This window comes from Cibotium barometz, chromosome 7, assembly GCF_041138505.1.
Source record: "Cibotium barometz isolate CiBa-2024 chromosome 7, ASM4113850v1, whole genome shotgun sequence".
NCBI classification, from domain to species: Eukaryota; Viridiplantae; Streptophyta; class Polypodiopsida; order Cyatheales; family Cibotiaceae; genus Cibotium; species Cibotium barometz.
In genome coordinates, this window is record NC_141052.1 from 15,190,335 (window position 1) to 15,262,423 (window position 72,089).

At 40.0% G+C, this 72,089-nt stretch overlaps 1 protein-coding gene across 3 annotated transcripts; it reads left to right on the top strand.

Moving 5' to 3' along the window:
* The first annotated feature begins 29,665 nt into the window (after positions 1-29,665).
* On the top strand, positions 29,666-51,864 carry LOC147636731 (CLP protease regulatory subunit CLPX1, mitochondrial-like). 3 transcript variants are annotated; one of them, XM_086800232.1, is made up of 16 exons: positions 29,802-30,027; positions 30,151-31,020; positions 35,822-35,901; positions 35,988-36,091; positions 36,218-36,297; positions 39,301-39,351; positions 39,507-39,581; positions 39,669-39,746; positions 39,973-40,029; positions 40,127-40,197; positions 40,348-40,447; positions 40,683-40,787; positions 40,887-40,949; positions 41,068-41,190; positions 41,768-41,920; positions 51,245-51,864. In XM_086800232.1, the coding sequence occupies exons 2-16, from the start codon at positions 30,175-30,177 to the stop codon at positions 51,323-51,325; spliced, it is 2,067 nt and encodes a 688-aa protein (XP_086656358.1). In that variant the 5' UTR covers positions 29,802-30,027; positions 30,151-30,174; the 3' UTR covers positions 51,326-51,864. The 3 variants fall into 3 exon arrangements, with proteins under 3 accessions (XP_086656357.1, XP_086656359.1, XP_086656358.1); XM_086800231.1 differs by having other exon boundaries at positions 29,666-31,020; XM_086800233.1 differs by lacking the exon at positions 39,669-39,746 and having other exon boundaries at positions 29,735-31,020.
* The last annotated feature ends 20,225 nt before the right edge of the window (positions 51,865-72,089 follow it).

Sequence of the window (72,089 nt, forward strand, 5' to 3'; positions counted from 1 at the left end):
TAATATATTCACTTATAAAAATCAAAATGGAATCTCCGTAGAAGATCAAAAAATAGATCCATATAAAAGAGCCATGGACTCATCCGTTGAGGACCAGCAAGGTCAATCAACTAGATCCATGCTCGAATTCAGAAAATAACTCTTATTCCTTGTTCTAATATCTTCCACGACGTACGTGTGGGTATCTTCGGCGACTCAGAGCCCGAGCATCGTATGGTCAGTACCCTCTAGGATCCTTCACAGGTCACCTAGCGCTTTACTCATAGGCCGCTTCCTTAGTCCCTCATCCACCGTACCGGAAGCTCACCATTTAAATCAAGACCTCAGCCAACCTTGCTACGCGAGACATCCTCCGTTGACTCTCCGTCAACTGTTGCAACTTTATCAGATAGGTCTCCACGACCTCATTCACAAGACGATCAAAATGCTTCCCTAGCATTTTTGACATAAAACAGTCATTTAAAAACAGGTCATAAATACAATTTCTATAATGAACTCTCGTCTTTCCACATTGTTTCACATCAATCCTCATTTATTTCATATGTATTCCCATTCTCATCACATCATTTTCCATCTCATCACATCTTTTCTTATTTATCCACATCAGATCTCATCCACTCGCATCTACCCATATCCACATCTCATCCACTCACATCTACCCATATCCACATCTCATCACATCATATTCATTCACATCACATATCACATCTATCCCAATTTACATCACATCTCATTCACTCACATCCCAGTTCACATCTCATCCACTCACATCTACCCATATCCACATCTCATCACATCATATTCATTCACATCACATATCACATCTATCCCAATTTACATCACATCTCATTCACTCACATCCCAGTTCACATGACATCACATCTCATCCATTCACATCCCGATTCACATCACATCACATCTATTCACGTCCATCGCAGGGGGTGGCCTTTTCATCATGGCATAGCATTTGAATTTAATTCAATCAACTGCAAAACATAAAAATCAAGAAAACCATACATGGAGCTTGTAAGCTCTCCTTTGGCTTGAGGGATTGAGGGTTCTACTCTTGTTTGAAGCAAGAGTGGCCATCAATTCACTTTGGAGAGGATTAGGCCAAAAACAATTGAATTATTAAGAAATTCAATGTAGATGGCTCAAGAACAGGAGTAGAGTAACAGTGCATAAACACTATTAAGGTTTTACAAAGGGGGAGGCTTCTATTTACAGGAAAAAGTGAGTCTCTAACCAAGCAAACTGATTCTAAAATTTTTCAGATCAGTTTGGTCAATTTTTGACCATTTTTGGGTCAGTTCAACTTACTTTTTGGATCTAGTTTTGAAAAAGGAGAGAGGAGAGATGAAAATATCTCATTTTATTGATTAAAAATTGGGGATAATGATGAGAAAAAGGCGCCTACTTTATGAGAGGAGATCCCCACACTGAGGTGTCAAAATTCAGTTTTTTAATTCTTTTCTTTGGTCCTTAGTCCACTCTTCATCTTATGTGAGCATTTACTCATTTTTGGGGAGGTTTTCTTTTATTCTTCAATTTATCTCCTCCCTACATTTGGATTAATCTTATTGGTCCATAATAACCTTAATTGGACCATAATCTAAAAATTTCTAAAAATCTGGACCCTTAGGCTAAGGTCCTTTATACCTATTTTTAATTAATTCCAATTGCACATTGGAAAGTTCTTTTTGAATTTTTGTTTCAGGGGAAACCATTTTAGACACTAGGAGGATTTTTATATCCAAAATAGCTCAATTTTGAATCACCTCCCTCTAAACATTTTCTCTCTCCAGGCCAAAACAGGGTAAAACATGATCTTTCTTTTATTTCAGAGAGGGGAATAATTATAAGATCAAAAGGGAAAGTTCTTACACCTGCACACCTCAAAAGCTGGAGGGAGGAATCTTACATATGTGCTCAAGCTTCTTCTTCTCTCTCTCACCATCATGGAGATATCTCATCCTCCATAGCTTCATGAATGATCTCCTGTGATTTCCAATAGCTACAATATTAAGTGTCTCACTGCACACTTCTTCAATGGAAACAAATACCTCTATTTCTACAAGGACCTCACCGTACCCTCAAGATGCAACAAGGCTGATGTAACTTGATTGAGTTATGCTTCCACTAGAATCGTCCAAGTGGCATTCAATGGAGAGTCAGGGCAGTAACTCGATTGAGTTACTGCCCTGACACCTTGGACATCGTTGATGAGACCACATAACTTAATTGAGTTACTCTGTGGACATCCACATATCCACCATGCAACTCAATAAATTTATGTGGTGGACATCCATGTAAAACATGATAGTCATCCACGTAACTCAATCGAGTTACGCGATGGACATCCTTGTAGCCACCATGTAACTCAATTTAGTTTTACATGGTGGATGTCCACCATGTAACTCGATCGAGTTACGTGATGCTTAAGCTAGCTTAAGCTAATGTCCACCACCGCTTAACTTGAAGGTGCTACCTACTCATCCCATGGCATTCATGCACATCATACATACACCTTGATAATGTAGACATTATTAGAGATGCATATTAAAAAAGTATATTTTTCATGTATTCAATCGAGTTACGTGGAAATGCTATGCATGATTAACACCTGTATTTCAATACATGATTAAATGGAAACCCTATGCATGATTAACACCTGTATTTTCAATACATGATTAAATGGAAACCCTATGCATGATTACCATCTTATTTTTTTAATGCATGGAATGCATTAAAAAAAACGATGTGTTCGATCGGTTTATGAAGAGACCAATTTTAAAACGTATTTTTTCAAGTAACTCAATCAAGCTATGCAGATTGCCACGTGTCCCTTGAGGTCAAAAATTTTTTTATGCTTTTTATGTAACAACTTAATCGAGTTATACAGAGAGCTAATTGTCAATTGACGCATATCCCTTGATGTCTTAAAAAAATCCTAACCCTAACTTGGTCAAGCTATAAAATGCCTCTTTTTTAACCCTTATTCTCAATGTTCACTCTTAGAGTTTCCCTATTAACTTATCTCCTAATCCTTCACCTAATCTCTAGTAGGTATCTCCTAATCTCTAGTAGACCACTAGATCCCTTTCACGTGATTAGGGTTTTCATTTGGGTAGCATCAACATCCTACTTAGCATGGACTCATGTGATTCCATTGAGGACCTTATATAGCCATGATTCACCGTGAGCTATCGACGGTCTGTGTGAGTGTGGGTTGTGACACACCATGTACCCTACACATTATGGTGGAGCTAGAAGCAATGCTAGCTTCCTTATATAGCCTAGGTAGCATCGCAGCACTGTGTCTATAGATGAGTGGCTAGAGACACAATGTAATGCTAGCATTTTTCACATGGCTTGCCATACTGTGAAGTGGTTGTGGACATTAAAGATTACATTTTAGGTCTATTTAGAGATGGCCAAGGAGTTTATTTTTTGAGAAAAAGTTTCTTGTTTCTAGATGTTCCTACCTAGCTATGGTAGCACATCTCTGGGTTATCCCACCTAGCTATGGCAACACATATCTATAGCCGATATGTAGCCTCTTATGGGAGGATGTCACACTAGCACCGGATCCCGTATACTTTAAAAAGTAGCTATATATAGAGTTTATATTGGGACTAGTGTTGTTCTAGGTGCTACCACCCATCCTATGGTAGTGCAGAAAGGAGTCGCTTGGGTGAGCAGGCGACCCCCTAGCCTGTCGATTTATTAAGATAAACCCAAATTTTTGTGCCACTTTCTAGGGTTGAGGCCCTTAGATCTTAAGTTACAACTAATGTGCACGTGGTGCAACTATTTTCACACATAGCACCTATGATGACTTAGGTTGGTATATCTATCTTTGATTTGCTTACATGAATATTACTATCTCATGTATTCTTGCTATATACCCTATTCGTGTTTGCTCTGTCACCCGTAGAGCCACCTACACAGACTACATACATGGCATTATCGAAGACAAACCCTCTCTCTACAGAGATAGAGCATGAGAGTGGAGATGAAGCAGATGAGAGAGTAGATGGGGGACCAAAAAGGAGGCTCTATGAGGAGTTTACGAGGCCAAGTTATGAGGAGGCACATCAAAAAGCATAGAGCAATACCCTTCTTCTAGTAGACTTGACAAACCTCACACACTCGAGGAGTGCATAGTGATCTTTATCTTGCTCAACCTCCTTCCTAGATTCCATCATGATGACCATTTGCTACACAGCCTCCACAAATTCTATGTGAGAGCAAGTGCTCAATTTATTTTCATCCCCTCGTCGATGTGCACAAAAGGGGTATATACACTAGGAAATGGACATTTCTTCCACCTTTCCTACATCTCTCTCCAACTCGGTGTGACAGGCTAGATGCCTAGTATGCAAATATGACATCGACTTGGTTATATATATTGAGTGATGAGAATCAAAGATTGATCCATAGACCTAGAGGCCGGTCTCTCACACGGTGTGAGAGGACTCACTGACTATTGGTGTTAGTCTGGTATGAGACCGAGTAGAGGGCTTTGACGAGCTAGCAGAGTTGAACTGGAGTGAGACAAAGTTCTAATTGTTACAGACTGTTCTAGAGGAGAGCACACATAAATCACTTAAGTGTGTTGGCAACGTTATTCCTAAAACAGCACATTAATAAAGTCTTATTCGTGATTGCTAAAAGAAGATTACACATGCTGTGTGATTGGGAGACATAGGTGAGACTATGGGCAACACGAGATGCAGAGACCGAGAGGGCTCTGAGGCAATGCAGATAGGCATGCTACCGAGTTGTAACACCCCTACCCCATCATTCTAAATGGTTAGTAGAAGTCAATTATAAAGGAGTATAGCATTGTACTCAAGGCCTCTCTTAAAATTCTCTCCACGATTGTCTATCTCAGTGGCTCCTTGAGGCTTCACTAGCAAAAAATCTTCACATAGAGAAATGTAGGGGATTCCTCCAAGTGATATTAAATCTTAATCTAAAAGCAAGGAAAATAAAAAACTAGAGGTAAAATTTAGCCCAAAGGCTAATTTTCAAGGGTATTCCAAAAGTCTTGAGCTATTTTAGACCCAAAAAATGGTGGCTTTTTAATATATTAGCCTAAGATAGCATTTTTGGGTAAATTTCAGAGGAAAAATCGCCAAATTTACACTAAAAGTGAGCATATATATTGAAAATTTTCAAATATTTCCCAAAGTTTCTTCTAAGAGATGTAGCTTATTTCTCCTTTTTGGTTGTTAAAACTTTCTAACTTGAATGCGTTATGTGTGTTCCTTTTTTTACTCATTCCCGAATCCATTGATTGAGCCTATCCGATCCCCCTAGGATGGTCTAGCCACCCGACCATCCACTCAAGCTATAGATTTGGTGTTTCAATTAAGGTTGTTAAGTTGTTGCTTATGTAGAGAGTTCACCCACAAGGCCCCTAGCCTAGCACAGGTTATTGTTGGGGACTCATGTATTCGTCAACAAGTATAGACACACCACTTCTTAAGAACAAAAACATTTCCTTTAAAAACATTTTTAATCTTTATGTTCCTCATCGTCATAACCATCAACATCCATGTCAACATCATCTTATGTATAAATAGTACACTCTTGACCAGTTTCCCTTAGGTTCCAACATGCTCTGGACCAGTTTCTTTAGGTCTTCTTATTTAGGTTACTTACTTTAGACCTCAACAAACATTGGCCTCTCGTCAGTAGATCCAACTCAAAATAGATCTTAAATCAATATAAAAATCTAACAAAGAAAAACTTCATAGAAATATACCATTATAGCCTAGGAATTACACTTCTAGGTCACTCAAGAATTAGCCATCTGAGTTAAATATTCTTATAGCCTGGGAATAGCCTCTAGGTTACTAGGGAATTTCTCATCCGAGTTCACAACAACAACACAAGTTTTTATATACCACAACATCACCATTCATGGATCCCTTCTTTAGCACTTACACTAACCTATCTCTACTTTTTATGAGCTATAATGGAAAAAATTAACAAATGTATAGAGGGGTCATAGAGTCAACCTTCTCCTTAGAGGTGATTTGAATATGTGATCGCTTCAACTCTCATCATTTCTCATGTTGGGGCCCCCAATGCAGCACATAAGATGGGCCCACACATCTGCAATGCCTTCCAAGTTATTGCATCAATAAATAATGGGAAAAGAATTGTTTTTTTTTAATTAAACATCTTCTACTTTCTTTGTTAGATATAGGTCTTCTCTAATGAGATAAGAGTTTCAATGGGTAGTATCCGAAAGAGAAAGAGTGGGGAACACTTTTGACATAAGGGGGTCTGAGAATGTAACTGAGAGAGAGAGAGAGAGAGAGAGAGAGAGAGAGAGAGAGAGAGAGAGGGAGGGAGGGAGGGAGGGAGAGACTTATGAAAAAAAGGAAGAATTTTCAGAGAGACGACTTCTGAGTATGACTTTTGAGAGAGCATGTTTTGGAAAAGATATGAATAAATCAAGGAAAGTATAATCCATTATTTTTGAGATGTCTCTATGTTATCTCTCTTTGTAAGAGCTAGGTGTATGAGAATGGCTATTTTTGATGCTATCCTTATCCAATCAAGTGCATAGCATACTGTATCTTGCATGTCTTTGTTCTTATTTAGTCCTATACACGACACTAACCTTCTCCTTGGTGCAGACTAAGCATGGCTACATTTTTCATGCCTATCGCATTGGGCATAGTAGTGATAGTCATTGCTCTATGGAGTTGACTAGGTGGTTTTGAACCACCGAAGTGTCAAGTCTTGACTGCATGGTGACACTTTTAGGGTGATCTTACTAGGGAAAGGAGAACCTCAAAAGTAGCATTCTTAGGGATGATGGGGAAAGGTAGCCCAATAGAGCAGCAGTAGCTCCCAGATAAGTAGAAAGATAGTAGTGGATATGGTCAAGAAGCTAGGCTTAGAATGGAGGAAGAATCAAGATTGTGAGGCCAAGAGATGAACATGGAGGACCAACATTCAACACCTGGCATAAGTTTATAGTTTGCATGAGTGTCTACAATACAAGATTTTTGAGCTTGTCTATCAGTCTTACACAGTGGAAGCGAGAAGCCTAACTTTGCATGTGGATTGTTATTTACAAACCACATGGGATCAAAGGTGGGAAGAGAACTCAATTTACATTCAGTTATGCTACATTTTGGGTTTGGCTGAAAGAGTGATCTTTAGCACCATCAAGTGTGGTTATGTAAGGGATTTGGTACTTTGGAACCTACATTAGGGAAATCTAGATAATGTCCTTTCTAGATTTCTAACCATTTTTAAACTTGGTTAACTGGATACCATTCTAGTTTGAAGAGGAGGACACAAGAATTGTAGAAGTCTGGAGGAATGGAGAAAATTTAGATAGCCCTGAACAATGAGGAGAACCATAAATCAAACATAAGTCAAGAAAGCAGAGGACATTAGTGAAAACTAGAATCTTGAAAATCAAGAGGGGTTAGAGGAAAGAAGTGAACTGGAAGATTAATATGGATAAGGAAAATCCTGACATGGGTGAATTCTTGCAACATGGCAAGATGTGCCCTATATAGTAACTTAGGGGGAGGTTGTTGCTAAGTGAAGCAGTGCAAGCAATCTCCTAAGCCTATGTTTGGAAGGAAACACTCTAAAAAATCAATATGCATGGAGACTGCATGGAAGGAGACTCATCCCGAGCAAGGAGATACCAACACAAACAGTCGATGCCATTTGAGGATGGAAACATGCAAAACCATGCAGAGAGATATGGAAGAGAAGAGTTGAAAAAGTAACAGCAATAAGAGTAGCAAGAGGTTGTGAGGGTGCCAGAGCAGGAGAATCAAGGTCAAGAGAATCAATAACAAGAACCTCAAAGGAATTAAGGAGAAGGAAATCAAGAGTTAAAGCTCCAGAACAAAGTACAATAAGAAGAAGAAAGAGGAAGATGGGTGTCAGTGGGTGCAATGGCTCTGAAGTACCCAAAGTTCAAAGGCTCGAGTGAAGAAGATATGGATTCACACATCTTTGCTTTTGAAATGACAGTTTTGGCCACCAAAGTACGAGAGTAGCTCAAAAGATAGAGTATTTTGCCACGACTCTAGGAAGTAAAGCCACCAACTTGTACACACACTTCCACACATTTGATGAGGTGAATAAGGCTTTCTTGAAGAGGTTGAGGAGAGAAAAAGTTAGCATAGAGGTGTTGGAAAAGCTGCAAAGGTATCACAAAAGAAGCAATCTACAGAAGATTATGCATCAAATTTCAAAGCGCTCCTGACTAGACAAAATCAACAAGCCAGCAACATCCACATTTAGCTAGTGGTTTGTAGGGGATTACACAAAAATCTTTAGATGATAGTAGTAGCAGCATTAGGTCTATAAACTCTTACATTCAAAAAAGTGGTAAAATGTGCAATGAGAGGACGAGGATACTAGGCCAAACTAGGAAAGACCCAAAGAAGAAAGAGAGAAGATCTAAAAAGGGTAAATAGAAGGAGCATGAGTCTTTTGATTCTATATCTAGAAAAGAAACTTCTGACTCTCAGTCCAATTCAGATTTGGATATGCGGATAAAGAGCTGAAGCCCCGAGGAAGAAAAGAGGCAGGAAGGAGTATGTTCATGAAAAACTGAAGGCCACCCTAGCCAAGTAGGTAGGAAGCAGGTAGTGGATGTTTATGGAGAGTTGAAGCCTACCCTAGCCAAGTTTGTTAGAGTATGCGTACGATCCGAACTGAGCTCGGACGTGTGCTATGAAAATCGTAACAATCAAGACCACAATAAGGAAGAGTATCAAATGTCTTTAGCTATGTGCTATTTACAACAAGAGTAACCACACAACCAACAAATGCAAATATAATACTAGGAATAAGAATCCTAGAGTGACATGGTGCTCTGCTAACACCAGCAGTCAATCAGATAGCTATTGGACCTTTGAATTGACCTTCATATGGGAGAGGAGGTGGTAGGTTGGCCAAAGAGGGGTTGGATTGACATGCTATTACTATAATACACCTGGTCATAGACGGACGGATTGTCCATTACGGAAAAAACACCAACACAAATTGCAGGACTCAAGACAGAATGACTAGATCACCATCCAGAGAGGAAAGAAGAAGATAAAGGTGCCTATGGGGTAAACAAAGATAAAATACTATCAGTTGACCTTTGCATGTAGAAGGATTGAACTACCTGGAAGGTGTAGAAAATGATGCAGAGGAGAAAATACTAAGAAAGAATCCAAATTTTCTTCCTTATTTGAGGTAGATATTGATCGTGATGCGATATGATCTTGAAGTCTTAATGATGCGATATGATCTTGAAGTCTTAATGATGCATCTAGAAAAGATGACATCAAGAAGAAACTAAGAAGGCATGAACCAGTAGACAAAGGACTCATGAAGAAGACACATCTAAATAGAAAAAGTTAAAGTAAGTGGTCAATGAGGAAGAGAAAAGGAATAGGACTCATAGCATCAAGGTAAAAGGAAGTGGTCAATGAGGAAGAGAAAAGGAATAGGACTCATAGCATCAAGGTAAAAGAAGATGAGCTAGAAGAAATTAATATGGGTGCAACGACGACATGGAGCAGTGCATGGTGCGGATCAGTGCTTAAGAAAAATTTGCACAAATTACTGATGTCCTATAAGGATGTATTTACATGGATCTACACTGACATGAAGGGAACTGACCCAAGCTTTTATTAGCACATGATAAGGAGGATGCAATTCCAATAAAGTAGATCAGATACAAGACAAATCTAAACTATGCAAAGCAATTCAAGGAGGAGATCAACAAGCTGCTGAGAGTTGGGTTCATCTACCCAGTGGAGAAGGCTAAATGGCTATCACCCATAGTCATTGTCCCAAAGAAGAATGGGAAGCTTAGGGTCTATAGTGACTATAGGAAGCTCAATGCTGCAACCATTGCAGATTCATTCCATTTCCTTTCACAAATTCCTTTGTTAGATGCAATAGTAGGATACAAGATGTACTCATTTTTGGATGCATTCAGTGGGTACAATTAATTAAGGATGGCAAAGGAGGTCAAAGAAAAGACTACCTTTGGAGAGCATTTGCCTCCAATGTCATGACTTTGGGGCTAAAGAACTTTATGTACAAGCTTTTTTTCATGGTAAGACGGTAAGACAGTACAACCTTTCCTTCTTGATAGTCTTTACCAGGACTATAATCCTTACAGTTTAGTGTGGAGGAATAAAACTAATTTAGTTAATCCACAAAGGTTTTAACTTGCATTAAAAAATAGAGGGTGGTTTCTTAAGGTATTCCAAAGTTATCTTATCCCACATGAGGCCCAATTATTGGTCAAAAAAGAATATTCAAATGAAACATGTCTCTGATACTAGCTCTAAGACCCCTACCTCATCATTCTATTCTAAATAGTCACCAGTAAAAGTCAATTTTAAATTGTCATTAAATTCTAAATAGTCAAGATGAATTCAATTTTAAATAGTTATTCTATTATAAATATTTAGTGGAAGTCAATTTTAAGGGAGTAGAGTACCTTACTCGTCTCTCCTACAATTATCTCCCCACGATCAGCTATCCCAGTAGCTCCCCAAGGATCAGTTGGAAAAAAATCCTCTCATAGATAAATGTAGGGGATTCCTCCAAGGGATTTCAAATCTTAATCTAAAAGTGATTCTAAAGTCCTTCTCTAAGAGATGCAGGTGATTCCTAAAAGTGATTCCTCCAAGGGATTTTAAATCTTAATCTCTAAATTCCTTCTCTAAGAGATGCATGTGATTCCTCCTTTTTGGTTATTGACACTTTTCTAACTCGAATGCGTTACCAGTGTTTCCTTTTTTACTACTGGTTCCTAGATCCATTAATTGAGTCTAGCCCCATTCGATCACCCTAGGATGGTCTAGCCGCCTAACCATCCACTCAAGCTATAGATATGGTGTTTCAATTAAGGTGGTTGGGTTGTGCTTAGGTATAGGGGTGTTTACCCGCAAGCCCCCTAGCCAGCACGGGTTATTGGGGTAGAGGGGAGTTTACCCATAAACCCCCTAGCTAGCACGGGTTATTTGGAACTCATGCATTTGTCAAATATAGGCATACCACTTCTTAAGAACAAAGATATTTCCTTTAATAACACTTTTTTAATCTTTGTGTTCCTCATCATCATAACCATCATCATCCATGTCAATATGCTCCTAAATTACCACTTCCCCTTAGGTCCAAACATACTCCGGACTAGTTCCTTTAGGTCTCATTATCTAGGTCAATCACTTTAGACCTCAAAAGCATGGCAGACAATGGACTCTTGGGTAAATTCACCTCAAAATAATTTTTAAATCAGTATTAAACATTTACTTATTAACTTGGTTTATTTTTAATTCACCACAACATACATCTAACAAGAACTTCATAGAAATAAGCCATTATAGCGTGGGAATTACACTTCTTGGTCACTCGATAATTACCCATCCGAATTAAATATTTCCATAGCTTGGGAACAACCTCCAAGTTACTCAAGAATTTCCCATCCGAGTTCACCAACGACATAGCTTTTATACACTATAACATCACGATTCATTTATCCCTTCTTTTTAGCACCACTTGCATCAACCGATCTCTATAACAATCCTTATGAGCCATTATTAAAAAAATAACAAACACATAGAAGGGTCATAGAGCTTATCAATTCTTGTGCTAAGACCCCCAATGTAACACATAAGACATGGGCCAACACAGTAAACATGGCAACGATAGAGGGATTACCAAGGATCACACAAGGACTAAACCCAATGGCTAACATCTTCGAGCCATTGAGTTCTATGCCCCAAATGCACCTCCCAATACCATTGGCCATGCCTATAGCAAGCGTGTCATCGGGTTTTACACCCCCTTTGTCACTTCGACCCCACTGGGATTTGGTCCCTTACCTAACATCTCCACAAATCCTATAGTTATCAACCCTTTCTCCTAGATGCCCACACCTTGGACATACGGACTAGTCTAGGAAGGGGGGTAGCCCAAGGACTCAGTGAGTCTCTCCCAACTAGAGCACTCACATACGGCCTCAGTGAGTCTCTCCCAACTAGAGTACTCACATACGGCCTCAGTGATTCATACAGAAATACGGTGGTATAGATTTCCAAAATTACAGGCAAATACGACGGAACAACAGACCCTGTTTAATTTATTCAAATGTTTGAACAGAGATATGAAGCCTTTGGAAATCCCAACTGTCCCAACAAGGTACATGCATTGAACCTATGCTTAGAGGGAAAGGCTAGTCGATGGTTCATCACATTGATGCTGGTAATCAAGACCAACCTTCAGAACCCTGTTTAATTTATTCAAATGTTTGAACAGAGATGTGAAGCCTTTGGAAATCCCAAATGTCCCAACAAGGTACATGCGTTGAACCTATGCTTAGAGGGAAAGGCTAGTCAATGGTTCATCACATTGATGTTGGCAAACAATCAAGACCAATCTTCAGAACCTTAAAAAAAACCTTTATCCACGGCTTTTCCAGACAAGGTGATGAGTGGAGTGCAACGAAAGAACTCTAATCAATTGAGTATAAACCAAACGAAACCATTAGAGATTTTATCCTTCGGATAAAACTCTTGGACTCACGATGTGAGTCATGGGAAAAATTAAACGATTTTCAATTGAAGAGATGTTTCATGATGGGCTTAAAGAAAAACAACTTACACAATTTGATCATTGTATACATGGAAACATTCAATCAATGTTGTAAAGAAGCAGTACGTTTAGATGACAACATGGTGGAAGATGATCATGCTACAAGATGTTCCTCATCTAAACCAAGTGAAGAAATGGAAAAAGAAAGATTAATCTCAGAATTGTCATTCCCCAAATTATATGTAGCATTGCTTAAAAGCTTTCAATCGACATCTCTAAGAGAAGATGATCTCCTTCAAAACCAAACATCCTTAATGCCTCTGCAAGTGAGGAACGAAATGCCTTGTATTCAGTACAATCATTATGACTATCCCAATCCCCATTGTGCATACAAGGCACCTATTTTTTTGTACTGCATATATTGTAAATCCTTTGATTATGATACTAGAAAGTGTCCCAATTCATCAACAATTTACTCAAAACCTCCATCTCCCCGTGCACTAAATAGAAACAGTCTAAAGGGTAGAAACTGCTCAGGAAGCAGTTAATCAAACACTTCAGTGTTTCTATTGTCGTGGACCACACAAAGTGGTAGACTACACAGTTTGGAATACTTCCATGCCCATAGTCACTGACACTTTGCAACCCATGTGTGAACGATGTGGCATTGATTACATGTTTCAAGATTGCCCAAGACAAGTTGCTTCAATGTAACTTGTCTCACAAAATACAACTCTTAACATCTTAAGTGTACAAAACATGGAATTTTCCATGGTACCCTTGAATGTGCTTACACGCTTACAAGCCAAGGTATAAGAAACGGTAAAAAAGAATGCAAAAGATAATACCTCAACATGGGTAGAAGAACATGCTTTAAAGCGAAACCCAAAAGAGAAAACAAAACCTTCTAAACCCAAGAAAAACAAGGGACAACAAACTATCAAAACCAAGGTTGAATTAAAGGATAGGGAAAAGGAGCCTATGGAGGACATAAACCCAAAAGAGCCAAAAGCTACACATGATGCAGAAGCATCCACCTCAAAAGCCACCACACAAACCACAAAACCTATATGTGTGACACAGGATACAAAAGCCTAAAAAAAATTTGATCTCGTTGCATGGGTAAACATAATGAAAAACTGACAACCCAAAGAAAGTTAGAAAATGAAATAAGTTCTAGTACGTCACTTAGTGAGGATGAAACAAGTTCTGATTCGTCACTTAGTGCACCTCATAGACCAATGAAGAAACTAGAACCTACCCAACCACCCCAAATTGAAAATCCTGATCATATGACATACGCAGAATGTAAAAAGCAAGCTCAGGAGAGCATGCTTAGCTTGGTTGAGTGTCTTATAGGATCACCGGCGGTTGTGATTGAGCCTCACAATGCCAATCCTAAAAAAGCAACCAAAATACAAAGCCCATAGGAGTACCGCTTCCCCTTTCAAGAGGAAGACATACTCTCTACAAAAAAGTCATTCGAGACATATTGCACGAATTATGCAATTGAGAAGGCACGTGAGGAATTCAATAATTCCCTTACAAAATTAAAGCAGTCTCTCAAAACCTCATATGGAGGAATGCTCCTCTCTCATGGTGACACCAACATAACATCAGCACTTACACCTTTAAGAGCTCAACATGAGTTATACAAAGATATAAAGAGCTCCATACAACCAGGCTATGAGGATTCCCAAGTTTCCAAACATACCTCATTTAGAATTGTCAGAGGACCAAGTGTACTAGTGTAAACATTGGGTACTCTCTTGAAAAAGCTGAGAGCCAAAAAGAGGATGAAAGTGAATGGGAATATGAAATAGAAACGGGATCTGAAGAGCTGAAACAAAAACTAAAACTTCCATGGCTCCTCTAGAAGATTCTATCATGATATGGTTGGATTTTCCTACATGCAATGATGTTAAGTGCAAACGTGCATTGATTAGCCCTCAAGCTAGTCATAACATCATGACAATAGACACTTGGGTGTCATTGGGACAACCTAAACTTATCCCTATAGACAATGGTCTTGCAAGAGGAGCCAATGGACAAAGGATTGAAGTTCCAGGTTACTTTAGCTATGCTACTCAAACAATCGGTGGAGATGTGGAATTTATATTCTATGTTACCCTAGATTCCCTTGAGTATGATGTCATCCTTGGTGGAACTTGGATACGTGACTCGTATTCAATAGATGAATCCATGCAAATAGTCACCTCTAACACTCCTGGAGGCATTGTACAATTGCTATTATTACGGGAGGAAGAGACCTTGGAGGAGCTGGAACTTCCAACATATCTTACTGAAAAGATCCCTAGGATTCTGGTTGGTTTGGAACTTTCCAATAAAATCACCACAGCTCAAGCACACCTTTATCTACTAGTAAGAGAACACAATCTCATGACCCTCAAGCTATGGGATTTGTTAGGTCAACCAACACTCACAGCACATCCTGAAAGAATTCCCTTTACACAAGACTTGAACATGCTATGTTTGGGGTACTTTGAACATACAATGTATATTGAAACTAACCCCCTTACTTGCAAGTTTTTTGTGGTTGAGTATGTGTTGGAATTAGATTTGATCTTGGGGCATAAATGGACTATTGTTGCCCAAGCACCACTGTGCTTTGCTCTAGCAATAGAGTCATCATGATGGTTAACGACAAAATGTTGACAATACCATATTGCAAGGAAGAGGATCCAACTTTAATGGATTTCTATAATGCCGAACGCAAAAAGTTACAAGCCTCTTCCACGAACGCCCCTCTACACAATAACCTACCATCTGCGTCAACAAACCAACTCCAATAGAGTAATTACTCCTTCAACCCCATCCTCACCAACGAAGTTAGATGCCAATACTCGCAATCAACAGCTATTCTTGAAGAAGTTCCCACAACGCACCCATCTATCTCTAACAAGGAACTCAAAGGAAAAGCCTAGAAGGCTATGCTTCTTCATCGCAAACCCCACCAAAGGAGATAACCGCATGCTTGAATGCCTCATCATCGACAACCACTCCACAAGAGACTCTAGCCTCATCATCATCAAACAATGCCTATGAGTCTCAAACTTGTAGCCTCAGCGCCAACCAAAGTCAAAGAGGGCCCCAAACCTTCTACATCAACCCAAAGGAAAACTCCACCAAGATAACAAAAATCAAGGTATCTTAATGGTATCAAGATGTGGGTGGAGAAGCAGCTACTTGTATCTCAAGGCTACTATGAAGGTACCAATAAAATTTGGGTGCCTCGATAGTCTCAAAGCCTCTTCCTCAACGCAGCACTCACAGGCCAAGGAAAAAGAAAAGTACTCCACACCACTGTCCACAAAAGCCTATGTAAGTTCCTCAAAGAACTCCACCAAGTCAACAAGTGTGGGTACCCAAAACATTACTGCAAGCATAAGGATACTACCAAGGACATACCACTGCTTAGATTTCCAAGCGCATCACAGAGTCCCCTAAGCTTGCACAAAGAAGAAAATCTCAGTGCCAAAAGCATCAGCCACCAACTTATAATGTTCATCAAAGATGGGTGCCTGTGCATGTGCTTCAACAACAAGGATAGGATAGATGCACATCATTAGAGCTTCCCAACAATCCATAGTATATGTGTTTCTTATTTCAAGGTGGTCCATGATGTGCCCACACGTGATCTTATAGGTGACTTAAGCTTGATTATGTGCTTAAATACATAGATTTACAAGGGAGAGTAGAACTGATACGATAGTGATGTAGTTTATAGATTCCCACTCCATATCATATTTATTTATGGTTTTTCATATATATATGAGGAAAGAGATCTTGAAATTTTTTTATACATTGGTAGCTATGATATTTTTCCATGAGAGAGAAAGAGAGATAGAGAGAGAGAGAGAGAGAGAGAGAGAGAGAGAGAGGGAAGAGAGGGAAGAGAGATAGAGAGTAATGGTTTATTATGTTATGCCATGGGAAAATATATATTCACTTAATATTCCACCTTGGACACCATGGACATGAGGACACCATGATTGCGAGGTCCAACCAGGCACATCAAAAGAGTCAATGGGGGAAAGATTCAGGAGATGGTGAAGAGGGTATTAAGGGTGCATAAAAATGCTTAGCACCACCATATACTCTCCCCCTATGTGAGCATGTGAAGGACAAGTGCCTAAACCCTCCCTATACAAGTATGTGAAGGACAAGTGCATGTCTTCTTGTAAGCAAGTGAAGAACAAGTACACCTACGATACTAGATGCCCTTTATGAAGATGTAAACAACATTGAAGAATTGCTAGCTTTTTCCCAACATGTCAAACCCCTGTACCAATACATTTATAGCATGGCCAAGTCTCTCTTAGCAAGGTATGACCTTTCTCAACATATAAATACAATAAGGAACCCCTATGCAAGCATGTGAAGAACTTGTGCAACCATTCCATGGAATGGCAAAGCCTCTCAATAGGAAGTTATGACCATAGATAGGCCTTTCTACACATGAACATGCCTTTCTATGCATAATTCGGCCTTCTAGCTAGGAGCATGGGAATCTCTATATCAAAATGTCTAAAGCATGGCCAATCCTCTCTTAGCAAGGTGTGGATTTTCCCCAAATATAAATATCATAAGCAGCCCCTATGCAAGCATGTACATGCCTTTTTACACATGTACATGCCTTTTTACACATGGAAATGCCTTTCTGTGCATGGGCAAGGCCTTTTTAAGCATGGATAGACGTTTATGTACATAGGTAGGTCTTTTTGCCTAGTTCTTAGAATGGGAAGCCTTATATCAGAATGTTTAAATAATGGCATGGACAACCCTTCTATGCATGGGCAACACTTTACAAGCATGTAAATAACATGAGTAGTGTCTTTCAAGCATGGAAATCCCGCTTTCTCTTTACAAGAAGGGTTTCACTTGTTCTCCACATTCTCACATAGGGTTTCTCTATTCTTGGGAGAAACTGACCATGCTATTCACATGCTTGTAAAGTGTTGCTAATGTGTAGAAAGGCATGTCCATGTGAAAAACATCCTAAATCAAGGCTTTACATGCTTGAAAGAGGCTGATATGCTCTGTACATGCTCAAAATATGCTATGTACATGCTCAAAAAGGGCTTCAAAGGCACTGATAACCTAGGCATCCCTTGTTTGGAGTTTACAATAAGGATTGCATGTGTTTTTTACATACTCACATACCCTTTTGAGCATGCAAGCATGTGAAGAACCCATGTAATCCTTTCTTGGAATTAGGAGCATGAAAAGCCTTGTCTCAATACATTCTTTCTATGGACAAGCATTTATGCACATTGGCAACACTTTAGCATCATATAAATGGCATAAGCAGTCTTTGAAATGCATATGGGATGCCATGCACCATGAACATGCACATACATATATACATAACCATGCTTTTGAAACCTTTTTTAAGCATGTATACAACACCTTTTGATCATGTACAAAGCATATACACCATGACTATGCACATACATACATACATAACCATGCATTTTTTATGCCCTTTTTGAGCATGTAATACAATTTACAAAACACCTTTTAAGCATGTACAAAGCATATGCAGCCCCTTTCAAGCATGGAAGCCTTGATTTAGGATGTCTTGAGCATGGACAGGCCTTTTTGCACATTAGCATAGCATGAGCAGTTTCTTCCATGAAAGGACAAACCTTGTGTGAGTAAATGGAGAACACATCCAACCCTTCTTGTATACACAAAGAACCTTTTGAGCATACAAGCATTATGTGCAACCCTTTCTTGGAATTGGGAGCATGAAAAGCATTGTCTCAACATGTTCTATCTATGGACAAGAGTTTTTGCACACTGGTAGAGCAGCATATAATTAGCATAAGTAGTCTCTAGAGGGAATATGAGATGCCATACACCATGACCATGCAAAAATAACCAAAAAAGATGCCCTCCTTAAATTATAGAAAGGGTGTGGATGCTTTTTTCAAAAAAGTGGTGTAGCTACCTCTCCTGAAATTATAGAAAGGGTGTGGATGCTTTTTCCAAAAAGTGGTGTAGCTATATACAAAAATACCAATATGTGTTTCCATTGTATGCATAGTCACAAGAAATGTTTTGAGGTTTCAAAGGTTTTGAATGTTTTTTTTGAAAGGTTTCATCCATCGCTAAAAAAACGCTATGTATGCATGTATCTATGCCCATGTGCATAGCCATGTATGTATGTGCACGATCATGTACATGGCCATGTATATATGCATGTCCATATCATGTATGTCCATGCCATGTCACATGTCGACATGGACATATCAAGTCCACATCAGCAAAACCCATACTGCAAAAGCTCACCAAAATGAAAAAAACTCATCACCAAACTCTTGCTGAAAAAATAACCTTGAAGATCGTGATCAAATTTAAGTTGTGCCCATTATTGTCTATCCTTATTGTTCATCCTCCCAAAGCAACTTCTAGTTTGAGTTAAAATTTAACTTGGATTAAAGGTGTAGCTAGAAACGTGAAAGGGTTAGAGTAATGGGATAAATGATTTAACAATTGTGACACAAATATAGCAATGCTAACACATGTACATGAAAGAAGAAAAGACAAAGATCTCTATGTTAAATCAATTATCCATGAGTAATATTGCGCACAGCATTTGTTTTATCTTCAAGAAGGTGATAAGCATACAAACAAAATCACCTCTCTAAATGTAGGGTTGATTAGGAAATTTGCACAATATTTGTTTTATCTTCAAGGTGACAAGTATACAACCTTTCAAAAAATAAAAATTATCTCTCTAATGTAGGTTTTATTATGAAATTTGCATGGTATTTGTTTTAACTTCAACGTAACAAGCATAGAAACTTTCACAATAGAAAATTTGCCTATCTAATGTAAGGTTGATTAGGAAATCATGTGGCCATTCTTACATAGACATAGAGTGGACAACTTCTGTTGTTGGAATTAGGGTTAGGGTTTCAACAATGCACACACGCAAGATAAAGAAGCTTGAGAGCACACAAACCCACTAGAATAGAATGAACAAATGTGTGTCAGATACAAAAGATAAGTACACACCCCAAAATGAGTAGATAAGAGGGTGTACATACGCACGGGGGAAAAAACCTCCTAGTGAGGGAAAAAGTGCCCCAGCGGTCCTAAGTGTGTTCACACACATCACTACCATATAATGCCACAAATCCCCCCTAGAGTGATGATGTGAACATGTACAGGGTATGGCCGATCAATCCTGAAAAGGCAGTAAGCCCAAAGTTTTACAAAAAGCTTCGAACTTTTCTCACGACGAGGAGGAGCCTTCGTGAATAAATCTACCATGTTGTCATGTGTAGGCACATAGACCAAGCTGATCTCTGTTGCTGCAGAGAGTCTTTCCCTGACAAAGTGGTAATGCACCTCAATGTGCTTATAGTGTGAGCATGAAACACTGGGTTCCTCGTAACTGCTAATGTGCTCTGGCTGTCAATGAAAATCGTAGTGCTAGTAGATGACTGTCCAACACCCAAATCAGCATAAGACGTCTGAGCCACACACACTCAACTGTAGCTATAGGCTGCTTCTTGTGCTGAGCCATGATATACATGAATCACCAAGGCAAAAGCAAAACCCACTAGTGGACACTTGTGTGTCATAACATCCAATCACTAAAAGCATGCAACTATGACTCACCCCCCTTTGGATAAAATAATCCAAAATACTGAGTGCCCTGCAAATAGTGAAAAACCTGCTTGACAGCCTGCCAATGCTTCGTACCTGGGCTATGCATAAATTTGCTCAACTGTGAGACCGCATACTGTATATCTAGCCTCGTGTTGCATACATAAAGAAGGGATCCAACAGCCTGCTGCTAATATAAAATAGCATCAAAAGAGTCTCCTGCATCTTGAAGACTAACTCGAGTACCTATCTCCATAGGTGTAGCCACAGGTTTACAATCTTCAAGATTAAACCTCTTCAATAGCTTCTGTATATATTTAGACTGCAGCATAACAATGCCATCATTGCACTACATAAACTGAATCCCCAAATAATAATGCAAGGGCCCCAAATCTAGCATCTCAAACGATGACTGCAAATCAGCCTTAAAGGCTGAAATCTGATCTATATTGGGTCCCGTGAGTAGCATGTCATCAACGTATAGAACAATGATAAAAAATGTGTCCTTACTCCTCTTCACATAGAGGGTACTCTCTGTTGGACTGTTGCAAAAATCATTTGCAACCAAGTATGCATGAATCTTCTCATACCATACTTTAGGAGACTGCTTAAGGCCATAAAGAGACCTTTTCAACCTGCATACTTTAGACTCTTCCCCTTTCACATCAAAACCAGGAGGCTGCGATATATACACCTCCTCATGTAAATCACCATTCAAGAATGCAGTCTTAATGTCCAACTGATGTACATTCCACCCATGATGTGCTACCAAAGCAATGAGACACCTAATGGTAGTCATACGAGATGTGGGTGCAAAGGTCTCATCATAATCAATGCCCTTTTGCTGGGCATACCCCTTTGCAACAAGTCTGGCCGTGTAGCAATCAATGCTACCATCTACTTTGCGTTTTAACTTGTAAACCCACTTAGTACCAATGGCCTTCTTGCCATAAGGTAGATTTATCAAATACCAGGTGTCATTCTTGAGTATAGAGTTATACTCATCATGCATAACATGATCCAATGATCATTATCATGTGCTTCCTCAAAGGAAACACATTCCTCCTCATTGCATAAAGTAGAAATGATAACATGATCCACATGAGAATAATCTGCATGATGAGAACCTGCACGAGTTCTGCTAAAAGTAAAGGAGTTGCCAACTTGCTATCCCTCAATGTCTGCACAAGCCATTTTGGCATACGCCTAGATTGCTCTCTCATCATCCACTACATCCTCAATAATTGCCTCATCAAAAGGCTGATTTACAGGCTGATTTTGCACCTGCAAAGGTTGAATTTCAGCACTTGGTTGAGCATTTAATTGCTCTACATATGGCTGCCCTCCATTAAACAAAGGTAGGAGCGACTTAAACATGTCCTGTGAGCATACATTTTGCTATTTTTTGCATGAAAGCAGGGGCTGAACTGAGTTTTTGACAAAAATAACATCTCTACTTACCAAAATCCGCTTTGAGGCTGGATGGTAGAGTGTATATCCCTTGCTTTCTGAACTGTATTCTACAAATATGCATTTAACTGCCATCAAGCTTACTGCGTTGTTGCTCAGGCATGAGAGCATAAGCAAGACAACAAAAAACACGCAAATGAGCCACAGAAGGATTTTTAGACTGCAAGGCCTTGGTAGGGCATTTGTTCAACACATAGTTTGCGCACATAGTTGCCTCTAACCAAAAGCCATGAGGTAAATCTTGGGCTTTCACCATACATCGTGCCATCTCCATGAGAGACATGTTCTTCCTCTCATCCACACCATTTTGCCGAGGTGTGTATGGCACTATACATTGATGCCTTATGCCTTTTTCAGCCATATATGCATGAAATTCCTTGGACATATACTCCTCCCCCCTCGATCTAACGAAGGGTGCCAACTTTACATTCACATGCATTGTCAGCCATGGATACGAAGTGCTTAAAGCACATAAAAACCTCTGACTTCTACTTTAATGGATACACCCAGCTATAGCTGGAGTAATCATCAATAAAAGTGACGAAGTAGAGATATCCCCCAATAGATGGTGTCCTCATAGGACCACATACATCACTATGTATAAGCTGTAATTTCTTAACAACTCTCACAGATCCATCCTTTGGAAATGATGTCCAATGCATTTTACCAAGAATACACCCCTCACATACATTTCTAGTAGGGGTGTCAAGAGTTGGCAACTCAGACACCATATCATGCCTTTGAAGGCGTAACAAATTGTCATAATTCAGATGGCCAAATCGTGCATGCCATAATTTTGCATCACTCATAGCACTAGTCGTAGAGATTGAGAAAGCATCATGCTGTAACTTCTCAACTTCTCTACTGCTCTTCTTGCACAAGAGTACTGAAACCAGCTTATCAAATGTAAGGGCATTTGGATTTCCCTTCATCATCATGAGTCTAAGGGTAGAGGCAAAACTCTGAGAAGAATCTGGCAATGCATTGAGAACTGTGGGCACCGATGTACTATCAGGATATATCTCATCCACACTAGCAAGCTGCTCCTTAAAATCTTTGATCTTAGTCAAGAAGCTATCCATCGAGTCTCCCTCATTCATGTGCTTAGACTCCAACTATTTGTGCAGATATGCAACACGTGCTTCATTGCACACCTGGTATAATGCAGCAAGTGCATCCCATGCCTGTTTTGAAGTCTTACATGACTGAATATGAGGAATAATGCTTCGCTTCACAAAAAGTGCAAGAAATGCATGTGCCTGTGCATCTCTCCATCCCATCTCGTTTGAGCACAGCAGTGGAAGGTACTGGTGGTGCATGTGGAGGAGCCACATTTGTATCAGATTCTACTTCAAATGTACTTGTAGCACCTGGTTGCACTGGTAGTTGTGAAATAGGATGAGTTTCACTACCACTGACCACATTTTAAAGGCCTTTAGCAACCAGTACATGCCTCATCATATAGGACAACAAGTTAGTCCTCATATGAGAACAACAAGTTAGTCCTCATATGAGGACAACAAGTTAGTCCCATCAAGTTTGTCCTCAGCAGACAACATGTTGAATGCATCACTACTGCCAGCCATGACTTCCTACCAAATGCAAAATCTTTCAACACACTGCTGCAAGTACTCAGTATTCACTGAATGCACCCCTGGATGGCTGCCAACTAACTGAATCACCTACAAAGTGTATGAAAAATAACACAGAGTAGAGAATAAAGTGTTAGTGGCAAAAGTATGAGGGTCGATGTTGTTGAAGACACTGTAGATATTGTTGCATACCAAATCTTTGCCGCTACACAGCCCAAACACCCAAAATCGAGCAGAACCAATCCAAAAATGACACCTCTCTAGAACGTCTGCAGAAACCTTGCGGTGCCCGAATCGCGCCGCAAACCCCGAAATAGGGTATATACAGCACACTACAATATATACCTTCTTCTCCTAAGAGGGTATCTCAATCGGAGACATAAAAATAGGGTCGTGTGAGGAGGGAGGCAGACTACTAGATCAAGTGTCAACAAGGAAGCTAGGTCTGATACCAATTGTTAAAATTAGGGTTAGGGTTTCAACAATGCTTACACACAAGATAGAGAAGCTTGAGAGCACACAAACTCACTAGAATAGAATAAACAAATGTGTGCCAGATATAAAAGATAAGTACATACCTCAAAATGTGCAGATAAGAGGGTGTACATACACAGGTGTACATACACACGGGGGAAAAAACCTCCTAGTGAGGGAAAAAATGCCCCGACGGTCCTAAGTGTGTTCACACACATCACTACCATATAATGCTACAACTTCACTATCTCTAACCATACAAAAGCCAATGTATAAGCTGGGGCTATATGTTGTACATTTTTTGGAGAGTTAGATTTTAAGAAGTGCACATTTGGTGCATGAACACGGTAATGGGGTAGCATAGCCTAATTGTTAAAAAATATCAATATACTATGCCCTTAAGTATTTAACTTGGATATCTTGTATACATGTACCCATGCAAGCTATAGTTAACATGATATATATATATATGAATGCATGCATGCAAGCCAAGCCTGACATGGCACTTCATATGCCATACCCATGTATTCATGCATAATATGGTGACATGGTGTATGCATGTCAACAAAAAAAGGTGAGATGAATAGGCTATAAAATAATGTATCTTGTTATGTTGCCATAGCCACCATTGTAGCACAAGAGGGCAAGGAACTCTAGTCACCACCCACCCATAGATAGGAGTGTGGATAACACCACACTCCTAGAGCACTTATAGGGGCCTACCCGCTCATAAGCCTACTTGACCGCCCAAGTTCTCTGACTTGGGTGCCCTCACCCCTAGACCTAGATGCACTCACCGTTCGCACTCCAACGTTCGAGCTTCGTATCCGCCGGTCAAGATTCCATGCGCCGTTACAAGCTACGTGACATTACCCCCCTTTAAGAATAGTCTTCATTTGCAAAAACAAATTAGAGAAAGCTTTCAGTAAGCATATTTATTTGTTCTAATGTTCAGGCCTCCTTTGACCTATCCTTCCAGTAGTTAACAAGTGCCCACAGTACATAGTATGCCTCGTATTCCAATGTTTACCCCCATGCACCCTCTTTGGTTCAAAAATAAATTTTTAACACCTTGGTAAGGAAAGGGGGAGCCTTCAAGGAGGCGCCTATTTCACATGTGTGGAGGAGTTTTAAACTCAAAAATAATAGGATATTTTTATCTCTCCTCTCTCATGGATCAAACCAAATAAAAAAGGGAGCCAAACTGGTCCAAATCTTGTCCAAATTCAGCCAAACTGAAGCTGGAAAATTCTAGAACTTAGTTGGACTCAGTTAGTGGCCTCCCTCACCTATAAATAGACCCTCATTCTTTTGTATTCTCATCTGTGAACTAAACTATGCCGGTATTTTGACTAAAGAATCAAGCAAATTAAGGGGGTGAGAAGAGCATTGTGAGTTTGTCTTTGATGCGCTCATAAGTCTCCATTGCAGACGTGGGAATTGATTCTTGAATTTTTGGCTCAAATGTTGTTGAGGCGGTAGGTAAGATTTCTAGTTGGTTACCATTAGGGTTGCTTGAACACACAAGCTCTTATGTAGGTGTTGAATGCACGAGAGTGGTTGAGTGACTTGCTTGGTGTTGCTTGGGCCTCCATTTGTGCCAAACTTTAGGTGAAGTTGTTGGGGTTAAAGTTGATAGCAAGGCTTTCTTCACATTGTTCGATTTTGGCAACCATATGATGGGATTACCATTATAGTATCCTTGTTGTTGAAGCACATGCACAGGCACCCATCTTTGATGAACATTATAAATTGGTGGCTGATGTCTTTGGTGCTAAGGTTTGTTTCTTTGAACAGGCTTAGGGGACTTTTTGATGCACTTAGGAATCCAAGATTTGGTATTATCTTGGTAGCACCCTTGTGCTTGCAGTAATCTTTTTGATACCCACACTTGTTGACTTGGTGGAGTTCTTTGAGGAACTCGCATAGGCTTTTGTGGACAGTGTTGTGGAGTACTTTTAAATTTTCCTTGGCCTCTGAGTGCTATGTTGAGAAAGACTCTTTGATGATCAAGGCACCCAAATTGGATTGGTGCCTTCGTAGTAGCCTTGGGTTACAAGTAGCTTCTTATCCACCCACCTTTTGATACTATTAAGATATCTTGATTTGTGCTGTCTTGGTGGATTTTTCTTTTTGGTGGAAGTGGAATGTTTTGGGTCCTCTTCACATTGGTTGGCACTGAGGCTGTAGGTTTGACTCATGGGCATTGTTGACAATGAGGTTTGAGTCTCTTGCAGAGTGGTGTTTACTGGTGTGGAGGATTTTAAGCATGCAGCCCCCTCTATTGGCAAGGTTGGTTGATGAAGAAGCATTTGCTCCGGGGATTTTCCTTTGAGTTCCTTGTTAGGGATAGATGGATGCGCATGGGGAACTTTTTCAAGAATAGTTGTTAACTGCGAGGTTTTGGCATTGAACTTCGTTTGGTGAGGATGGAGTTGAAGGAGTATAAGCTTTATCGGAGTCGGTCGTTGAGACAGATGGTAGGTCATTGTGTAGAGGGGCCTCTGTGGAAGAGGCTTGTAACCTTTTGTGTTCAACATCATAGAAATCCATTAGGGTTGGATCCTCTTTCGTGTAGTATTGTATTGTCAACTCTTTGTCGTTGACCGTCTCGTGAGATGACCCTATCACTAGCAAAGCACAGTGGTGCTTGGGCAGTAATAGTCCATTTATGCCCCAAGATCACATCTGCTTCCAACACATACTCAACCACAAAAATCTTACAAATAAGTTGGTTAGTTTCAATATACGTTGTATGTCCAAAGTACCCCAAACATGGCATGTTCAAGTCGTGTAAATGGAATTCTTTCAAGATGAGCCGTATAAGTACTGGTTGACCTAACAAATCCCATAACTTGAGGGTCATGGGATTGTGTTCTTGAGTTGGATAAAGTTGTGCTTGGATTGTGGTGATTTTATTGGAAATTTCCAATCCAACCATAATTCTTGGAATATTCTCAGTAAGATATGTTGGAAGTTCCAACTCTTCCAAGGTCTCATCCTCCCGTAGAGCAATTGCACAATGTCTGCACGAGTGCTCAAGGTGATAGTTTGCATGGATTCATCTAGGGAATACAATGAGTCACGTATTAAGTTCCACCAAGGACGACATCATACTCAAGGGGATTTGTGGTAACATGGAATCTAAATTCCACATCTCCACCGATTGTTTGAGTAGCATAGCTAAAGTAATTGGGAACTTCAATGTTTTTTCCATTGGCTCCTCTTGCAAGACCATTGTCTTCAAGGATGAGTTTAGGTTGTCCCAATGACACCCAAGCATCTATTGTCATGATGTGATGACTAGCTCGAGGACTAATCAAACGCGCGTTTGTGCTTAACATCATTGCCTGTAGGGAAAATCTAGCCATAGCATGATAGAATCTTCAAGAAGAACCATGGATATTTCAATTTTTGTTTCAGCTTCAGATCCCGTTTTGGTTTAAACTCCTTGAGAAGCAATTCCACCGTGCCTCCCACAGTGTTGTCACACCGCCGTGTTGTACTACGTGTACTCGTCCCTCCTCTCACCTCACATCACTCACACACACTCACTAGCATGCATGAGAGAGAGAGAGAGAGAGAGAGAGAGAGAGAGAGAGAGAGATTATCAAGAGGATTAACAAGAGCAAGACTCTATTGCAGAATGGGAGAGTATATTGTTTTATGAGAGAAATTCACTTATATACATGGCCATAAGTGTTCACACTCACTTAAACTGTGGCCGGCCGGGCACTTTAGGCTCATAAGAGGCCTAATGCTATTATAATGACTACTCTCATAATATATACATGAAGTATATCACTTGGGACTTCATTCTAACTTAACAAGAGGATTAACAAGAGCAAGACTCTATTGCAGAATGGGAGAGTATATTGTTTTATGAGAGAAATTCACTTATATACATGGCCATAAGTGTTCACACTCACTTAAACTGTGGCCGGCCGGGCACTTTAGGCTCATAAGAGGCCTAATGCTATTATAATGACTACTCTCATAATATATACATGAAGTATATCACTTGGGACTTCATTCTAACTTACTACCACATGTTCTTGAAGTGGGAATCGCCATAAGTATTCCGTCAAACCATTACAGGCACCCATCCAAGTTGTAGCTTTGGACACCATTGCTTCATATCTTGAATGTATGACCTTTTGGTGTATCTACCTTGACTCCTTGATATAAGATAATGGTAGTAGATCTTGTTAACCCTAGGATTGGGTTAACGATGTATAGAAAGCTTCTTGTATTACTTTCTATTTTAGCCACATCACAATTGGCTTACCCTTCTCCTTCACGTGATTACAAAAAGTAGGGTCTCCTGCCTTTTATATAGGGTTCTACCAAGCGCTAGGGTTTGGGCCAACCCTATATCCCTTTTCCACCCACATGTCCACTTTCTTTGGGCCAACCCTAGATCCCTTTTCCACCCATATGCCCACTTTATTTGGGTGTGTTCCCACCTCCATTACCTGTTCTCCTCATCCTTAACTTTTTGTACATCATATATTTTTACACCCCCTCTTAATGCCACCACAGGGACAAGGTGAACATTGGACATATAAGCTCAAAAAAGACCCTTGAGGAACTTACATAATTCCCCTCAATCTTAGTGACATCTTTGGTATAATCTCTTCCAAAATGGCTTATTTCACACCACACTTGTTACATTTCCGCTTGACAGATCTGTCTTTAAAGCATTAGGCTTCAACATGTCCCTTCTTGTTGTAAAAAGTACATTTCAGACATACCATATTTCATCACAAGGCTTGATTTTTTGATGTAAATGTAGATCCACCCTTTGCTTTGACCCTTAAATCTTCTTCAAGAAGTGCTACAACAATACCTTCAAATGTTGGATCAAGGAGGTGCTTCAATGTGGTCACAAGAATATCAAACGATGTGGGCATGCTCTTCAAGAGAACGACAATAGCATCATCTTCTTCAACTTTGGCATTATTAATGCTTGCAAGTTGTCCCATGATGCTATTCATCTTGCTGACGAAGTCTCCAAGAGAGCCACCCTCCTACATCTCAAGACCAAAAACTTGACCTTAAGTGCAATCTTTGAGTGCTTTGCCTTGGCTCCATAAAGCTTCTCAAGCTCACATCCCAAGCCGCTTTTGCTGATCTCATACCTGCGAGACAAGATGGATGAGTTTCTTATGAATATGAAGGGCAATAATGGCATGAGCCCTCTCATCACCTTCTACAACCTCTAGATCTTCAAGGTCCACCTTCTTTGTGCCTTTTTACCAAAGGCCATAAACCTTTGAGCATGAGCATGCATTTTCTTGAACTTGCCAAGTATGGAAACCCTCGCCATCAAACTTCTCAATTGAGGTTCCCATCTCCTTTGACAGTTTTTTTATGAGGTGTTCACTCGCATTACATTTTCAAAAGGTGACTAGTTAATGGTTTCAACCAGCCAAAATGATCGAGTGGGCCTCCCATCTTGTAGACCTAGTCTGAAGTTCAACTTATGACATATGTGTTTGTTCTTTTATGAGGTGTTCGCTTGTGGCTAGAAGGTTTTGAGAGGTGGGTCACACTAGGATTCACCAAGATCACAGGTGTTGCGAAGGATTTTGGTGAAGATTCGATTTTTCCAGCCAAGATCAAGGCTCCTAGCAACCAGGAAGAGGGTTGTATTCGTAGGGTTTCGAATGGATGTTAAGAGATTTTGGAAGACAGGGGATATTTCCTAAACTACAAGTGCATAAAGTGGCTTATATGCCACGTGTTGCACACTTATGCACCTGGTGCGACCCAATTCTGAGTGCTATGGACGTCAGGCTTGGAAGGTCCCCCAATGGTGGTAAAGGATCACATGTGATACGAATGTTTACTGTGAAAACATATGAACCCAACCTGCTTTCGAGTGTGCCGGGTGAAGTGGTTTGTGTGTGTAAAATGCCTTTGGTTCCACAAGAACCTGGTTGGGCCCATATACCCATATGATGGTTAAGTTTGGTTAATTGACCTCATCTTGATCCACAAAACCTGGGTGCCCCCCTCAAATCTGCCTGTTTTCTGTTCCAAGCTCCAAGGTTTGGAGGCTTGTCGATACCAATAAGGAGGACAATCACAACATCTTTACGCGTGTTGGATGGGGCGCACCCGCGAGGCAGCACGTTTATCTGCAGGAAAGGCGCTTGTCTCGATCTACATTTTGCCCTGCCACTTCAATTAGGGTTTGCTCCTCTGTTCCATCCTGTGGTTGCGCGCCTGTACAGTTTTCCGAGCAGAGGTGCTCTCAGATAATGACGAAACCAGTTACCTGATTTCATCTTTTCTTTCAGCAAATCCATATACGCTCAGATTAGGGTTCGAATTGTGAAAAGGATTTTAGTTCTTTTTTTGTACACATCAGGATCTCAACCTCGAAGAAGCTTCCATGGCCGTAGCTTGCTTCAAGAAGCTGAGCGATGCAGTTTCCCATGGCAGACCTGCTGCCTCAGCCCTCCGAATGGGGCCTGGACCAACATGCTCCAACTCTGTCCTGCCTGCTGTGATGCAAATCGACACCGACCTACCGACAGCAATTCTTCTCCCAAATTTCCTGCACAGTCCTTGCAGATTTCACTGTTTTCCGTACTTATCATCATCTTTCAAGGATGGAGACATGGATGGCCCAAATGCAAGAGACCGCGACACAAATGCAAAACACTCCACTGCTGCGGGTTCTGGGACCTGCCATTCCCGTGATGTGGAGCCATGCCAAGACTTGGAGCGTAAGCCCCGGGTACGGAAGGATTTGAGATGGCCTCAAATATTACCACCTGGGAAGACTTTCCTTTTGCCTACTGTAATTGGCTCCGATGAAGCAGATTTCATGGATTCTGATATCAACAAGGGAACATTTAGAGTTCCAGAGCATTCTTGCAGTACTAGAGGACATAGAGATAGCAGGTTGGAGACTTCTGAAGGGGATGATATGGTGGGAACTGTGCCTTATTTTTCAAGGCGCCCTCCCGATGACTCTCCGCATTGGCAGCAGGGCTCTGGGGGTACTCGCATTCCAGCAATCACTGTGCAGCAAGGTCCCAACACACTCTTTCCTACCAGCAATCTGTTTCGTACACAGTTTGGTGGCGGTGGCTCAGGGGCTTCAGCAGGTTGTGGTGGAGCAGGGACGAAGGATGGATGGGAAGGATCTAGCACTGGAAAGGACCTTCCCACTCCTCGGGAATTATGTGCAGCTCTGGACAAGTATGTGGTGGGTCAAGAGAAGGCAAAAAAGGTGTGTTTATAATTGGTGTTATTCCATGTGACCAGTTTTTTTTTTTGGGGGGGAAAAAAATTGTTGTGTTTTTGATGTTATGCCTTCTTGTTGGATATATAAGTATATACGTATCTTACCACCATTCTATAGCTTATCATGATGCCTTGTGTGTGTGTGTGAGAGAGAGAGAGAGAGAGAGAGAGAGAGAGAGAGAGAGAGAGTGTAGCATACGCCAAGCTAGGACTGTGAAACAACGGGGCCTTCTTTATACCCGAGTTTAGTGAGTCTAGCAATCCTTTAAATAGCATACATGGACTGAAAGAGTAGTCGAGACGACACCAAATCGGGTCCCAATTACCCAATGACAACCCCCCCCCCCTCTGCAAGCAGGAGTATTTGCTTTATTCTTCTGGAGAACTGAATACAAGCTGAATTGTGTCCACAAGACTGAGCGGACAAACTGACGGACTGCCAAACGCAAGGACAAATAACCAAACGTTGGGCAGAATTGTGCATAACTTGTAGGCGATTGTGAAGTTATCTCCGGAGAGAACACACTGGCCTAAGAATGAGGGATGGTGCTCTGAAAACTCTGGGAAGAGGCTGAACTTCGGATGCCTTGGGCTTGAGAGCACAAAGGATGCTGAAGTATGCAAAGGCACGTTGTCTAAGCACACATGCTTGACTGAAGGTTGAAGACTTGAACTGTTGCATGATGATTTTAGACCATGGTTGAACCCATCTATTTATATGTCCTTGGAAGGCTGGTCGGATGATACTAATGCTGTCAGCCTGTTGTTGCCATGACTGAAATAAAATAAGCATTAAATGTTTAATGCTTTCTTATGTGCATGCGTGGGGTGTCTAGCTGCTGGCTGATTAGTATCTGAATTTACTGACTGCTGCCCAGGACCCTATAAAGGTTGCCGACTGGGTCTAAAGGTGGCTGATCTGTGAGGTTCACACCATAGCAAGGCTTTCCCTCAATGTGTTGCCTTGGGGCTGACCCCTACTATATGAATGCGAACTAATATGCTTTTGATGCATTCTACACCTAAGGCTGACATCTACATGTACCTACATGAGGACTTCTCCAAAGTGGGTCAAGAGGAGTGACCTGACAGACCTCTATGGCTGGAAGACTAACCTACATAGCACGTGCTTGACATGTTCCGGACTGGGGCTCACAATGGCATCACGGCATACTACAAAATCTCCTATCAATGTGTCAAAACCCCATCGGATCTCCTCGTAGAACGCTCCTGGTACAAGACTCAAAACCTGCAAACAAAACAAACAAACAAGAAGGGGGTGCAGGCCTGACTCACCTCCCAACCATGATAGCCGTGGGCAAGCCCACAAGACTTAGCTGTCCCCACCGAGCCACGAGCTGAGCTAACTAGATGGACATACCGACCAATCTCTACCTCGTGACGTCCCATACCGCCACGAAGCTACCCTCGGGGGCCTTGAGACTGCTGCCGGCCTCGGCTGCATGAAGCAGGTGCACGTCTACACTAGATCCAGGCTCCTGACCATAGAGCTCTCACAAAGACACGCGAGACTCTATATGACTAATGACTAACCTTGGCCACCCTTTTATAGGCTCTTGGCCGGTCATCAGGCGTCCATTCTTGGCGCTCTCCCGTTAGTCTATTCCTAACTCAGCTCGCCAATCAGCCTGCCTAGCTCCAAGCTTCCCCAAACCTCGAAGCTAGTCTTGTGTGCGTGTAGCACACGATAGATACACACTGTGCACATGACATACTCCCCTTCCTCTAAGAGCTCACTCCTGAGCTCACTAAAAAGCCAGGGTAATCTCTCTAAAGAGTAGTCAATGTCTCCCATGTAGCGTCCTCCTCAACACGATCCTTCCACTTGATCTTGTATTTCGTGATAAGCATATTACGCAATCTTTTTTCACGAAATCCAAGAATCTTTTCAGGTTTGTGTGGAACAAATGTCATGTCCTCGACATCTATGATTTCTTGAGGAGTAACTAACTGGTCTGTTCCACCCCGTACTTCCTTAAGTCTACTGACATGAAATATTAGGATGAACTTTCACATGAGAAGGCAAATCCAATTCATATGCAACTGAACGAATCCGTCGTGTAATACGAAATGGTTCAGAGTATCTAGGGGATAATTTCGGAGATCGACCTGCCTGTAAAGTTTTGGAATCTTTCGGAACTCGCAAATACACCATTGTTCCTTCAGAGAACTCTTTGGGTGAACGATGTCTATTAGAATAAAATCTATCTCGATCTTGAGCACTTCTAATATATTCCTTCGCAACTTGTAACATTTCTTGCATATCTTGCAAAAAATTATGTGCTGCATCATGCTGAAGTCTTGAGAATCCCACTATAACAGGTGACCTAGGTTGAAAATCATACATAAGCATGAAAGGACTAATACCTGTACTCGTATGCTTAGTACTGTTATATGCAAATTCTAACATAGGAAGATAATCCTCCCATGAACTCTGTCTTTTGGATATATATGCTCGAAGCATATCCTCCAAAATCTGATTCACTCTTTCAGTCTGGCCATCAGATTGAGGATGATCTGAGGAACTCAAATTCAAGGTTGTTTCCAACTTCTCAAAAACAAGTTTCCAAAAATCACTCGTAAACTTAGAGTCCCTATCACTGACTATGTCATGTGGTAACCCGTACAGTCTAAACAATTGGTCGATAAATTGTCGTGCTAATTGCGTAGCTGTAATGGTCTTCCGGGTCGGTAAAAATCTAGCCATTTTTTGTCAAGTGATCTACCACAACCCAAATAGAATCGTGGCCTTGATGTGTTCTTGGCAATCCGGTAATAAAATCCATGGAAATACTTTCCCATATTACCTGGGATTTGCAAAGGATGCAATAACCCAGCCTGTCTAAAGCGTTTAGCTTTATTTGCTTGACAAATTTGACACTTGAGAACATAATCTTCTACATACCCTTTTATCTTTGGCCAATAAAAAGTGTGTTTCACTAACGATAGTGTCCTGTGTACCCCAGGGTGTCCAGCAGAAGAGGCGTCGTGACACTCCTTAAGAATCTTGGACCTAATGTCCGGGATCTGTGGTATATAAATTTTTTCATTACGGAATAGTAAATCTGAATCATCCACTGGCCTCCTGCAGCCTGAATGGTAGGCTGTTCAGTCATCGAGTCTTGGTCAATCAAAGAGCTCCCGTCTTGGATCTTCTGCCAAAATGGACCAAAATAACTATCAGTCTTACAAAGCTCTCTCAATGACTGAAATAAGTCAGTAGAAATCAAAGGATAATCAAAACCCTATCTATGACCTAACTCCATAGGGGAGTGAGATGCCTAACAATGAGCAATGATGTGTCTTTTATAGGCCTTTGGAGGAATTAATCAACTGGCTGACTTGCTATGGGCCAGCTCCATGGACACTAATAAATATTGAAGTTGTCAATTGGAAGTACTCGCCCTCCTAAACCTGGCCAACTAGGTTCTGGTCCACATCTTGGCTTGCTCACGTCTATGACAGCTGCTATTGCTCCAAAGCCTAATGTTTTATTTGTTGCAAATCAAGGATTAGCTTGGGATTAGGCATGCCCATGTGCATGCATGACACTTATCCTATCCACTCGTAAAAGTTTGTTCAATGTTCACACACTACTTAGCATCATAACCCTCTTAGGAGTTGTTCACACACACACACACACACACACACACACACATAGGGACATAGAAATAGGGGTTCACACACACGAGGTGGACACACATGAGACGACAAATCCCAACAAGTGGGATGTCATAGCACGCAAGTTTATGCTATGCATGATGGAGTTGATAATTTGGAGCGTTGTTAGTAGACTCTCATAAAGTCAAGATCACACTTTAGTGTTTGTTGAGTTTGGAAAATAACATGAACTTTACATTGGTATATATATAAATAATTGAGTTCAAGGTGGATAGAAACGTTAGGTATGGTATGTTTAGTATGTGTTAGGTATGAGTATGGAAAGTACGCATCAAGATAAGGTACATTAAGTACACTCATGTTTTTATAAAAAAATATAAATAAACAATCCAAAACACTGAAAATTGAGGAATTGGGAAAAATTGGGGGCAATTGGGAGACTTGGGAGAAATTGAGGAGACTTAAAAAAAAATTGGAGACATTGGAAGAAATTGGAAAAATTAGGGGAACTTCGGAAAACTGGGAGAATGTGGGGAAATTGGAGGGACTTGGGAGAAATTGGAACAAATTTGGGGAATTGGGAAACATTGGAGAAATTAGGAGAATTGGGCAAATTGGGCGACATTGGTGAAATCGGTAGAAATAGAAAAAAATTAAGAGAAATCGAGGAAATTGGAAAAAATTATGGGAAATTTTCGTAGCAAGACACTCAGGATTAGCAAATTTTTTTTTTCCATTTTCAACCCAAACAAGTGATTTTTTTTCCCCATGCTTACCTGTATGGAAGGTACCTTTGGTACGGTATAGATCCGTATGCGTATGGAATGCAAGTATGATCTAGTTATTACCGATATTTTTATACTTGATGGAAATGAGTACCTTGAAGAATTTAACAATCAACATCACATAATGAGTCGTAGAACGAACCTCCACTCTTTTTTAAATTATGTTTCATTCTTATTTAATAACTGGGTAGTTTACATTACATTGATCAATTAATTAGATTAGATTAACTGTCCAGTTAACAAATAAGTTTTTTTAAAAGGTTAGAATTATGCATATCTTATCAACGGACATATGCCAATCTTTCTTTGTGATGATAAGGGATGTATTAATGAAAGTGGCTGCTCCTTCTGACCTTGCAGGTGCTTTCTGTTGCAGTATATAACCATTACAAACGCATCTATTGTGAGACTTTGCAAAGAACAAAGTTCGAGTCTGCGGAGTAAGATGTGGCGTTCACTTAAATTGATGGTTATAATGACTTTGAGAACTTGTCTTATTTCCCAAGATTTGAAATTTTTGACTCAGGATGGACAAACTAGGGGGTTGCTTGTCTGATGATGAAGATGAGGATGAGGATTTTGTGGAGCTGGAGAAAAGCAATCTGCTTTTGATTGGTCCCACGGGGTCCGGTTAGAATTTTTCAAAGCATCCTTTTGTGTGGAGCTGAAATGATTCAATTGAAAGTAAATAATTATGGGATTGTGAACAGTTCTAATGGATTATGTAGTACTAACAATAAGGGGAACTTGTGACAGGAAAAACGCTTCTGGCCAAAACCTTAGCAAAACTAGTGAACGTTCCTTTTGTTATTGCGGATGCCACAACTCTTACACAGGTGTCCTCAACTTCTTTCTCAGGCAACTGCTGTCCTTGCTGAAACATTGGTTATTAAGTCTATTAGTGGCATTGCATGACCTGTTCTGAGAATGCTAATAACCTATATGGAGATGTCCGTATGGTGAAGTTGTTAAATCATAGCTCTATTTTATGCTTATGCTTGCATGAGCATACATTTGAATGTAGATCCTGTTCTAATATCTGTAAAGAGCATTCCATAGGGAGGGTGTAGTCACAATCATTGCCAAAATCTTGCAGATGACAAATGGAAATTTATTAGTTATTGGAATTTTGATCTCATCACTCAATCTGGAATGTTTAGTGAAGGGTTAGAGGAGATGTGCCTGCATTTGAGCTTGCAGATAGTGAGTGAGACTGGTTGATCAAGTGCACATAGTTGGGCAGGACAGAGGCCAGATTTAAAATATAGGATGCAGGCAGAAGGAATAGCAGGTGTGTGCAGGCAGTTATGCATGAGAAGCATTCTTCTTGGATGTGATGAAGCGTGTGAAGCTTCACCTTTGCACTTGTGGCTTTTTGTATGATACCATACAGTCCATGAGATTTACAGATCTAGGTCTGTTGTCTCTATAATGATCAGTGGGTTTTCTTTGTGCCTTGGTTTCTATCTTCAAACCTGTTGGAGCATATGTGTCTCCCCTAGCTTCACATCTTGAAGCAGTAGGAGCTAAGGGTTGGACATGTAGCTTAAGTTACTCTCAGTGCTCGAATTTTTTTTTTCAACCCTTAAAATTAAGGGCAATGCTTAGGCTTAACCGGGATGTAGACTTGAAAATTAGAAATCATACAAATACTTGGATTCATAATTAACATGTACAAATTTCATCCCTTAAAATTAAAGGCAACGTCGAATTTCAACCTGGATTTCTGAATTTTAGCCAGGGAAATTACATTACAAACCGGCTTATGTGAGCACTGGTTACTCTCATTCTTTGTTAGTGCAGTGGAGGCTAAAGCTAGTTTGTTATCTTCCTCATTGAGTGTCTCATATTTTAGAACCCTTTTTTGGCTGAGCGTCTCATATTTTAGAACCCTTTTTTAGATGAGTGTCTCATATTTTAGAACCCTTTTGTAGCTAATACCAGCCTTCTCATGCAAAACTGTGCTCTAATTTCGGAAGACCAGGATACCAGTCTCTGCAAACAAAAGAAACACAATGCAACACCTTAAAATTGTTGCTGTTGGTGCTCACACCTCCTCAGCATGAAAGTGCCCAACAGGCATTCCTTATTGAGGGTCCCATATTTTAGAACCCATTTTCAGTTATAGCAGCCTTCTCATGCAAAACTGTGCTCTAATTTCAGAGGACCACAATATCAGTCAAGAAACACAATGCCTAGAAATTGTCGATGAAAGTGCCTGACAAACCCTAGAGAGTGGACGTGAGATGCCATGCAAGCCAAGGTATAAGAGAAGCACTGCTATAAAATCATTCCCTAGGGCTAAATTACCAAAGATCTAGTGCCATACTGCTATATAAGGTCATCTACATATTTAGATGTCCGAAGGCCAATCAGAGTGGTACTGTATCCCTGGAATTTATGTGAAGGTTGTAGATTGTATGAAAGTCTGCAGAGTGTTCGAGTGTGGAGGTGAGTTCAAATTCTGTGTATAGAGGTGAAGGTGTTTTCAGAGCACCTTTGTGTATTCCAGACAGTGTAGTGGGCCTTCTGTACAATAATGCACGCCCTGGTTTTGCACAGCACCCCTGCACACTCCATACAGTCCATGCTTTTGTGGGATGGTCATGCTGAACTAGAACACGATATGTAAGACTGGTGCTGATGTCTCCGTTTATGTGCGAGCTGATTGCATTGGTTGGGTCTTGATGCGTGGGGGGATTCCTCCACTTCATGATAAAAGGGTTCAAGTTCTTTTGGAGACAAAAGTCCAGTTTATTTCCTCGTGGTTGTTTCCTCGTTGCTACAGCCAGTAAGCTTGTTTGAGGTCTGTCGGGTCTTTTGCCTCTGGTCATCATGGGATGAAAATGTTGCCTCCTTCACAATATCTCCGTGTATGTGCGAGCTGATTGCATTGGTTGGGTCTTGATGCTTGGGGGGATTCCTCCACTTCACGATAATTAGGTTTCAAGTTCTTTTGGAGACAAAAGTCCAGTTTATTTCCTCATGGTTGTTTCCTCGTTGCTACAGCCAGTAAGCTTGTTTGAGGTCTGTCGGGTCTTTTGCCTCTGTTCATCATGGGATGAAAATGTTGCCTCCTTTGACAGTTTTGGGTTCTTGTGATTGAATCGTGACTGATGCACACTTTTATCAAAAAATGGGACTTGCCTTCGGTTATGATCATCTTAAAGCAGGATTCAAACAGGTTCAATAAAGCAAATAATCTAACTGGTGATGCTTGAGAATATGGTGAAGGTCACTTTCCTAGGTGCATCAGAAGAAGCTGGTTGGTTTGTCGGTCTTACAACACCAATGGATGCCAATTGGTCTAGAAAGCGCCAGTTGCGTGTTCCCAACTCTACTGGCAATGATCTGCTTCTACTTGCGTTATAAACAATGGATCTCTCGTGGCTCTTTGAGTTGCTTACAAAAGCCTTTTTTTTTCCGGATTTGTTCATTCTACATCTCTCTTTTGAACGGTTCTAGTTGATCATCCCAAGCTTGCTTCTCTGCATGATAGCTGTTTGAAGCTTATGATGTTAGGACTGGATTTTTCCTTTTCATTTTTATGATGCTAAGCTTGGACCTTGTGGCACTGTGTGTTTTTTGAAATTATATTCGAATAAGCACTTTGTATTGATCGTTACTTCCTGAATGTGTGAATGGTGAGATTCTAAGGCATCTTTATGCTGCAGCATTCATAGGAAATAGCAACGTTGATCTTGAACACTTGATCTGTATTCCTATTGATACTTGCACATATTGCATATGCGCTTGATATAAATAGTGAAATGAGTACATGGCTCTCAAGAGAGGGTTTTGGTGGGCGTTTGCTAATTGATGAATGTTCCATTTTGCAGGCAGGATACGTGGGCGAGGATGTGGAGTCCATCTTGTACAAGCTACTTATGGTTGGGTTCCACATGCTTTTTAAATGAACTCCTGTTATGTAAACGGAAAGTGTAACTTGAGAACTCCTTTGACTTAGCTCCTTTCTTAAAATTTGTTTCATCTTTTAAAACAATTGTTTCAACCGTCCTTACTAACATTCGGATGTCAAAAACAGGTTGCTGAGTTCAATGTTCCCATGGCACAACAGGGCATTGTGTATATTGATGAAGTTGACAAAATAACAAAGAAGGTGAGCGCCTGAAAACCATAAATCATATTAGCCTAAAATAGGAGAAAGCCTTGTATGTCTCTTGACCTTTGAAGTCAACCTGTGCAGTCAGAAAGCGTCAATATTAGTAGAGATGTATCAGGGGAAGGGGTACAGCAGGCTCTACTCAAGATACTGGAGGGCACTGTGAGTTTGAATGCACTTTGCAATCTATTCAAAGTGATAAAAAGCATGCACTTTTTACACAGCATTTTCTCAAATGATTTTAACATGTAAAGGAAAGATGGGGTGGCTCTGGGTTTGGATTTGTAGCTTCATTTTTGTTGCATGCCAGATGCATGATGTCGGCTTGTGTATACATAGGCAGACTCTGTTTGTACATTTCAAATGCTTATGTGGTTTTGTATGGCAGATAGTAAATGTTCCTGAGAAGGGTGCACGAAAGAATCCCCGTGGAGAATTTATCCAGGTATGCTAGTGTGATGCCCTTTCTTGTGTGCTAAAATAATTATCCTCTCTTTTAATTTACAGAAGTTTGTTTAGTTTGTTTCTTGGCTACAATTCAGGTTGATACAAAGGATATTCTTTTTATATGTGGAGGAGCTTTTGTAGATCTTGAGAAAACAGTTGCAGAAAGGCAAAATCAATTCTATCCTTCAACATTTGATCTGAGGATTTTAAGCAAATATATATTTTTAAGCAAATATATATTTTAAGCAAATATATATTTTTGGGTATTTTTCGTGTCTCTGAGAATTATATTTTGTTCTCTCATCTTATTTGGCAGGCGGCAGAATTCGTCCATCGGATTTGGTGCACCTGTGCGTGCTAATATGAGGATCCATGGCTTGACTGATGCTGCACTAACTTCATCACTACTGCAATTTGTAAGATTTCTTGCTAGCCAGTGATTCATCTCTATGTGTATGTAAATACATACATACATACATGATGCGTGCATGCAGACATACATACATACATACCTACATTGGATGGATGCATGCATGCCTACAGGATTTTTGACCAATACATGCATGCATGCACACATGCATATATACATGAATGAATGCATGCACGGATACAGGATTTTTGATCAATAATCTACCTGCTAACTGTATGTAGGTAGAGAGCAGTGATCTCATAACCTATGGGCTGATACCAGAGTTCATAGGAAGGTTTCCTGTTCTTGTCAGTCTCTCAGCTTTGAATGAAGATCAGCTTGTCCAGGTATGCATGAATGCCTGCCAATCTTCTGGAGTGGCTGATACAAAAATCATAATATTCAGCACCTTTGTTTCTTACATGGTGCAAGTGGTTGCTTTGCAGGTCCTAACAGAACCCAGGAATGCTCTCGTCAAACAATACAAAAAGATGTTTTCCATGAACAATGTGAGGCTTTACTGTAATGTTTGTGTTGGCTTACTGATTCCATTTAGTAGGATTTTAATGAAAATTTTTTGCTTCTGTTCTAGTATTATTACATTTTTCTTCTTACTTTGTTTGTCAGGTAAAGTTGCATTATACAGAAGGTGCACTTAGAAAAATAGCTCAGAAAGCTATGGCAAAGAGCACTGGCGCTCGTGGTTTGCGTTCTATTTTGGAACTACTACTCATGGAAGCAATGTATGAGGTAGTTAGCTTGTCACTTTCTGTATGTATGTAAAGAGAGTTACAGTGATTTACACACAAGGTGCATCTGTGCACATACACGCACAGATACATGCAAACATGCATACAAGAGTATCTGTGTGTATGCATGCACGCACACAGTGTGCGCGCGTGCGCGCGCGCGCGCACACACACACACACACATACAAATATGTATATACATACAACCTATATAGCACACATACATGTAAAGAGCCCTGTATGTGATTTATGTCCACATTATGGAGTACTTTGTACTTTTTTTCCTTTGTATCCATTTGACGTCCATTGAGACATGATGATGATGTACACAGGTTTTGTCTCATAGGCCGTTTTTTGGCCTTTAGAAGACATTAAGAAAATCTTTCTTTCTTTCTTTCTTTCTCTCTCTCTCTCTCTCTATATATATATATATATCTACCACAAACACACACATTATGCATACACATACATTCCGCAAATAGCAAACATACAAAGGTACTTCGTACTTCTTTGGGGTTCTGTGTATGCTGATCCATTCCTCAAGTTAAAGCTGTGTTTTTTCTTCTGACACGTCTCAGGTTCCTGATATCACTTCTGCATCAGAAAAGGTAGATGCTGTAGTGCTTGATGAGGAGTCAGTGGGCCCAGTGGATGGCCACGGAAGTGGTGCTAAAGTCTTGAGAGGCAAAGGTTCTTTTGATGCCTACCTTTTGCAAAGGCAAAAGGACTTGGTATGTATTTGAACTGCAATTTTATTCAGAAAAAATTTGTGCGGTTTAACTAGATCAAGGATATGAGAATCTGTTATGCATGTCGTATTATTTATTGGTCTCAACATGAAGATCACCCATGGAGAGGTTTGAGTGAAAGATGAAGGAATGCATAGCGGAAGATGGGAAAGTGGAAACACAGGAGAGTGAGAGAGAGAGAGAGAGAGAGAGAGAGAGAGAGAACGCAGGTGTATACCTGCTCTCAATATCAACCAAACAAGAAGAACATGATGATACAAGTCCCGGGCAGGAGGGGGGAAATCACCTTGTATGTAAGGGACTGCAGCAAGCCAAAAACGCAGAGGCACAAGGCATGCAAGAGGAGAATACAGTGTGAGGGGGGCAGGCCAGGCTGTATATATGCCCTAAAAAGGGGCTGTCGACCAGCACACGATTGGGCAAGAAAATAGCGGAAAAAGGTGTGGGGGTGACCAGCCCCTCATGCTAACATGGTCAGCCCTAGGGGCTCAAGTAGGACGAGCCAGCAGCAGGGGAGGATGATCTCTAACACCCCCTCTCAGCACCAGATGCTGAGTGAACTCCAAGAAGCCAGAGACGCTGTCCTCGATCAAAGACAAAAGACTGCAGCAACACAGGTACCAGGAAAGCTCCACAAGCAATTTCCTCAACAACGCAGCTACAAAAGCAACAAAACAAGCTACTAGGCACACCGCTCCTCTTGAAGAAAACAACCAAGCAAGCTGCTTCGTGCTGCTCCAGATAATGGTTCCATTGCCAAGTACACTTCCCGAAGTTGAATGTTGTGTTTCTAGCCTGGAGAAGGTCTGAAATACCTCACAACCAACCAAGATCAAATCTTGTAGATAATCAATCTTGGGAGAAGCAGGCTACTCCTCACTGGAACCCTCTGAGTCCATCTACTCAAATTCTATAACAAGAGTTGCCAAACGTTGTAAAGAAGCATCCTCTAGAAAGGTAGGCATCGCTAGATGTAAGGACTCTGTAGAAAAGATGGGGTCCATTTGCTCAAACTCCGTACCATGAGTTTTCCAATGCTGTATACAAGCACACTCCAGTGAGGTGGGCATCGCCATATGAAAAGACTACACATCCCCCTCTGAAAAATGACATCGTCGGACTGGTACAAGTCCAACTTGATTGTGATCCAAAGCTAGAAACGGGCGTAGGAATATAAACTGCAGTAGTAACGAAGTCCTCAAAAGCATCAAGACTCTTCCATAATCAGGTCCCTAGAATCAGCAACAAACAAGTGATCCTTGTGTAAGGATCACACCTCACAGGCAAAACACCCTCCTTTCTTTGCAAACACTGCAAAGAACAGAGGCTTGGACTAAATAAACTTTGCTCAGGATCTATGAAAAGATCACTACTCTTGGCAAGAAAGAACTACTCTACTCCAGAATCTGCAAACTCCAGTAGTAGAAGAAAGTTTCCATAGGTACAGAACAGATCCCGAAAGTGAAGTAGCTGACTTTGGGCCCCCTTTGCATGTCGAAAACTCCTTTGGGAAGCAAAACACAGCTGCTGTCCAGCTCTCCACCGCCAACAGAAGGCAAGGAATAGGTAGAAACCGGGTACTGTATAGGCCAAGAAAAAAAAATGCAGGTATAGATGCTCCAAATCAGCAAAACACTGGCTCAAATCAGTAAATCCAGTATCCTCCTCAGGTACCAAGCTGCCACCAAAGCCACAGTTCACGCAAGACCCTCTCTGCACGTGATGTGTGTCCACTACTGGAGAAGAAAACACAGCCAACAAAGGGTCTGCAAAGCTGAAAATACAGGCCGACCAACTTCCACACCTCATATGAGAGAAAACACTGAAGATAAGGTACCTTCAGGCCGAAAATGATGAAGCCCAAGTGAAGGTAGAGCTACTAGCAGCAACTGTCCAGAAAACGCAGTAACCAGAGGGCTGCAATCTGAAAAAACGCGCAGAGAAGAAGGGCTGTAGACAGGTCAGAATATGGGGCAGCAGAAAAACGCTGATCTTAAATCGATGATACCATGAAGGAAGAAGAGGGATCCACTAATGCTGCAAGTCACCGGCGCTCTAATACCATGAAGGAATGCGCAGCGGTAGATGGGAAAGTGGAAATGCAGGACAAAGAAAGAGGGATGGAGAAAACGCAGGTGTATACCTGCTCATAATATCAACCAAACAAGAAGAACATAATGATACAAGTCCCGGGAAGGAGGGGGGAGATCTCCTCGTATGTGAGAGACTGCAGCGAGCCAAAGATCCATAGGCACAAGGCATGCAAGAAGCGAATACAGTGTGTGTGAGGGCAGGCAGGCCAAGCTATATATATGCCCAAAAAAGGGGATGCCGACCAGCACACGATTGGGCAAGAAAATAGCCCATGATTCAATAAATGGGGAAAAAGGTGTGAGGGGTGACCAGCCCCTCATGCTAACATGGTCAGCCCTAGGGGCTCATGTAGGACACCAAAGAGGAGCCAACAGCAGGGGAGGATGATCTCTAACAAAAGATGCTTCAAGCAAGCACAAAAATAACAGTAAGAAATGCTCAAAACTGTGTTACCCTCATCTGTTTTGAAGGGAATGATGTGCTATTTGTAGAACATGCACTTTCTTTTTTCTTTTTCTTTTCAAGAAATTATCCTCAATAGTCGTTAATGAAACAACGTTTGCAAAATGTGAACTACAAGACAGTCCCAAAGTGGACTGAGGTGTACATCCCTTGAATGAGGTGAAGTGAAAAATCAAGAGGGGGGGACTCCCTCCCCGGCTGGCCGCTCTCGGAGGGAGGCTTCATCGGAGGAGGGGGGAAAAGCTGCACTCGAGGCCTACAATGCCAAAATGGTCCATTGTCCCCTTGAGTGAGGAAGGGGCCCACACTCCATTTTGTGTAGAAAGGCAGCATGGTGACATTGTATCCGTTTTGAACCAGTAATAAGGCGCTCCGAACGCCTCCAAGTGTGTGAATCATGTCTAGCCAGATGGAGCAGAGCATCTTTGCGGTGGGAGTGGCGGTGTTGTTGATGGCCTCTTTGCATCTAGCCCGCGAGATATGCTAGGAATGACAGAGATCTGGAAGTGGTTGAGTAGCAGGGTGAGGCCAATGCTATCCTCCTTGTAGATTAGAGCCACACCCTTTTCGGTAGCCCAAGCAATCATCCCTGGTGAAAAAAATGGGTATTTCGGAGTCTCTTATGTCCTGTGTGTCCACCATGTATACTTGTCAGTATGTGTGTAACCATCTATATGTGTTTGTATAGGTGTGAATACCTATTTAGGTTGAACACCCCATGTATGTGTGAACACCCTCTTATCTAGATAAGATAAGTGTGTGCCATGTGTCATGTCCCCATATGTGAGTGATTTGTGTGAGTCAAAAGATAAGGTTTGTAACCTATAAAAGCATGTACTTGATGTACTTTAGATAATCACTAATCAAGCTATCATGGAGTTGTGCATTATTGGTGTACTCTCTCTCTACGGTCGTCTCTCTCTCTCTCTCTCTCTCTCTCTCCTAGCACACCACGGGGATGATCCACAAGTATCTCTCACCGGGCTAGTACCAAATCTAATATCCAAATCCAACGAATCCAAGTTCAAGTTCCAATCCAATGTCCAAGTCCAAGTTCATATCCAAGTCCAAGTCCAAGTCCAAGTCCAAGTTCTAGTCCAAGTTCTGATTCCAATCCAATCCAATGATCAAGTCCAAATCCAAATCCAAGTCGAGGAAACACTCGCTCATTCCATGAGTAATCTCCACAACTCCTATAGTCTTGTTGATGAAGAAAACCATGGAAAAGCTCTTTCGGGTAAGAAAACTGATATAAAACCTGTTTCAATGATATTCGGGCGATAAAAACCTCCAAAAAGTGGTTTTTAGGGTTTTTGGAGCAGTTTTAGGAATTTTGAAATTTTATGTCCGTACAATCTGTACATGTTCACACAATTCCTACGGATCCGTACAGTCGTGTGGACAGATGATGACGTGGCATTGCTGTCGATAAAGGCACTCTGAAATCAGCGGGCAGCGATGAAAACTCCATGATTTGGTTCACATATGATGATGGAGAAGATGATCTCCAATGAAGATGGCAACGCGATGAAAAGGTTCTTCTTCAACTTGATGCTCAAGAGAGGCTTATGCTTCTTTTATACTTGGGGAAGCCTGGTTTTTTGCCAAAAAGTAATGCTTTTGCTTTGCTTTTGGCTCTTACTTTGTTTTTGTCTTTGACTTTACTTTTGGTCTTTTTAATAGTAAAATATTACTCAACTTTAGTCAAAAGTTATTGTTTTGCTTTTCTAGCTTCAGGGCCTTGCTTTTTGGCCTTGGAGTTGCTTTTTGAAAAAGCGGCTTTTAGCTTTTTGGTCCGGCTCAATCTCCTCTTTCCAATGGTATCCTTGGCTCGCGGTCAACCTTGTTTGACTTTTTGCTTTTTTCTTGCTTTTTAACCAAGAATGGTGCTTTTTCTTAATCAAACCTTATGGACCCTGTCCCCATGTCTTCTTCCACCTTCCTGGTGTCCAGGGATGGGTTTCATCATGGGAAATAGAACTAGGAGGGCCAAATAGCTACATTCCCTCCCTCTTATATCGTAGTTGCCCTCAACTACGGACTGCAAGTGTTCCAAGCACATCGATATGTTCCATGTATATCCATGTGTTCCAAGTACATCATGTACATCCATAAGGTTTCAAGGTACTAGCCCCATCTGGTGTGCTTGTGCATGTGGTCTTTCCCATATATGTGGTGTCTTCAGCTTGTCTGGCAATATCTCTATGCCTTTTCTTTGACCGATGTCCTTGTTCTTGATGGTACATCTTTGGCATGTCACATGTGTTAGATATAATAAATGCATACTTACCTTCTGCAAAAACTAGACACAAGCTAGTCAACAAACAAGCATGCATCATTTGTGTCTACTGGGTATTCCAGCTACTGGCTAGGTAGTCTGGAGCCTCGTGGACTATCACATGCCATAAATCCAAGCATTGTCCACACATCTAAAACAACACACAAAGTCAAAGAAATTCAAACATACATCAGTATGCAGTGCACAAGTAAGAATCCTCCTGTTCATGGATTGTCCTGTCTAGTTTCATCAAAACCATGCTGAGCCATCTGGTTTCCAAGGGAAACCGCTCAGACTCTCGCTCAAGGCCATATGGTCACTAGGACCGCTTGAGAATTCTTGCATAGTCATTTGGGTTATCCGGTCACATTGACTGCCCAACTATGAGATCCAATACAATCATCTGGGCCATTTGGTCGCAATGACCGCTTAACTGCGAAGTCCAATACAGTCATCTGTGCCATTTGGTCGCAATGACCGCCTGACTGCGAAATCCAATACGGTCATCTGGGCCATCTGGTCGCAATGACTGCCCGCCTGCTACAGTCATTTGGATCATTTGGTCGCAATGACCGCCTGACTGCGAAGTCCAAGATATCTCATTTGGCATCGTTGCTATCCAAATACAAATCTTGCTCCTTGGGCTATTGGGCATCGTTGCCACCCAAACTAGAGCATGTCCAAGTAATCATTATAAGCTGAATAATGATCAATTCCAGTCCAATATATATGATGTACTAATTCTTTCTATTTGCTACTTCCCTTAGTGCTAGGCTTCATTATGGATGAGTCTGCCGTGCATCTCTGGAGGTTTGATAGAAACTCAGTACGAAGGCCTTTGTGTGAATATATGCTCTTATGTGTGTGTGTGTGTGTGTGTAGTGCGTGTGTGAGAGCATATCTTGATATAGGGTTCTACACCCACTATTGGGCACTGATGACGTTAGTGGGGATGTCGTAGTATCTAGTCCATACTATGCATAATGCAATTGATAGTTATATAGTCTTGTGGATGGACTACCATGAGTATATAACATGCACGTTCCTAAAAGGTGAATTTGGACATGTTCTTGGATTCATCTAGGTATATATGTACAATAAAGAGGACTGGAGGTACAATCCCTCCCTTTTGAATATGTTTTGATAGCAAGACATCGATATACTTGGACTTTAAAATATCTGAACCAACCACTTCCTCATATACTCAAAGTATATCTGGATAGTCCTTGAAGTACTTCTCTGGCATTTAATAGTGAATAATTCTTGAATTCCAAGAGGAACTTTCTGACCGATGTCTTTCCTCAGAATGAAACTCAATCTGTTCTGGCTCCTCTGGGTAACATAGTAGATCTTCTTGGTTTCCTAAAGAGATCCATAACCATCATTCCTTGACTTTGGCAATCCAAAGATAAAATTCATAGCAATATTCTCCCATAGAGCATTCAATGGGTGCAATAGTCTTGTTGGTGTTTGTTGATCAAACTTGACCTTCTGACAAAGCAAACATTCTCGAATCATAAAGTTCAATGTCCTTTCTCATAGTAGGCCAATAGAAGTAGCTCTCCAAAGCTTGAAGTGTAGTCAAGGTGTCTCTATGTCCCATGTAGGGAGGAGCATGGTACTCTTCCATTACTTTGGGCTTAATTCCTTGTGTCACACATAACCTGGGTTTGCATCAAAAGAAAACTGTACTTGATGACATAAAAAAGTCACCGAATCTTTAATCTGCAATCTGTTCCAAAATATCTTTGAAATCCTCTTTCGTAGAATAAGGATCCTTCATCAAAGTGAAATCCATATGGTAACCCGAGGAAGCTGCATCTGAGATAGCGGGCCTAGGAATGGCCCTCCTGTTTCCTTCATGAGAATGGAACGGGTAGTTGTAGATCCTTTTGCAATGGTGACTCCTTTGGCACCAAGATAAGCTTTAGCAGCTTCAACTTCTTTGGCTTCGGTGGCTTGATCCTTGATGAAATCTTCAAACATTCGAGCCTTTCTTTGGTCTTGTTTCCTTTTTGTTCTCCAAGCAAGGACTTCTTTGCCTTTGAGAAATCGCATGAACTATTGAAAGTCATGATACTCTTTTGATGACCCTGGTTCCCATCCTAAAGTCCTGTATTGGCCTCATAGTTTTTCCCTTCATTAGGCCCTTGGTCTCTCTCTGCTCTCGACATGGTTCTGGCACCCCAAGAAAGTTTCTTCAAGAGAAATCCTGCTTTGATACCACTGTAAGCCCTGCGGGGCGTGCAGTGACAGACTCAACCACGTGTCCAAGAGATAAAGATATAGAGAGGGGGGTGAGAGAGAAGGGAATAGGGATCTCACTCAGTGTGGTGTACTGTGCAAGATCCCTATCCCTTCTCTCTCTCCCCTCTCTCTATATCTTTATCTCTTGGACACGTGGTTGAGTTTGTCTCACTGGATGCCCCACTGGGCTTGCAGGGGGTCCAAATTGGATGGCAAGCATGCAATCAGAATATGACTCCATCAAAAACCACACTTGGGACCTTGTAGATCGCCCTCCAAGATGCAAGGTAATTTGCACTAAAGGCAACATACCAATCTGATGGTAATTTGGAAAAGTACAAGGCACGGTTGGTTGCCAAAGATTTTGCACAGGTGGAAGATTTTGACTTTCATGAGCCTTTTGCTCCTATAGCCAGGTTAACCCCTTGAGTGTCTCACCAGCATGTTTCTATTGAGAGATGAAAATGTTCTAATGCATAAGCCCAAGATCAATTATCTCAAACTCTGCACTAAGCATATATTGTGTCTGTGAGATCTTTTTTTGTGATCCTCTGTCAAGATAAGGTCATCTACATAGAGAACAATGACCATTTACTTCGCCTGCTCACAAAAGACATACAAATTTGCATCTGAAGGGCTGCGTAGGAGGCCAATAGTTGCAAAATAAGCATCAATTCTCTGGTCATTTGGCATGACTGAAGGCAAGGCAGTTGGTATATCCTGATGGAGGCTGATCTGTAGCTGTCCGTCAAAGACACTTCAGACCTTGTGGGTGAGACACTATACCTTTTGTCAGCATTCATGCACGTATCTTTCCCGGGGGCTTCAAGGCTTGCTTGTAGTGCTTCTTGCCCGAACAAGTCCACTTGCATGACTCACATCGTGTTCTGGGTGCCATGACCAAGTTCCGGGTTGTGCTAGATAATCTCCCATTTCCAAAGTTTGTACTTTCTTGTTTGTCTGGGTGTCTTGTTGTCCTCCAGAGCCTGTTAAGTGTGAAATACTGGTAAATGTCCAAGTTGGTGACAGCCTCCCCCCTTCTTTTTGCTTATTTTGTGTGTGTGTGTGTGTGTGTGTGTGTGTGTGTGTGTTTTGCATATTGAATGTATATTGATGAACTACCATTGTCTTATAGACCCTTTTGAGCTGTATAACACAGGCATGTGATTCCACAGGCCTTTGAATGAATGACACTGTAAATATAAAGGCTTTTGAACCCATACATTGATAACCTTAAATGTACCCAATGAGCTTTCTTTTATTTTGTACACTCATGGCCCACGTTCTCCTCGTTCTTCCTTTAATAGTTCTTTGAAGCTATCCAAATCTTCAGGATAGTAGAGAGAGATCTAGTGAGAGCTGATTGCCCATGACTGTACTCGCCTTAGCACTGATTCTCAAGCAGCTGTCCTTAGGCTTATGGCTGGATTCCTGCTAGTCCACGTTTATAAGGCCCTCATGTATGAGGAGTAAAAGTTAGGACAGCTCAACTGTGCTGAATCAGAATTTCAAGGCGACCAGGGGTTGGTTAGCAGGTCTAGTCAGTTTGCTACAAGGGGCCTATAAAAGGGACCTTACTTCCCACCATCTCCCCCTCCTCTTGCCTTAAGTTCTCTACCATGGATTGCTATCTCCTTCACGGTAATTTGCTACCTGATGAAAGGACCCTCCCTCCGATTAAGTTCTTCACCATGGATTACAATCTTCTCCCCTCCCCCTATGAGCAAGTTCCCAATAAGCCATCAAAACTTTAATTCCTGGAGTGAATGGGTGTCAGGTTCAGATATTTTCTATCACATTGTGTTGTGCACCTGAGCTTAAGTTGTACGTGGGGAAAGGTCCTTCCTGTGTGCATGTTGAGTGGTTACACTGCATAGATCATTTCATATGAAAGCTGTAGTTGAGGTTCCCTTAGACTTGAGCTCCCAACATGATCATTGTTTGTTCACAAAGCAAGGAATCTAATGGATTTGTTAGTTAATATTGTACTCAAAGACTCTTTGGGGGCAAGTGTTAACCTTCGATGATCACTATAAAATGTCAAGGTGGCATGGGCCACCTCCCAGGGCACCTAAACCTTGGTTACCTTATCCAAGATAAGCTGGAGTTATTCAATCCAAGGTGGTCTTGAAGGGGATCCCTTAGATGGTCATTTATAGAATTTTGACAAGTCTGCATGCATGCCTGGCATGTATTGAAGTATTTATGATCGCGTTCTTTTTCAGGTTGAAAAAGCAAAGGCTGCTTCTGGAGATACGGAAGTTGACACAGAAACAGATCTCTCTGCTCAGGCTGTTAGCATCTAATTGAAGGTTTATCAAGCAGCAAAGAACTAACATAGCTAATTTTTTTGTCAAGCAAGTTCTGACGCTTGACCACATGGAGACTGCATTCTAAGCTCTCCCTCGAAGCTTTTTGCAGCATTTGATGAGAAATCAAGAGGAAATTGAATGTCTCAATGCATCTCATCTTGTCTATCTGCTGTACAAAACACATCATGTAACAGGTTTATAGTGCCCACAGTCTTCTTTTGTAGAAATAAAAAGTAATTTTCCTCAGATGTGTTGACAAGACAATTCTTATCCGCGGATTGATCCTTGGCAGTCCTTTCAAAGGAAAAATAATTAGACGCATCTTTAGATTGTTGTTAACACTTTGCTGGACACGCTCTCTTTTGCTTGTAAGCAATCCAGTATCAGTGAATAAAACATACACAAGTGTGGAGATCATTAAATATTCATTGATGCTCACACTGTGAGCCAGGGGTTTGCATGAGATGTCCAACATGCAAATAGGGCTGTAATACATAATACATTTTTTATGAAGTTTGGAAAGACCTTGAATCTCTTACTGTTGTCCCAATATACGAGGCAAATGGGATTGCATGTGTGAATGCATTGATAGAAATGGATAGATCGATCATTGTTCATGGAGGCCAAATGTGACCTATGGAATCAATACAAAGCTTGTGAAGATCTTATATAGTAGTCACACCAACACAACTCAGTGAATGAGGATTAGAATCCCGTAAGGGCAAGGGAAGAAATTGAGTAGTGATTCAAGAGGGGCAAGCCACGTTGTGAGCTTATAATAGAATGTATGTTGGGTCTTATGTTATTCAATTTTCTCATTTGTGGTGTATCTTATTTCGATTGCTACAGCATGTCTCTTTAAGTCAAAGAGCTTACCTTAGCCTTGCCGAAACACGTCTCTGCCTTCGAGCCACAAATGCAACTTCCCATTGTGGCTGTGACCTATGGGATCAATACAAAGCTTGCGAAGATCTTATATAGTAGGCACATCAACATAACTTAGTGAATGGGGATTAGAATCCCATAAAGACAAGGGAAGAAATTGAGCAGCCATTCAAGAAGGGCAAGCCATTGTGTGAGCTTGTAATAGAATGTATGTCAAGTTTTATGTTATTCAATTTTCTCATTTGTGGTGTGTTTTGTTTTGATTGCTACATCAAGTTTGTTCAAGTGAAGTTCTTAGCTTTGTCTTGCCGAAGCATGTTTTGTTGGATCTTGCCTTCGAGCCACAAATGCAATTTCTCATTGTGGATGTGCTAGCTCGTCCGTCATTGGGTCTTGCAATTTCTCATTGTGGTTGTATTAGCTTGTCCCTTGCGTCCTCATTTTGTTGTTACATTGGAATGCTTCTTGCCAAAGGGATTTAGGGAGAGCTTTCAATGCTTGGATAAAGGCAAGAAGAGTTTGTCTTTCATGATGGTTCTCTCTCACAAAAAGGGAAAAGAAGAAGTTGATTGGAGAGGGAAACCTACAATCACTTCATCCGCATGCCCAACATCGACATGGTTAGTAGGAGGCTTTTCCTCATAGCATACACGAGTAGACTCTACAATATCCTCAAGTTGCTCACCTATGCCAGGCTAAACCACATCATCCACATGGGTTGGCTTTGCAATATCCTCAAGTTGCTCACCATTCCCAGGTCATGCCCAACATCCACATACAATGGTATAACCCATGATCCACAACTTGTTCTTCGCTCCTTTGAATTTCATGTGTCTATGATTGCTCACATTTCTCATCTACATGACCTTTTTTGGCATGATACGATAACTTGGAAAATAGAAACACATAAGGACACAACATTTAATAAAAATAGAGAGTTTTGGAGGTCTAGTAGTTTGCACATTTTGGGAAACTCATTTAAACACACAATAGATTGAAAAAAATGGCATAATTTGGGAAATCAATCGTTGTTTCTATTCAAAAGACAATTATAAGTTGGTAGGTAATTGCATCCAAACAATGGTGAATCCCAGAACCATGTTCATGAAGAAATACACGACTTTCCCATTGATTTGGTGCCTAATCTCAAGCCTTCATAGCAAAAAAGAGAACTTTAAGTTTTCTTGAGGTTACAATAGGTGATGAGGCTCGTCCAATGGTTGACTATTATTTTGCCTACTGAAGTTTCTTGCAAGACTTAGTCTTTGTACCACTTTGTTGGTCCTTGTTAAGTAATCTTTCTCTTTTGTGGGTGTTAGGCATGTGTACATTCCACTCTTAAATCTTCATCTACATTCATGGGAGCATATTAATACTTGACCTCCAAATCATGGCTCTAATATTGTAGAAGGTTTATGGATTCATACCACTCAGCTACCCTGTCTCAGCCAATCTTGACCTTTTGCAAGGTTTTGGCATGTGCACCTTGGCCTTCCCACTCTCCTAACCTACATTTCATAAGTTTAATACATATTATACCAGCTATCATGAACTATAACATAGCAGACTTAACAATTTATCATACTAGTTGTTTTAGATTTAGGTTTGTCCTTCTTATGCTTCTTTATCAGGAATGCAAGGGGAAATTTGTCATTTGTGACTTCAGCCTCCTCCTGACTAGTAAGGGAAATATGTGCTTTGTCACATCAAGCACATCTTTAAAGCTTTCATCCCTACCACTTCCATTAGTTCCTTGTTGGTGAGTGTTTTGTCGATGTTGTTTTAGCATGCTCTTTGGCATATTCTATTGCAATCTGTTGCACATCCTCAAAGAATTCTTTGGAGTTGTCACCACACCTCAAAGTTTTGCCTAGATGAAAGTGGATTTTGATTGGAAGCCTCTGAAAATTATTATGGTAGGTAACTTATTACATTAGATTCATAACAATGTAATTCATCATTTAGAGGCCATATCGTGCATGCTTGTAGTTCCAATTTCCATATATGCATGTCCTGTAGGTGGTCCATTGATGCCTAGAACAAAACTATATCATTATACTAATGCTTTCCATGTAAGCCCTGAACCCTTCTTTGTGTATAACGCTTTTGTACACAACTACCCCGCTCTATGCACATGTGAAAGAAGCACAGAAATTGGTAGCAATGCCAACATGAAAGTGAGAAGACTTTCGTTGCCTCAAGAAAAAATGAACACCCACAACCACTACACTTGGATTCATTTCCAACCATCGTATCTCCCTATGCTCATGTCTAAGTGGAGGAGGACATTGTGAAACCATGAAAAGCATCTTGTAGGCTCTTCATATTCAAATAGCAGTTATAATGTTGGGATGCATCTTTATACATCTTCTTCGCATCATTCAACATGTGCTACAACAAACAAGACATGTTAGTTGACCAGTTATATATAACGAAAGCAAGTGCTATATATCATAGGGTAACTACGATATAGTAGTGTATATTGCTATAAAGCACTAGAAAAAGTATATACATCAATGACTGTTGTTTGATAAGCACTAGAAAAAGTACTATACATCAATCACTATTACTATATAGCAGACATTGTTGCTATATAGCTCTATGGAAATGCTATAGATGTACAATTACTTCATAACATACATTGTTGCTATATAGCTCTATGGAAATGCTACACATGTACAATCACTATATAAGAGACATTGTTGCTATATAGCTCTATGGAAATGCTATACATGTACAGTTACTATATTGTAGACATTGTTGCTATATAGCTCTATATACCACTGTAACAATTACTATATATAACAACACTACTACATACCTTTTAGTACATACCTTTTAGACAGTTAGATATGCCATACTTTACATGTGGGAGAGAACTACATACTTGTCTAGTAGTACTATATATCACTGTTATATAACAATGATATATATCACTGCTATATATTTGTGATATTATTAGCAGTGCTATATTGCAGGGCTAGAGCTATATGTTATATGTTACATATAGTAGTGATACATGTACTTCATGTATAAGCACAATGGTGTAAAGAATATAGCTCTATGGAAATGCTATATACCACTGTGTAGCAACCGCTATATAGTAGACACTATTGGTATGAAGCACCATAGGAAGTTCTATATAGTAGACACCATTATTGTAGAGTAGAATAGCATGTGCTATACAGAATATAGAAGACTACCAAATCTACATAAAATAGGAGCAAGTGCAAGATAGCATGGACACTTGCTATATAGATAAATATAGCAAGTGCTCTATGACAGTCAATATTTATATGTAGTAGTCATTGTAATTAAAGCACTATAGCATAACAATCACTGTTGGTATAGGGCCTTGTAGCAAGAGTGTATATAGTACACCATTGCTACATAGCATTATAGCATAGCAGTCACTATTGGCACAGGGCCTTGTAGCAAGAGTATGGGACTATAGCATAACAGTCACTATTGGTATAGGGCCTTGTAGCAAGAGTATAGAACTATAGCATAGCAGTCACTATTGGTATAGGGACTTGTAGCAAGAGTATAGGACTATAGCATAGCAATCACTATTGGTATAGGGCCATGTAGTAAGAGTATATATATAGTACTAACCATTGCTACTACATAGCACTATATTAGGTGCTATATTGACCTCAAATTTTCCATACAACAATAACAAATTATAGAGAAATATAACAAGTGTTAAATGGCCATCACCATAGCCATAGATCTATAAGCATGGTTGCATTTGGGAAAAGTTAAGGGTTAGCTGATATAAAATCTCTATGGAAAGTGTGATAAATTCGAGGTAAGTGCTATATAGCACTTTGGTTATCTATCTAGGACCTTCACATGTGATGTATCAAATGCTAGGTGAGAATAATCAATCAAATGATGATATGGCATTAATTATCACTCTAGAAATCTAGCTAACAATGATGATAAGGTTCCCAGATAACTCCTCAATGTTCTTTGGTGGACAACATTTACATAAGATTGCTAGCTTCTGAGGACATTGTGTCTTTTGTGGTGGCCTTAATATGGATGACATTCTCTTTTGCATGCCTATGACATGTTCTAAAGATACCAATGCTCCCTTAGCCCTATGAAATTTGTTGTTAGCATTCTCTAAAGCATATCGTGCTTCCAACACCATACTCTTGCAAGAAGCAAGATATCTTCCAGCAGCTTAGTAGACATTTCTTTTATTGCATCCTTGTCAGCATCACCATATATAGCCATGATCTTTGTACATTTGTTGTCTTTACTAGGAGAAGCATCAAGAGTCAACACCAAACATCAAAATATCAAACTTCCTCCTCTTGATATTTAGGTCACCATGCACACGAACTATATCCATAGCAAATTGAGCAAAGGTTTCCTAATCCACCCTATACTTTGATTTTTTTGTTGCATAAAGAGATGAGGTGCAATTCTCCTAGGAAAACTTTAGAATTTACATCGGTTTAATTGTATCTAACTATCTAGGGCTTGTGTGCCAAATAATTTATTGAGTTCATCCCATGCATCTTTTGCCCATTGTATCCCTGTGATGTGATGAATGATTTCATCATTTAAACTGAGTGCGATAAGTCCCAATGCTTTTTCATTCGTGCTCTTCCAATCATTTTCCCCTCTCACCTCTGGGCATTCATCTCTTCCCTCAACTAGCCCCCACAAATTTTTCCTCATGAGCAGATACATGGTTTTTGTCTGCCATGTGTAAAACTGCTCCCCATTAAATTTGGCTATCTCTTGTGCTGTACTCATGATGATGTGAAGGGGGTATTACCTCTTGATCCAATTTCAAGATTCAAGGGCAGTGTCTACCCTTTTACAACTCAATCTGGTGTTTAGGAGATGATTACAATAGATTTATCAACATAAAATCACCAGAAATTACATTAAATCAAGGGTAACCAATTTGTACGGAATGGTTGGAGTATCAAACCATTTCCGAATTGCAATCTGAAGCTATAGGGATCTGTATTAGATACCTAATGGTTAATTTGAACCCTCAATTGTACCAAAATATAGTGATTAGCATTGATTAATCACTGATTAGCAAATTAATTCTCTATTTTGTGTGTAGAAAACAAAGTATGCGGGGAGCCTAGATCTGAGGCCTTAGAGTTCAAATGAGCTCAAATCCTTTCAAGGCCATCAATAGCAATTAGTCTAGTAGAGGATTAAGCGAAGAAACACAAGATTTGACCAAACATTGAATGCTTAATCTCTGTTTTACCAAAGTCACCCTGCAGATTTGATGAAGAGCTTGAATCTCACTGTAGACTTGATCAAATCAAATTCTCACTTCACCAGCTTGTAGAGCATGCTTGAAAACCCTTGGGGCTAAGAGGAATTAGACCCATTGCAACTGGAGAAGAAGAGATGTCATTTTTCCTCAAAAAAAGGCGCCTGCAAATCAGCGAAAAAGGCAGCTGCGCTTGGCGGTTTGGAGAAATTTCTTGATGAGCTGAATCGTTGGGAGTATAGCTATGTTGGGCTAGAAGCATTTCCCCTAATGTTTCTTCTGGAGGGAGATCAAGCCCCTTCACTGGCTGGGGGTGCAGAGGTTAGTTGAAAAAGAGGTGAAAATATTAATTTTCTACTAATTCTAATTAGCCAAGTGATTAGCAAGATAATGGGCTCACAAATTGATGGATTCTAGGCTAGGCTCTGATACCATGTTGAAATTATAGCACTGTGATGAGCTATGGTGGATCAAATGCTAGAATCAATATCATTAACAAAGAGATTAGACGATAATTAATACGTGATTAGTGAGTAATTAATTGATAGCTTAATATAGGCATGAACAATCAAAAACCAGCAAGTTCTCATTAGGCCAATGCCTCACTTTATAGAGTTTACATCCAAGCATCTAATCCCACTGATTTCTCCTTGATTCTCTCCATCTCTCCCAAAATATCTCCACACCTCCTAAATCTCCTCATGCTACCCTTTATTCTCTCCCAGTAGATTCTTCTCACCTTTTCACAGGTTCTCTCACATTTACAGATTCTCTTTTACAACCTCTAGCCAAGGGCTTGTTCCCGCACACACCCTATTCACTTGTATATTTCAACATCACTCACACACATAATCCTTAAGTAAGCATGCATTGAAGAGAAGAGAGTACACAAGAAAGCATCAATCACAAGAGCAAGAAATACTCAAACTCAATTGTGAGAATGGGATTATGTTTTTTTTCATTAGTTAAAATGTTTTATATACAAGACTCATATTCATAACACCACCAACTAATGCCTTGGTGGGGGAGAGCATTAGGGGAGAGGAGAGCTAGCACCATCACACTATCACACACACATAATCCTCAAGAAAGCATGCATCAAAGAGAAGAGAGTACACAGACAAGCATCAATTCACAAGAGAAAGAAAGACTCAAACCCAATTGTGAGAATGGGATTACGTATTTTCTCATTAGCTGAAATGTCTTATATATACATGATTCATATTCATAACACCATCAAGTGGGGCCCAAAAGCTAGTCTAGTATAAGTATATACTATCGGCATACACAAGTCATAAGCTTGTTTTTGACTATCTTCAGGCATTACACAAGTTATAAGCTTAAAAATTTCCCATAATCATTTACATGAAGTTCTTTGTGTGCGATACAAAAAGTATGGCTCAAAAAGTTTTGACGTGCATTTGAAGTAATATTAGAGCTAATATGGTTAGCACTAAGGTAAGGCCAAAGTTGACCTTTTGAGATCTTTATTTTAATAATCCTTGGAGGCTAAGAACTCTCACACTTGAAAAAATGTTTTTGGCACATGTGAAAGGTTAGGGAGCCATGTGTGAAGAGAGCTTTTGCCACATGTGAAAGAAGTGGGGAAGGCAAGACTCATTCAATGCTAGCCTATAAATAAGCCTTCTTACAAGCATTTTTGGCATATCTTTCCCTAATTTTTTCAAATTTGAGTTCCTCCTCTTTCACCCCCTCGGGGGCTTATCTTCCTCATCAAATCTAAACAAAGGAAGCTCCCACACTTGCCTCACATATATGTTAATCAATCCCTAATGATGGATTAGTATAGTAATGCCTTATTGTGGTCAAATTTTCTCTCTTAGCCCAGCAGTAATTTGTTAGGCTTGTTTCCCTCCACCAAATCAAGCAAGGCAAGACTCATTATCTTCCTCCCTCTTACTATGGTGTTCATTTCTACTTCTAGGGTTGATTAAACTCTCCTGAAGAGGGGAAGTTTTTGGTGCTGCCTACTTTTCATGGAGGCTTCTTGAGGGTTGGGCTTTATCCATAGCCCCTCCCTTGGGTGCCTTATGGCATGGTTAGCTTAATCACTAATCTAAGTAGGCTATGGGCTTGCCAATGGTACCCAATAGTAGCCATTGTGATGGAATGAAGCTCTCAATGTGTGGTTATTTTCTAAATTTTACACTAAAAAGAATGCCCATAATTTTGATTAGAGATGTCTAATGATGAAGTTCTTTGATTAAAACTAATATTAAGCATATGGTGATTCAAATAGGATTTTATGTTGTTGTTGGGTACTCATATTGATCATTAACCTACTCTATTTGAAGTTGGGAATTCATATTTGATGTTAAGTTGTTGCACATTCATAATATTGAAGGTTGGCTCACTCTATTAAAGTTAGGCTTTCATATTTGATGATTAGGTTAATTTTGGGCAATTATATTGAAGGTTGGGTCATTCTATTAAAGTTGGGCATCCATAATATTGAAGGTTGGCTCATTCTATTAAAGTTAGGCATTTATATTTGATGATTAGGTTAATGTTGGGAACTCATATTGAAGGTTGACCCATTCTATTAAAGTTAGGCATTCATATTTGATGATTAGGTTAATTTTGGACACTCATAATATTGAAGTTGGGCATTCATATTGAAGGTTGGATCATTCTATTGAAGTTGGGCATTCATTCATATTGAAGGTTGGATCATTCTATTGAAGTTGGGTACTCATATTGAAGGTTGGATCATTCTATTGAAGTTGGGCATTCATATTGATGATTAGGTTAATGTGGGCTCCCATATTGCAGGTTGGATCATTCTTTTAAAGTTGGGTATTAATATTTGATGATTAGGTTAATGTTGAGCACTCATAGTTTGAAGGTTGGTTCATTCTATTGAAGGTGGGCATTCATATTTGATGATTAGGTTAATGTTGGGAACTCATATTAAAGGTTGGCTCACTTTATTTGAAGTTGGGCAGTCATATTTGATGTCAGGTTGGGCATTCATATTTGGTTGATGGGCACTCATATTGATTATTGGTTCACTCTAATTAAATTTTGGCATTCATATTTGATGTTAGGTTGTTGATTGGGAATTCATATTAAAGGTTGGATCACTCTATTGAAGTTGGACATTCATATTTAATGTTAGGTTAATGTTGGTCATTCTCATACTTGATGTTAGGTCACTCTACTTGATGTGTTGGGCACTCATACTTGGATGTTAGGCCATTCATAATGTTGGTCATTCATACTGGATGTTAGGTTACTATACTTGATATTGGGCACTCATACACTTCATGTTAGACCACTTTACTTGATGTTGCATAGGTACTCTATGAAATGATTAGGTACTCTATTAAATGTGTGGTACCCTATTGATGGTTGGATACTTCCCATTAATGCTTAGATGCTTCGTTGATGTGTAGTAGCTCCATGAATGCTCTATATAATGCTTATTTATGAGTTAACACATTCAAAGTGGTTCTTGAGTAACATGAAGGGATCCCAAAAGAAGGGTCATGTGATAATCTGTGATAAAATTCAAACTCGATCATCATTGATTAAGCATAGTTCTTAAGGGTTAACATTCTACCTTATTGATCAAGACCCAATTTAATAGTTCCTTCAATGATGTGAGAATTCGGACATGATTAAGAGCTATGGGCAAGTATTGTCAAAACTAAAGGTTGAAAATACTTATGATGACATTGTTTAAGCAAATAAATAAAAGTTGTTGAAGAAACGATAGGATCCTAAAAGGTAATTATTGTTCGTTCTGTTAAGAACAAACTTTAATCTTAATAAAATAAGTTCATTAAGATAGGAAGACATATAAGCTAGAACCACTAGAGGATCTTTCCAAGTGATGCCTTAACAAAAGCAGTTAATAGTGGCTTTAATATTGACCCTCAGGGTCCATTCTAAAGCTTAAATGATGCTCTTGTTTTGAGTAATCAATGTTGTTCTAGGACCATCTTGCTTGTTTTTAAATAGGTTACAAGTTTCAAAAAGAGTAACGATACCTCAAGGGTTTTGAAGTCGAAGTTTTGGACCTACCCTTGGAATATCCATCTTTCTCTTATACGATAGGTCAACCAAGATCAGAGATCAGAGATTTTAGTTAGTTCAAGCATCGGTTCTTATACTTTCCTCGTATTAATCTTCTTGAGAGATTCTTTTTTTCACGTCAAGTCTCCTTAAACAATATCTTAGTTTATTGGGGTAAATATTTTAGACCCTCTTTCTTTTAATATTTAGGACCCCAAGAAGTCACCTTGGTTGACCATACCCTTTCATTTCACACCCAACTTTGCTTTAGTAGCTTATGTCGAATAATTCTCTTTTATGACAATACCGATTTATCCCTCATTTCATCAGATTTAGGAAGGGGAGAACACATAGTTTATTGTTATTTCAAACTTAAAACATCATTATGAAGGATCAATTACTTCAAGATTCATACAATCCAGCCTGGTTTTTGAAGGTTGATACTCGATTGTTGTCAACACAACAAGCTTGGCTCATTCTCACCCGTGAGTCGTCTTCACGCTGTTTTTTGAGATTTTTCGTACTTTTTGGACTGTTTTTTGCCTCAAATTTGAGGCTGCTGGTCGGAGGCCAAATCGATCGATTTTGACTTTGAACGACAGCAACCAAAGTTGAAGAGCTCGATATCAGCTTTCCAATGAGGCCTAGAGCGCCTTCATTGAATATACGGTTTAGGAGATATGAGCCTCTAAAACAAGGGTGTTTTTTTTTGGGTTGATGGACCTCCTTTCACGTCGTGAACTAACAAGGTGCAGTTCATGATGGCATGAAGCGGAATTTAAGAATTTTATCCAAAAAAGGCGTGAACGAAGGGTTTTACGAAAAAAATAAATTTGATTTTTTTCCTGGCGTGTGAACGAAGAGTTTCACGCCGTGAAACCTTAGCACTCCACGGAAAAATTAAATTTGATTTTTTTTTTCAGCGCAACAAAGGGTTTCACGCCGTGAACTTTGCGGACTTCACGAAAAAAAAAATTTCAATTTTTTTAAAAGCGCAACGAAGGGTTTCACGCCGTGAAACATTAGCGTTTCATGTCGTGAAGCAAACCTCATGGAAAAAATAAATTTGATTTTTTTTTGGCGCGGACTCCTAGGGCATAAAACCTTAGGCTGTGAAAGCACAGAAATGGTTCATGGCGTGAACCAATTTTTTTCGGTTTTTTTTTAGTCTAGTGGAAAATACAAATTTCCTTCTGTAGGGGGGATTTTTTTAAAATTTAAAATTAAGGAGATAAGGGTATTTTCCCAAAAAGGTAAGTGGGAATAAAAAAAAGTTAACCTTTTTATGACACCCCTTACACCTTTCATAAATGACTCCCAAAATAGACAATTTGACAACTCATGAGCATCTAGATACTCATTGAATACTCATGAGCATCTAGATACTCATTGAATACTCATTAACCTTAATGCATTATGTAAAAAGGTGATTAATAACTAATCAAGAATTAATCCTTTCACTAATCTTTTCCTCTTTTACACTAATCAAGGCCTCTAATTAACCACTAATCCCTAACTAATTCACACAATTGAGCACATCATTGGATAGAGCAAGGGAATGCTAAGCCAGGTGCATCAACAAATGTGTAAATTAATCTAAAATAGGAGATTAATTAGACTCTTAATTTTGGTCTCTTCTTTTAAGGCAAAATTAAGCAAAGAGAGTCAAATTCCTCCAATTTGATGAAAAAATTTATGTAATTAGGTATTTTGATGCACCTAGATGCTCTTAAAACACTCAAAAACACTAATTTCAACTACTCACATGATCAATTTAGACTCCAAATAACACATTTTCTAAATTTTTGGTCTCTTGAAAAGTGAATTAATTACTCTTAATGGCAAAAACCAGTCCATTAAGAGAAATTAGTCGAATTCAAGGGTTTTTTGATGGTTTTGAGATTTTTTTAGAAATATTAAGCTACTCCTAATGCTTTCCAACACTCTAATGCAAACCATTTAAATAAAAAACACACAACTAAGCTAAAATTAATGAATTTAGTTCTATGTTTAACACTAAAGAGAGCTAAAATTCACTAAAAATTGCATTCTATTGCATTGTTTGATGCAATGGATGCAAACTAAGCCAAATAAAAACTATGTGCAAGCCCTAAGAACATGAAGAACCATAATAACAACAAAAAAATAACAAATTAAACAAAAAATTAAGCAAAAAGGATTCTTTACAAAAACAAAAAAGAGAGCTATTCTACACCAAATCACACATAAATCACCATCAAATCAACATCTTTTTCATGGAAAACCATAAATAAAGATAGTGGGCAATGGTTAATGCGTAGATTAGAGGAAAAACGATGAAAAAAGCCAAGGGATGGCTTCTCGACAGCGGTGCCAAAAATGTTATGGCTCACCCTAACTCTCCTTGAAACACATCCAACAAGAGATTACCTGGTGAACCACAATTATTGTGAGGATCATTCCAATGGCCGAGCTCGTAACCCTTGAGGTCTCCAAGCTCTACAACTCCTTGAGAAGCAATTCCACCGCACCTCCTGCGAGCGTTGTCACATCGTCGCGTTGCACTACGGGTACTCGTCCCTCCTCTCACCTCACTTCACTCACACACACTCACTAGCATGTATTAGGGAGAGAGATTAGCAAGAGAAAGACTCAATTACACAATGGGAGAGTATGTTGTATTATGAGAGCTCGATATTCACTTATATACATGGCCATAAGTGTTCACACTCACTTAAACTGTGGCCGACCGGGAACTTTAGGCTCATAAGAGGCCTAATGCTATTACAATGACTACTCTCATAATATATCCATGAAGTACATCACTTAGGATTTCATCCTTGCTTGCTACCACACGCTCTTGAAGTGGGAATCACCATAAATACTCCGTCACACCATTACGGGTGCCCGTCACACACCATTACGGGTGCCCGTCCAAGTTGTAGCTTTGGACACTATTGCTTCATATCTTAAATGTATGACCCTTTGGTGTATCTATCATGACTCCTTGATATAAGATAATGGTGGTAACTCTTGTTAACCCTAGGAATGGGTTAATAGTATGCATCTTGATGTGTAGACTTCCTTGTATGCATCTTGATGTGCAGACTTCCCTGTATGCATCTTGATGTGTAGACTTCCTAGAAACAAAACATGCCATTATCTTCAACAACAAGATGACTTTGTCCACATTTTGAGCGAAGGCCTTGATGGAAAAAAGCAAACAAGAAAGTGTTTACATTGCACTTCAATAGCTCTTATTGTCTAAGTGACAACATCTATGCATGGAACACCACTATTACTTGAGTGGGAAGAAATCTAAGGTAATGTGCCAGTGATTAAAGAGTTCTTCCCAAATGCCTTCTTTACCCTCCTCTTCTTGATCTCCATGAAATCTTGTAGAATTAACCTCTTAAATTCAAGACATAACACTACAAATTTTAAGAAAAAAAACAAGAATGATGAACATGACATTAATCGTACCACTCTTTTTTTATCCTCCTTAGTGCTTTTTCTTCTCCATAATGTTGATGCCCTCATGAGAAGTTGTGATGGGGAAAACTGAGGCACTTTTGGAAGAAGAGGGAGATAGAAATAAAAATATTTGGCTGCCCAAAACTGCATGGATGGTTACCCAAACTGCATGCTCTTGAAGGCTGGTCCAGGCTGGATGTTAGTTCTTACTATTGTTCTAAACCCCCCTCCCTTTTAGGGCATGTGTCTCACATATACTCTCTGTAGCATAAACTCTTTTAGAGAAAGTCTCACAATAGGGGCTGGATACTCTAGTAAAGGCACATGCATCCCAGACTCATTGTGGGCAGAGTTGTCCTCTTTGGGCAAGTCTGAATCATGCGGGATGTCATTGTCGCCTTTGCTGTCAAAAGAGTATAAGCGAAGGGCGAGGGTGAGTTGTTGTGGCTATTGTGATTGTTGTTGCACAAGAAAGCTCCAGACACTCGGAGTAGGTGGTGAGCATGTGATGAACCACAAAAAAGAGAGGGAGGGCTATAGTGCCTGGCACTATAGCCCTCCCCCCCTTTTTTTAAAAGTAAACAACTCCACATCATGTAATGAAAATTCTCATCCAAAACCCATGATGTAAGCTAATATATTTTTTCCTCCTCAAAAGAGAAAACATATTTTTATTTATTTAAAAGGGTGATTTTTATTGTGTTTTTTAAATGAATTAAATGAAAATAATCCTTTTTCCATAAACTAAATTGAACATTAATATTTTTTATATGATTTTAACATTAAAGATAGGAGGAAGGGGATGAAGGGGAAAGAAAATCATAATCAAATTAATACTTTTAAAAAAGGGGGGGAGGGCTATAGCATGGGTGCTATAGCCCTCCCCCCTTTTTTAAAGCACTTTAATAGCTACACCATCATGAGCATTGGGCACTTTAATAGATCATCTTGGTATTCATGTTAGATCTTTTGAGCATTGGGCTAAGCTCAAATGGTATCACAAATACCATGAATAATTTTGTTATTCCCTTTTGTTGAGAAATACTAGAGATGATGGGGTACATTGTGTGAGTGAGGGGGAGAGTGCACTTTAGGGGAAAAAAGATAAAATTGAGCAAAGTTATTGTGTGTAAGTGTAATTAAAATAAGAAGAATTTGTAAAAGGTTAAATGAAAAATTTAAGGGTAGATTCCTAGATGACATAAGCAGTTAATCAATCTTCACGATTGGCAATATGTAGAATTGATTAATCAGACTGTTGAAGAGTTGGAGTGACCAATTGATGAGTTGGATCGGATGATTGGAAGTTGGATTGGCTAATAATGGAACTTTCCCCTCATGAGTTTTTTGGACTTTTCTACACACTTTCACTTAGTGCATGGGTCCCAATAGTTTAATAGTGCCTAAATGCATAAGTCATTTAATGTAGACACCCTATAGGTATGATTTGAATGCATAAAACATGCTATGCAAGTATACTCACCATGGGCTTGAGGCCTCTAAGCTAAGTGTTGAGTGCATGCATGGTGTGACCTTATGTAAGTGCCTAGTATATCATAAAATAGAAGAGTGCCACCTTATACAAACTATACAGCCCATTCCAACCATATGCAGTCACATAGACAGTATAGAGCACATCGAGACAACACCAAGTATGTAAAGATCTTGGGTTGGATAGTCTACTTCGATCATATAAACCATATGAACCACCATGTAGAGCACATTGTGAGAAGCATATAGATCACTGAGAATTAATTTGAACCATGCATGGGACACACAGAGAGCTCATTTCGACCATGGGACCCATAGAGCCCATTCTGACCATGTATGAGACACAAAGAGCTGATTCTTGTACTAGCCAAGCATGTAAAGATCTCAGGCAACCCATTTCAATCATGTATAGAACTACATGGACCATGTAGAGCACACTATGAGAAGAACAAACATATAGATATAGATCACATAGAGTCCATTCTGAGACCATATATGGGACACATAGAGCCCATTTCGACTGTACAAACTACACCAAGATAAAAATGAGTAGGTAAAGATCTTAGATAGCCCATTTTGACCATGTGCAAAGACCACACGGACCATGTAGAGAAGAAAGCATATAGAGATGACATAGAGCCCATTTTACCCAGTAAATCACATGGACTACAGAGAGCACATTTTACCCAATAAATCACATGGACTACAGAGAGCACACCATGTAGAGGAGAAAGCATATAGAGATTACATAGAGCCCATTTTACCTAGCGAATCACATGGACTGCAGAGAGTGCACCAATGACACTGAGCATGTAAAGATCTTGGGCAGTCCATTTTGATTGTATAAACCACATGGACCACAAAGCACAATGTGAGATGGCCAAGCATATAGATCACATAAAGCCTATTCCAACCATGTCTAGGATATGTTTAGCCCATTCCTATATTGACCACACCAAAATAATAGCAAGCATGTAAAGATTATAGGCAGCCCATTCCACATGGACCATGCAGAGTATAATGAGAAGAACAAGCATATAGATCACATAGAGCCCATTCCAATGGTACAAACCACATCGAGACAACAATGAATATGTAAAAAACCATATGGTCCATGTAGGGCACACCTTAAGATGCAAGCACGTAAAGATCTCTTGACAGCCCATTTTGACCATGTATAAAACCACATGGACCATGCAGAGCACACAATGGAGCCCATTCCGACCATACAAACCACACTAAGATAACAACGAGCATGTACAAAACCACATGGACCATGTAGAGCACACACCTTGAAATCACATAGAGCCCATTCTGACTATATATGGATCACATAGAGCCCATTTTGAGCATATAGAAATCATGTAGACCCATTCGGACTATATGTGGATCATAAAAGCACACCGAGAGAAGATTGAGCTGTGGAGATCCCATACACCCATTCCACACATGTATAGACCATTGCAACCATCCAGCCATGATCCATGACATCACACATAGCCATCATATGGATGAAGTATGTACCATGGACATACATACATGGCCATCATGTGGATGATCTATGTATGCATATGATAGCATGTATGTCCATACCATGTCATATGCTAACATGGACGAGTCACATGTTGACCATGGACACATCAAGTGCCACATCATGAGAGTAGTCCACATAAGCAAAACCCATATAACAAAAAATTCACCAAAATGAAAGAAGCTCGCCACACCGCCACAAATGCTTGCAAAAAATTTCCCCATGATCTTCAAAAGGTATTATAATTGGCTTCCCTTCATCTTCTCAAAACTACTTTGCTTTCCCAAACTTGAAATAGATAGTCAGTTATTTTGATCTTTGTAATTTAGAATGGGATATGCAAGTGCACCACAAAACTAGTGGTGTGAGATGAACATTACTAAAGTGTATGCTGACCTCAAAGGAGATTTTTTAACAATTCTAAATTGCATTAACAAATTGTTGTAGTTTATATGCCAAAAGTGGAAAGTTGATAATGTGTAGGTTTGTAAATAAAAGTACATATCCAAGCACGCTTGGGGCACTCAACTTATTGTGCATGGACATAAGGCATTATGCCAATAAATTAATAAGTTGGGTTGGTCTATAAATAAAAGTACATATCGAGGCATGCGTGGGGCACTCAATTTATCGTGCATGGACATAAGGCATTATGCCAATAAATTAATAAGTTGGGTTGGTCTCTGTAAATAAAAGTACATATCCATGTGCACTTGGGACACACAATTTATCACATTACCTAAATAATTTATTAGGCTTGTTAGAAGAGCTGTTATTTTCAAACAATCCCTTGGTCTATGGTTAATAGTTTTAAATATTGGTAACATGAACTGGCACACCACTTATGGAAAGAGCCAAGGAACATTGAGGATGCATCTAGCTTAAAGCCCATACAATTTAATAAGGTCATCACACCCATGTAGCTCGAGGTTACTTGCGTATACAAATGAGGAATGCAACACACAATAATCCACATGCTAGACCTGATTAGGGTAGCTTGTTACCTCATCCCTAACCATAGCTTTGTTAAGAGCACCCTCAAGCTTGAGGCTAGACTCAATTATCAACAACTGTTTAATCACAACACTATAGTAAAAACTCGATGTCACAAATAAACAACCATTCATCAATGGAGCACATGACTCAAGAGTGGTAAGGCCCTCATCTCCTAGAAATCCTTCCAACAACTAGAGACCCCTGATCATGAACACTCCACTCATTTATATAGGTATATAGCCCTAGTGAAAGCATTCCTTCAACTAGAGACCTCTACTCATTAACACTCCACTCACTTATATAGGCAACGAGCCCTAGTGAAAATATTCCTACTTTTATAATATGTACACACATTTGATGCCCCATACATCTAGTTTAGCCTTTTTAATCTTCTCTCATGACCTTTTGGGCCAAAAACATATTCCCTCCTTTACACCTCCTTGTTAAATGTTGAGGTTTCTATTGAGAATTTGAGGAAGATTCACTTTCTAAGCCCAAAATGTCCATATATTGGCACTTTGTAAAAAATGAGAGTCACGTATTAGGAATTGTTCATCGTGGTGATGGTAGTTGTAGATGGTGTGAGGGGTGGGTGGCCTAATGAGGTACACATCTCCCAAAACAAAATGCTATGACTATCCTTAGTGTCAATCAAGGAGCCACACACCTAGGTGGTGTGGGAATTCTAGCTCAAGGTGAGCAAGTTCCACCATTGTTTCAGTTTCAACCACATCCCTATAGGTCAGCAGATAGCTACATGTAAAGGGATTTGCACACTTGAGAGCATACGTCCTCTTTGATTCCTTTTTTGGTCAGAAAATCATCTCTCCTTCTTTTTCTTGTGGGGTGAAATAGAGCATGTCTTGGGTGTGAGAGGTCCATAGTAGCGTTTTTAGCTTGCTACTGTTGAAATATGCTTCCATCTCAATCCCATCTAGAGATTATTTTTTGCACTGCAACTTGATGAGAAATTTTCATGATTTGGTAGGGACCTTATAACTTGAGTTTCTATTTGGTGTCATGTACATGAGTACCGTGTCTCCATCTTCATGCATTGTTCCTTTTTAATTGGTCATCTAACTTCTTGCACTATAGTTTTCAACCATCTTTGTTATGTACACAATTCCCATAGTGGCTAAATCAAGGCCAGTCCATCAGAAAGAGGCCACATGAATGAACCCAAAATATACTCAGCTTATCAAAGAGAAAATTTAAAAACTTTTGGATGTAGGGTTCATTAATGAGATTGAACACACAAAGTGGGTGTCTTTGATTATGGTGGTGACGAAGAAAAATGACAACCTCAGGGTTGCATTTATCTTAACAAAGTTAGCACTACCACAGAGTAAAGGATAGTAGGCAAGGGAGCTTATAATTTTCTCAATGGATTCTTAGGATATAATCAAGTCATGTTTGATCCTAAGGACCAACATACAAATGACTATTGCAAGGAAATGATTTTGTCTTGCTTGTTATTAAAAAATAATATATATAAATGACTAGTTTTCACACTAGGTTAGCCAAGCTTAAAAAACACTTTGACCTCTATTTACTAGTCTTAAATAAACTATGTATAATACGGAGTCTGTACATTTTTCATGTTTGATATTAAGCACATGGTAAGGCTATTTTATATGTTTGTGCCTTCTTTTACAAATGATAAATTCCCTTTCACGAGTGTGTAAGATGGCAAAGTGCCTTATGGTAGGTTAGACGGGTAAAACCATGTTGACCTACAAAGGCACATTGCTTTGCGTCACTTTAAACTGATATATAACACTTTCATGTACTTTATAGTAGTGTCATGAGGACTGCTATATAATAGTTCTAAGTACCACAAATCAGTGCTATTTAGCAGTGATGACCACTGCTTTGTAGCAGTGATCACCTATTAGCACTACTATTAAATAGCAATGTGGTTATTGTATCCAAGAGATAATGTCTATACTTCTTTACAACACCATGGAATAGCCCTCTCTCAATGGTAGTATAATTGCATTCAACATCATTAATTTGATGGCTAGCAAGGTCACAATAAAGTCCATGTGCTCTCCTGGTTGTGTGCTAACACGCATCCAATAGCAAATGTTGAAGCATCGATATTATGAACATGGAAAAATTCATCCCAACTGGGAGATCTCAAGATACATGTGCTCCTTTTTGTATGGTCATTAGCATTTGTTTGTGCAATGGGCTACCACACCTCTCTAAGAAGGAACTCTATGCATTCACCTTTGGAAGAAGCAATAGGACACAACTGTCGTAGAGAAGGCACACGTGCTAGAGAAGGCACACGTGCTAGAGTACTCTCTCTCTCAAGACAAAGCAACAACTGGAGCTCATTCATATGAACATGTGTGGTCACATGCAGACTACTATTATTGATGATTACTCACTCAAAGTTTGGGTTTAAGGGGGATTGTGTCTCTTCATTATGAGAAAATACCTTATATACAATTGGCCCTTATTCACACTTGGGTGCCCAAAACTTACTAACTAAGGCCTTGGGTGGCCAATCTCTCATAATGTTACAACCTTTTTAGTGCCTTTGCATGACACTTATTAATGCCCTTAAATGGAGGAGCATAATTGTTAATCCTAACTGGGATTAACATTCCCCCCTACACTTGATATAGGTTCTATCCTCAAAACCTGTCTCATTGAGGCCTAAATACCTGGTCACCGAACTCATGTGACGATAGAAGTTAGGGCATGATTGAAGCTTTTTCAAGGTTCTTCTGAATGCACAGTGTGATCTCTAGAACCCGGTGTCTACCATATCTTCAAATGTGACATGCATATATGCTGGTAAACACCTAAGGCGATGATATTATAACATCATGCCTCTATCAATGGGACCTTGGTTCATGTCGAATAAGAGTTGATCTGCATCACATCTCTCTGTGGGTTGGTCAATAAGAATCACGATCAAATTTAGAAATCGGACACTGGCCACAATAGCAGCAGGATCCAAGATTCGACGCCATGCATGTATCCAAGTCAGCAATTACTTCCTTTGTTGTCCTATATCTAAAAATGTTGCTGGCAAATATATAGGAAAGTTATAGCAGATATGTGAATCCTACTTCTTGGCATCATGGAATTCC

Bases quoted from the DNA above. Each gene is read 5' to 3' on its own strand.
- LOC147636731 (XM_086800231.1), top strand. From the start codon at position 30,175: ATGGCCGTAGCTTGCTTCAAGAAGCTGAGCGATGCAGTTTCCCATGGC. The intron at 35,902-35,987 runs GTAAGATGTGGC...TTTTTGACTCAG, and splicing joins ACAAAGTTCGAGTCTGCGGA to GATGGACAAACTAGGGGGTT. The intron at 39,352-39,506 runs GTTGGGTTCCAC...TGTCAAAAACAG, and splicing joins TCTTGTACAAGCTACTTATG to GTTGCTGAGTTCAATGTTCC.